The sequence below is a fragment of the Eutrema salsugineum genome, unplaced genomic scaffold, assembly GCF_000478725.1.
Source record: "Eutrema salsugineum unplaced genomic scaffold, Eutsalg1_0 scaffold_9, whole genome shotgun sequence".
Lineage (NCBI taxonomy): Eukaryota > Viridiplantae > Streptophyta > Magnoliopsida > Brassicales > Brassicaceae > Eutrema > Eutrema salsugineum.
Window position 1 is genome coordinate 8,148,329 of NW_006256342.1, and position 72,089 is coordinate 8,220,417.

Consider the following 72,089-nt stretch of genomic DNA (forward strand, 5'->3'; position numbering starts at 1 on the left):
CCAGCTGTTCTTCGTCTCACTTAGCTAAAATACACAACTGATCTCCTCTCTCGCACTAATATGACAGGAGCTAAGCCTGTGGTCACACCGATGTTCTCCACGCAATCTCTTGTCAAAGCCGGTGTCAACCTTGGTGATGTTGACGCCAAAGAGTATCAGACAATTGTGAGAAGTCTTCAGTATCTCTCCTTCACACGTCCTGATATTGTGTTTGCTGTGAATCGCTTATCCCAGTTTATGCATTGTCCAACGACTGATCACTAGGATGCTGTGAAACGGGGGTTTTGTTACTTAGCTGGAATAATTACTCATGGCATCACTCTTCGTTCAAACTCTCCGATCACACTTCATGCCTATGCCGATGCAGATTGGACAGGAGATCGCGATGATTACTCTTCTACGAATGGGTATATTGTCTATCTTGGGCTTCACGAAATCAAAAAGGTGTGGCTCGTTCGACTACAGAAACAGAGTATCGGGAGTTTCAGAGGCTGCGTCAGAAGTTAAATGGATCGGCTCTCTTCTGTCTGAGCTTGGCATCAACCTGCCAGTTGTTCCTACTATTCACTGCGACAACATTGGTGCCACATACATCTGCGCTAATCCAGTCTTCCATTCCTGTATGAAGCACATCGCTCTAGACTACCACTTCGTTTGAGAACTTGTTCAAACTGGTCTTCTTCGTTCTCTCACATCACTTCCACTAATCAGCTGGCTGACACTTTTACAAAGCTACTGCCGCGAGCACGGTTTCTGGATCTAGCTGTGAAGATTGGAGTTACCTCCGGAGCTCTATCTTAGGGGGCGTGTTAGGATAATACCAAAGGATATTCCCTATGATAAGATATTCTCTTGGGATTAGATTTGGTTCAATCCGTTTGTATCTAGATAGAGTCAAATCTCTCTTACATGTTGTATATAAACATGTGTAACTCTTCATAATCTATATACAGAAAATGACACGCTCTTCAATAATAACCACGAGAATAAAGTAAAGGAACAAGGAAGAGAATTGAAAACAGAGGAAAATGCAAGATCGATGATTTTGGGTCCTCTTGGACACCTACATGGATATGGGTTTTTGCTTTCGGCCCATTTGAATACTTAGAGAGAGGGTCTATCCATGGGCTGCACCTCCCCTAGAGGAATAGTCAGAGCCCTTCCATATGTCTGGGATGTACTCTGAGTTATAAAAATAAAATGATTTTGGGACCGAATGGACGAGAGTTTTTTTTATTTAAGATGGAACTGAATGGACGAGAGTTTTATGTATCGAAAGCTAAGTATTTGGCGAAAGTATTTTCAATGAAAAGAGTAGGATTTAGAGAGTGAAGAATTGTGTCCTCTTTCTAGGGAAGAGAGGGTTTTATTTATATAGTTTAGCTGATCCAGGTCAGCATATCGTGTTAATTTTCCTCAGTTGGGTTGGGTTTTTGATCTCCTTGTTGGGTTTGGTACTTTGATACTCGAGAGTTTCTCACCAACTTCCCTTGCTGCTTATACTCTTCCCCCAATATGATTATCCAGAGTCGCATAGATGTTGACCATTTGTACCCTGTGGGTTTGGTGTGCCGGTTGATAAGAACACCCATATTTGTATCTTCTGTATGAGAAGTGATCAGTCACTTAATTACTTAAAATGACATTCGTAGGGGGAAATCCAAGTATATAATATCGGCACCCGTGTGAAGAGTATAAGTTCGTTGTTGCTGTTTACCTTCGAGTATTGCTACCTAATTATTTATGCTTACCTTCCCATGCATTAATGCCCGGCTCTATGTTGGATGTTGAAGGATAGACATGTTCATGTTGAATTACTTGTCTCCTTACTACTAGAGGCGGCTCAAACATAATGAATCCTTATTCTCAATATTGGAAATTGACTGTTTCTCATTTTTGTAATAAAAAAGGGCTCTCATTTTGGAAGAAAACATCTAAAAAACAAAAAAATAACAAAAACAAAAACAAAAACAAAAAAAAAATTGGCCCTGAACATTTGCAAACCTTACTCTCGCTCAAATCTGCCCCCATGCCTACTACCGCATTATCTATGTCACATGGCACGAGTTGGCGGGCTAAGGAAAAATTGACTCTTATTCTAATCCAAACCACTTATCCCCTTACATCATTCAATAAATGTACTATAATTTACTTTTGATTCCCTTCTTCAGAGGGAGTCCATGAATGATAATGTGGTAGATAGCAACTATCTATTTTAAAAGAGTTTAAACTTAGTAAAACATTTGAACTTTGACCTTTTCATCCTCCCTCCTTCCCTCCCCTCGCTGAAATTATGAAGCCACTTAGCAAATATCCTTCTGAGTCTCATATAAATTAACAATTCTCAATCACCACTTTCTTGAAAAAGAACACAAGTCTAAAACAATGTATTCTTCATTTTCTCTACCCAACCGCTACGTTTCTATTCCCATCTTGGCCATAAATCTCTTTCTTATACACATTGTTTCATCCCTCAACCTTACCAATGAGTATCTCAACCACAAATGCCTCGTTAGTCAAGGGAAATATAAACCTGGAAGTAAGTACGAGTACAACCTGTACGGTCTCTTCCGTGACATCGCTAAGAAACCTTATCTTCAGGTCGGTTTCTCACACACAACTTCTAATACCGGTCCCGATGCTGTCACCATTATATTCCAGTGCCGTGGTGACTCCTACGGGTCTCATTGCCGTTCCTGTGCTGCCACCGCCGTTCACGGGGTAATGTCACTTCAGCATTATCAATTTACATATATACAAACTAGTAGTGGAATATTTTTAAACTAGTTGCTATTTTTGGGAATAAAACTTGTTGTTGTCCTTTTTGTGAGAATTAGCCTATAAACTATACTTGTATTGCACTGTGAAACCCTATATTAAAGCCAAAAGAGAAATCAGTACAGGAAACCAAAAGTCAGACTAGAGTAGAAAAATTATCATAGCTGTTGCGTAGAAACCTAAATATAATATTGATGCTTTCATATGCTAATATATTAAGAAGAGTTGCAAATCATTATAATCATTTACTATGGAAATAATTACGATAAAAAAATCTTTATACAATATGTACATGGATATGTATATTGCAGTATCTTCAGAGGTGCCCAGGAAACAAAGGGGGAACAATATGGTACGACCAATGTTTTCTCGATGTTAGTATGATCAATGACAAAGCCCCAAGGAAAATCAATTACGAGAATATATTCTCTATGCACAACCCAAACGACGTGATAGGGGATAGAGAATCGTTTAAGAAAGAGACGAGGGATCTCTTCTACGAGCTAATTCTGAAAGCTGATATACCAACCGCGGACGGCAACAACTTCCTATATTACGCGGCAGGGGAGAAAAAGATCGGGAGGAATAAACTGTATGCAATGGTGCAGTGTGCGCATGACATATTAGATTGCAAAGGTTGTTTGGAATGGAGTATTAAGGAGCTTTCTAAGAGCTCCGACGGTAAACAAGGAGCGAGAGTTTTAGGTACGATATGTAATATAAGGTATGAGCTATACCCTTTCCTTAGAAATTAAACATTGTTTGATGACAATTTCCAATTGTGTAATGGTTTTGTCTACTTTCCAGGTCTCTTTTTTTTTTTTTTAGCGTTAACCATTTTTTTGTCTCTTTTTCTGTTTCGGTTCCATCTTTTTAGGTCCTATGAATATTTAATAATAGGGTCCTAAAATTAGTAATGAGATAACAGGTTCTTCTAATCTTTCTTAATTACAGATGCTTTTAAAAATATAACAAACTTATGAGTGTTTGGTAAAATGATCATAAGAAAATAAAGTTTACCTACATCATCAATACTTCTGCATGAAACGTCATTGGATTAGATATGTGAGCTTCTGGAATGGATTTAACCAAGTTTAAGATATGTATAATTCTGAAAATGATTTCACCAAGTATAAGAGTTGTCTACTTCTGAAAGGATTTATATTTATTTGTTACATGGCTACATATCCCAACTAAATTATTGTATTTTCTTTCTACTATAAGAAATAAAATGCATAGTGAAATTGACATGCACAAACTAACATATATTATGTTGCCAACATTATGACCATCAATCTGCTCATTTTTCTAGTTACGCCATACTGAAATCCTTCAGATCTATTATATTAAAACAGAAGCACATTTAATACTTGCTTCTACACACTCCTAATTTTTTTTTAAGTGTTTAAAAATAATTTTAATAATTATTTATATTTAATTTCGAAAATTAGTTATTAATTTAAATATTTTTAGAGTTCCTTTATAGATAATTTAGATTTGATTTGATTTGATTAAAAATAATAAATCAGATATTAATTTAGATTTGATTTAAAGATTCTAATTTAAATAATATTTATACTATTAAACATTTTGATCAAAAATATCTAGAATTTTTGAAAAAAAAATTCACATATGAAAAATAATGGTCATATTTGAAATATAAAATATTTATAATGATGTAAATGATATGATATTTATGTTGTTTATATAATATATTTACGATTATAATTTATTTACAAATTAATAATAAAATAATAGGTAACATTCAAATGTATAATTTAAATATTAAAAATATATTTTTTAAAATTCATAGAACTAAAAATATATATAAAAAACCGGGTTAAAAATATTTTGGTAACTAATATCACTAATTTTGAATTATACATGTATATCGAAAATATATTTTTCATACAAAATCAAAACATAAAAAATTAAAAATTATTGCATACACTATAATGTGGTTTGAAAAACCAGTTGTACACTCCCTTCGTTGATTAAATTTTAGAAAACTATAATGCTAAATAATATTGTTAATACATCTCAAACTTTTAACAAATATTTATATTATACGGTAATATGAACGGAAAAATTAGAATTATGTTTTTATAATAGTTCATTTTGAATTAATATTAGCGGACAGGTTAAAATTATATTTTTTATGATCATAATTAATTTTAATACTATAAAAATATATCTAAACACAAAAATCAATATTTTCGCTTATTAAAAAATATATTTATAAAAATAATTATATCTGAACTCAAAAACACAAATTATATTACAAAATTTGTTAAAAAATAAAAAATATTCCCGTGCGGATGCACGGGGTTAGAATCTAATTTTGAATTAAAGCTCACCTGGACTCTTTAACTAACCGACATATAAATATCTATATACTTATTTGTGTAGTGATTTGCTTACGTGTCGCGCTCACAGCAATTTTCACAGCCTTTTGCTTACGTGTTAGCTCCAGAATAAATTTCAGCCGCAAAAAGACCGTTTAACCTTATTTTCCAATTATGTGTCATTTTTTATTGGTTTTTATCTGATGATATTAAAAAAAAAACTTAAAACAAACCGGTTTAAATTATTATGGTTTAATGTTTAATTTCATGGTCATCAAACCATTTTTAAAATTATATATAACCAAAATTTTAAAAAAAAAATTAACAAAAACATTTTTTAATAAAAAAAAATAGAATCTATATCTCTTAGTGTTTATCATTTCTTATATTTCGAAATTTAGAAAAATCTAATAAAAATGTTAAAAGAAACAAAAAATGGAAACTATTTAAATAGTAATGGAATGTCGTTTCAAAAAAAAACTAATATTTAAAAAAAAACTCTAACAAAAAATTTTTTAAAAAAAAAAAAATATATATATATATATATATATCATTAATAGAATGACAGTATTTGTGATATTTAAAACACATAAAACAATAATTAAATCGAATAATTTTATACAGTAATTCAAAAAATTACGTCTAAAATACATAGAACAGTGATCAAAATATCTCTAAACTATTTAAACTAAATTATTTGGATTCTAATATGTTTTTATTTACTCTTTTTTATTCTATATTGTTTTCACGATCATATCTTCCAACAGAAAAATACAAGAAAATCTAACAAACAAATATATTCAACAATAAAAACAAATGAATCCAAACTACTATTAGATTTTCAAACAATCAAATGAAAAAATATATTTTTGCGCAGGAAAGTTAACTAGTATTTATTTGTTTGTTTACAAAAAAAAGTTGATAAACAATTTAAAAAATCAATCACCGCAAAAATAATCCAGCTTTCTTTCTTTCTATTCCGTATTTAGTCTCGTGTAAATAGTGGATGAATAATTATTTTTTTGAATTTTCCAAAAGTTTTTTTTTTACTAAGGCAAAGAACTCGTTGAATATTCAAAAGTTATACGTCGAGAAAATGCGAAAGGCATGATCTTTGTCACCTTTTAAAAAATCATAAAGAGGTGGTGAGAACTTTAGGTTGGTCGTGGACATCGACTCTCTCCTCGCACTAGAATTAGATAAACACTTCTCTCCCTCTATTTTCATATTCATCATAAACTAGTAAATCTGTTCATCCCACAACTCTTAGAATCTCAAAAAAAAAAAAAAAAAAAAACTCTTATAATATTTCAAGAGATCGATTCATATATGGATGATCCTCAGGTTCCTCGAGTTACATCCAATTATTCAAGTATTCCTCTACTTGGTTGCATCATAGACACTCTTGTTCATCTTTTTACGGACTCCAACACAATCTTTTCTGACGAACAAGGCAAGGAAATCGTAGACGTGGCGGTCGAAGAAAATCGTGCAGCTCATAAACACTTTAGGCAACTCAGGTGTGCTAAAATCAATTAGACTTAAAAGTTAAGTATTACTTGATATTACAGGTTTTGTCGAAAAGGGTGGAGGCCAGAACAACCCATAGTTGGAGTCCCTATCACAGACGAAGAAGCAGGGCTGCGAAGAAGCCCTAAGGGTTTCAGCTTCAGTCAAAGAGTTTCACCAGTTTGTAAAAGTCTTACTATGTTTTTAATTTGTGATAATATCTTAATTGATAATGAATTTTGTTGTTCTCTCTAAATTGACATAGAAATATATTTATTTACAAAAAAAAACTGAGAAACAATTTTAAAATCAATCAGTGTGAAACTAATTCAGCTTATTTTTTTCCTCTTCCATATTTAGGCTTGAGCAATAATAAGCGGTTGAATTATTTCTTTGACTGTTGAAAATTTATACGTAGAAAAGAGTGAAGAATGAGGAAGACATTTGATAACTCACTTTTTTAAAAGTCATGAAGGGGTGGTGAGAACTTTAGGATTACCTTGTAGCATCTTTTAAGTCTTGTTAGCCGGCTCAATGTTCTTGCCGAGATTTTACTCCGGCCGGTTGAGAATTTCGCCGAGCTGGCTATTGGGAAGTCTTGAATAGTCGCCTTTAAATGTGTTAAAATGGGTTGAAGTTGATGAGTCAACCCCACCTAATCTAAGGGGGTGTTATTCAATCTGTATGTTGAAATCAACTCCACTAGATTAGAGTATATCAGATTTTAAATTTTTTTTAATTCATTTAGAATATAATGTATATGAGTTGTTTAAAATTTTAAATTACTTAGCAGTGTATTTAGAAAGTCACATGCTATTATTTAAAATCTAATAGAATAGAATTCTCAATAAATTTTAGATTTGAAAAGATTAAAGAAATAAAAAATCTAAATCACAAATCAGAACGATTACTAATCCAGAAATATATTACTTTTTTCTTTGATGATTTATAGAGATAGAGAGAGAAGGAAGAGAGATGTGTGCTAAGAAAAAGAGAGAATAGTGTGAAATTGAGTTTTCATAATAATAAATCGCTTGATGAGAGAAGGGAGAGAGAGAAGGGAGAGAGAAATGGAGGAAGAAAAAAAGACGTATGAAAAATGAAAAGACAAAATGGAGGGAAAAGAAAAAAAAAATTGGAGGGATGAGAGAATGATATATTTGATCGACTAATACCTGGAGGGAAGAAAAAAAAACTATTAATTATTTTGTTGAATTTTATAATTATCAAAATCTAAGGGTAAAATGTTAGATTTTGATTGCTACATTTAACACATAAAAATAGGTTCAAATTCAGATAAAATCAGTTGTAAAAATCTGTTAAACATGAATAACATAAGATTTTAATTGACTTATTCAATTCTTTAATTGAATAGCAATGGATTTCAAACTCTATTAATAAAGAGATTGTAAATACATGAACCAATAACATTTGATTTTGAAAGAAAAATCAAAATCAATTATTGAATAACAATGGATTGTGGATGGATTTAAACTCTATTAAAAACTCTGATTGAATACACCCCCTAAACCATAAATTCTAATGAGTTTTTGGAGTATTTTGTGTTAGGAGACCTTGGAGTTTATGAGATCGATTTAAAAAGAAGTTTAACATTCGTGTATATTTCTTTATTATATTAGGTAAAAAAAATTATTATCAAATATGTAAAGAACTTGTTAGTCAAGTTATACCATTGTGTAAATAAGCTTATTGGCTAAATCAATAAAACTGAGAGAAACTGTTTATACTTCTAAGGTTTCCTCCAAAATCTAAAATTAGTGACATGTTATACTTTTTATTTATAAGACTGAGAGAAACTATTTATACTACTAAATTGTTTTTAAAAACAATTTGTTTTGTTATGATACTTGATTTATGTAAGTTTTCTAGAATGTCTACTAAAACAAATGTGGATTTGGAATTTCCCTTCCTATTATATTCAATTGGTTGCGAGCCAAAGCCTATTCGAAGCCATTACCATATATATGGGGAAATATTTGCCTAAAGAGTTGTGGAGAAATCACATGATATTCTGACATTCGGTGCCTACTTTTGAGTGTTATCCTTCGATATAAAGAGCTAATTGAAGGAAAGGATGGGAAAATTGACGCTCTTATGCAATCTATATGCAAAGAAAGAGGTTTGGGCTGTTAATTGGGTGGAACAATGTTTGAAGAACGTCAATAAGAAAAATAATACAGCAGGAAAATTAGGTGTTGATGGAGGTGGAGAGACTGAAGAGGGACCGTCACATAGTTTGGGTAAACGTTCGTTAAAAATTCCGTCAAAAATGGACATGTTTTCTTGTAGTGAAAGCTCTTATAATATCTCAAGAGATCGATTCTTAATTTCTTATGGATGATCTTCACGTTCCTGGAGTTGCATCCAATTGTTTAAGTAATTTTCCTTTTCTTCCTTGCAAGTTGCAACATAGACACTCTTGTTCATCTTTTTACCTACTCCAAAACAATTTTTTTCTGACGAACAAGGCACATAGTTCGTAGATGTGGCAGTCGAAGAAAATCGTGCAGCTCATAAACACTTTAGGCAACTCAAGTGTGCTAAAAATCAATTAGCCTAATTAAAGCTTGTTATCTCAATGTTTCATATTTCTCCAGCTTGCTTGGAGCTCAAGATCAAGTCATTAATGGTGGAAACTAAGTTAAAACAAATGCAATGAAGATATTAGATATGTCAGGGCCAGAACTCACAACCTTTCAAATCAGTCTATGATATTTTTATCAATCACCTTTCATCTTAGGTGGTTACTTATTGAGATTGGTGTACTAGCTACAATGCATGTAAGACTTTAAAGTTGATTCTCGCTGAGGCCTAACCTCCCTTTTTTCTTTCTCCTAAAAGTGCGACTTTTAAGCGATAAGGTGCCGTCGTTCGCCTCCGTCGTCCGCCGCCGGCGTCTCTCCGGACGTCGGCCTCCTTTCCCTGGCCCCCTGGTGGTTCCTCCTTCCCTCATGGCCAAGAAGAAATTAAAGAAATCCCCGCCTGCAAAGGGTCTCGGCTCTTCTTCGCCTGAGTCGTCGGCCCCTGGATCTGTCCCTGGAGATGAGTCTCAGGCTGATCCGGTGGCTCCTCCGTCGGATCCTCTAGCTCTCCCCCCTTTGGTGGATGAGGCTGCCGCAGTCTCGATTGCTGTGCCGCCGCCAAACCCTAGTTTGGATTCTTTCAGATCTGAAGTCCCAGAGATCGATGTCGCCTCAGCTGATCCTGAGTTTCCATCCTCAGCTATCCCTAGTGTCGATGTCAGTGGCTCGAAGGCTACTGCTGACTCTGCCTGCGCTGATATAGATGCGTCTTCCCGCTCTCAGCCAAAGCAGTCCCCATCGCCAGCTGACACCTGGAATTCTTTCGTCAAAGGATCATCCAAGCAGTTTAAGAAGAAAGGTGAATCTTTCACTCTCCCAAACGGGGAAGTCTGTCTGAAGATTCCAAACAAGGTCATCGAGAGAAACAAAAAATCGTGGGACTTTTTTGTTTTAGGACAATTCTACTCTGAGCCTCCGTCGCAGGGAACGGTTCATAACATTGTGAATGGGATCTGGAGCAAGCAGTATAGAGACATCTCTGTGTCGAAGATGCCCGGAAATGCTTACCTGTTCAGGATTCCAACTCTTTCACTAAGAACAGGGTCATCAGTCAATGTCTGTGGCAGATTGAAGGACAAACCATGTTTGTCGCTAAGTGGGAGCCAGGTGTCGTTCCCGTGAAGCCTGAGCTGAATTCTGCCCCAATTTGGTTAGAGCTTCGTGAGGTCCCCTTCCAGTTCTTCAATGAAGAATGTCTCTATGAAATCGCCGGATTAGTTGGAGACTCAAAGCACCTTCACCCCACCACTGCAAACAAAACAAACTTAGAAGTCGCAAAGGTGTTTACGATCATTGATCCGCGAAAACCGCTCCCATAGGCAGTCAACGTTAAATTTGACTCAGGTGATATAAAAAGAATCTTGGTATCCAGTCCTTGGATGCCTCCGATTTGCTCTTTCTGCAAAGAGATAGGGCACAGCCTGAAGAGATGCTCAAGAGCTCCCATAACCTGTAAAGCCTGCAACTCATCTGGGCATAACATGGAAACCTGTCCCAAAGGTACATCTCAGCTATCCAAGGGGAAGAAAACTCGCCGTGGCAGGTCTAAGAGTAAACAGCGTGTGACACTGGAGTACAGAGCAATACCGAATCAACCTTCAATCCAGGTTTCTGATTCGCCTGTTTGTCTCCTGGGGTCGGGTAAAGACTTTGTTCAAGGTGAAACTAGTTCCTCAAAGCCTGCCATCCCCAATGAGCAGGGTAAGGACATTATCGCCAGCCGTAAAAGCAGCTGCACTTCGGATGCTGAACATGATTCCTCGGATGTTCAGTCGGCTGAGTCCGATCTTGAAGAGGGTGAACTAGTGGTTGAAAAGATGTGGAAAACGGTACAGTCAAAGAAGAAGCAGACTGGTACGAAGGAAGTCAGGGGCAAGGGCCCCAAATCAGCTTAAATTATGTGTACAGACCTTTTTTGTTGGAATGTCCGCGGGTTTAACATATTCAGTCATAGGAAGGGCTTTAAGAAGTGGTGTAGAATGAATAAACCCTTTTTTGGCGGCATTCTGGAGACCCATGTCAGCAGCCTAAGAATCACAAGTTTATTAGTGATTTGTTGCCTGGATGGTCCTCCTCGGATAATTATATATTTTCGGATTTGGGAAAAATTTGGGTCGTCTGGCATCCGTCTGTCAAGGCCACCGTTATCTCGAGCTCTCTTCAGATGGTGTCTTGTGTTGTGGAGCTTCCAAACTATCAAACCGCGGTTGTTGTTTCTGTCGTTTACGCCTCTAATCAGGTTGATGGGAGAATGGATTTGTGGAGTGAGTTAGTGGAGTTGTCTAAGAGTAATGCAGTTTCTGGCAAGCCTTGGATTGTTATGGGCGATTTTAACCAAGTTCTTCATCCAACCGAGCACTCCAAAGCAGTCAGCCTAAATGTGGACAAGAGAACTAGGGATTTCAGGCGATGCTTGTTGGAGTCTGATCTTTCTGACCTTACTTTCAGAGGCAGCACCTTTACTTGGTGGAACAAAAGGAAGCTCGCGCCTGTTGCGAAAAAACTGGACCGGATCCTTGTAAATGACTGTTGATCATCGACTTTCCCTAGTTCCTATGCTCATTTTGATAATCCTGACTTTTTTGACCATGCCTGTGCCAGAGTAATGCTTAAGCTTCCCTCGGTAAATCAGAAATCCCCCTTTAAGTTCTATAACTTTCTTCTGCAGAATCCTGAGTTCCAGAACCTCATCTGCAATCATTGGCATTCCATTAATGTTAAGGGCTCAGCTATGTTTCGGGTTTCAAGCAAGCTTAAGAAGCTGAAGAGAATCATCAAATCTTTCAGCAGGGACAATTATTCGGGCCTGGAAAAAAAGGTGATTCACGCCCATGAGAAAATGCTGCACTCGCAAAACAGGATGCTCCTTGATCCCTCGCCTACAAATGCTGTTGAGGAGCTTTGTCATCAGGAGCAATGGCATATCCTATCTCAGGCCGAGGAAGTTTTCTTTCTTCAGAGGTCAAGAATTTCCTGGCTTGGGCAAGGTGACAGTTGCACCCGTTTCTTCTTCCGTATGGCAGCCTCTAGAAAATCTGCTAACCACATCCATTTCATGGAAGATGAGAATGGCTCTCAGATAGCCTCCCAGAAAGGAATCCACGATCACTGCATTGCTTATTTCTCTAACCTTCTGGGAGGCCAGGTGGATCCCCCTATGTTTATTCAAGAGGATCTAGACCTGCTTTTGCCAATTAAATGTTCCTCGCATCAGCAAGATCAAATGGTCCAGGATTTCTCAGACGATGACATCAAAAAAGTTTTCTTCTCCCTTCCGAGAAACAAGACGAGCGGACCAGATGTTTATTCTGCCGAGTTCTTCATTGGCTGTTGGGACGTTGTGGGCACGGAGGTGACTGAGGCGGTTAAGGAATTTTTCAGGTCGGGTCGCATTCTTAAACAGTGGAACGCCACATCGTTGATCTTGATTCCCAAAGTTCCAAATGCTGCTCGCACTACTGACTTCAGGCCTATATCCTGCCTGAACACGATATACAAAGTGGTTTCCAAGCTCTTGGCTCAGCGCCTCAAATGCATCTTGCCTCAGGTGATATCCCCTTTCCAATCCGCGTTTATGCCTGGAAGACTTCTTGCTGAAAATGTCCTCTTAGCAACAGAATTGGTTCATGGTTATCACCGAAAAGGTATACAACCCCGTGCAATGCTGAAAGTTGACCTGCGTAAGGCTTTCGATTCTGTTCGTTGGGACTTCATCATTGCTATTCTCAAAGCTCTAAACATTCCGAGCAGGTTTGTTAACTGGATTGCTGAGTGCATAACCTCGCCATCCTTTTCAATCACAGTTAACGGTTCATCGGCGGGTTTCTTCTCAAGCACTAAGGGAATCCGGCAACGAGACCCGTTGTCTCCATACCTCTTCGTGCTCGCCATGGAAGTCATGTCCAAGCTTCTCATATCGAGATTTGACTCTGGTTATATCGCTTATCATCCGAAAACATCAGATTTGAAAGTCTCTCACTTGATGTTCGCGGATGATGTTATGGTCTTCTTTGATGGGACCTGTGCCTCCCTCCATGGTATTAAGGAGTGTCTTGATGATTTCGCTAGCTGGTCCGGCCTCTATTTAAACGCTGAGAAGACTCATCTTTATCTTGCGGGTCTAGATCCTATTGAAGCCTCAGCCATTGAGAGATTCAATTTTCCTTTGGGAACCCTGCCTATCAGGTACCTTGGTCTGCCACTTATGTCTCGCAAGCTGCGTATCTCGGAATATGAGCTTCTCCTGGATAAACTCACAAAACGGTTCTGTGGCTGGGCAGTGAAGACTCTATCATTTGCTGGAAGGGTTCAGCTCATTGCCTCGGTTATCTCGGGAACTGTCAATTTCTGGATCTCGACTTTTATGTTACCGCTGGGCTGCATTCGTAAGATTGAGTCTCTTTGCTCTCGCTTTCTTTAGTCGGGTAATACTGAAATCCATAAAAAAACTAAAGTCTCCTGGTCGGTGGTGTGTCTTCCTAAAGATGAAGGAGGACTCGGTCTTAGGCGCTTCTCCGTCTGGAACAGAGCTCTGTGTATGCGCTTCATTTGGCTGTTATTCTCAGATAATAATTCTCTTTGGGCTTCATGGCAGAAAAGATACAATCTAGCGGGGAAGAGCTTCTGGGCTCTTGATGAAAGTCCGAATGATTCCTGGATATGGAGAATGCTTTTTAAATTGAGAAGTGAAGCTTTTCAGTTCATCAGAGCTTTGCTAGGAAATGGTCGACGGCTGCATTTCTGGTTTGACTACTGGACGCCGCTTGGTTCCCTTCTGCAGCTCATAGGCCCCTCTGGTCCTCGAAGCCTCAGGATTAGTATCGATGCCACGGTTTCCCAAGCAATTCGGAACGACAGATGGTCTTTAGCTCTCCCTAGATCAGACGAAGCTCTTCTTCTTCATGCACACTTAACATATGTGCAAGTGCCTAAGGCCTCGGATATGGATGACTATTTCGAGTGGGTTGCTGATGGCAAGGATGGTTCGATTTTCTCGTCTAAAAACACCTGGAATGCCATTAGACCAAGAGATGCAAAGAAGGATTGGGCTCCTCTCATTTGGTTCAAGGGATTCATCCCTAAGCCTGCTTTTACGATGTGGGTAGCCAATCAAAATCGCCTGCCTACTAGAGATCGACTGATTTCTTGGGGCATGAATATTCCTTCGCATTGCTGCCTTTGCTCGACTGAAGTAGAAACCAGAGATCACCTTTTCCTAACTTGCGATTACAGTGCTGAAGTGTGGTGGCTGGTTGTCTTTAGATTCAATCCGCCTCCTATTTTTTGCACCAACTGGGATGAGCTCCTGTCCTGGATCAGAGTCTCCTCTCGCCTCGCACCTTCTCTTCTCCGAAGATTAGTGGTCAAAGCAACGATCTTTCACCTTTGGAAACAGCGTAACAACGTCCTTCACAACCAAATCTCTCTCACTCCGGAAGCAATCTACCATCTTATTGACAGAGAGATCAGAAATTCTATCAACGCGAGAAGACATAGAAGACACTTTGTTGACTTGATGTCTTTTTGGCTTCGGTGACTTTGGGGCTCTCCAATTTTTTCCCAAATCCTTTTGTACCTCCTTGTTTTTTTATTTCTTTTTTGCCAAGGTTGTACATGCTTAGGTTCTGCTTTTTGTAAAATCTCTTTTCATTTTAATGATATTAACATGCTTAGCAAAAAAAAAAAAAAAAAGTTGATTCTCGCAAACCTTATGAGTCAAACAATTACTACCAAAAAAAAAAAAAAACAATTACTACCAAAAGAAACTAAGCTTTGTTTTGCTTCAAGTATTCGGGTAGTTTGGATTTTAAATTTTCTGCCTGATTAAACCGAAGTTTCCAGTTTTCACATATTCGGTTAAGTTTGGTGATTTTGGTTTGTTAGTTCGGTTTGCTCAATTTTTTGGTTTGGGATTTCAAATAAAATTCTGGTATTATTCGAGATAATTTGGCATATGGTTAAGAAATAGAAAAAGGAAAAAAATAGAAAACTGGTCGGTTCGACATTACCAAACCGAACCAAGCTAGACCGAAAATTGAATAGATTATATAATGTTGCTAAACCTGAAAACTGAAAACTGAAAACTTCGGTTCAATTCAGTTCGGTTGGTTTAAAAAAACTCGTTTCGGATTATGGTCTATTGATTTTTCTTTATGGAGATGCTAAATCAATGCAAGGCATTACAAATCTCTCTTTTTTTTTTTTGGTTAAAGGGCTTTCTTGAATAGATATTAAAAAGGATTACAAACATAAAAAAAAAACAGGCCCAAAAGTCCAACGGAATTGGTCAAGTAAACAACTAAACCAAGAAGCTATAAACCGGACTAAACCGGAGACACTTAAACCCTAAACGAAAACGACCCTGCAGCAGCCGCCGCCACATCCGCCGTCGGGAAACGAGTCGCCGGAAAGACCTGGAACTGGATCTGGAGAGAGCCACCAACCTTGCAAAGAAAGCCGGAGAGAAGAGCAGACACCTAGAATATGAATAAGCACCGATCCGAAGAAAACCAAAAGACAGCTACCCTTGGAGATCTCCTTTCACGAACCCGTCTGCGTCCTCAAACAAACAGTCTTACTCGTGAGATCTTAGAGGGACAAGCTTTGAAACACTATCCGCTGCATCAAACGCCACCTCGTGCTACAACAGCCAACGAAAAAGCTGCTGGGAGCACCCTGAAAAGACCAGAAGGAGAGCAAAGTCGAGAAAGGAAGGAGCGGAGCCAGAGGAAGCATCACCCGATCTTGTCCTCATCAGATCTGGGATCCTCACTGGCACCACCACCGTCGATCTACAACAGAGCTGCCGTAGCCTCTCCCAGAAACTCAGATCCGCCACCAACTTGGGAGAGAAGAGCACAAAACCGCCGAAAAAGCACAAGCCATAAAAGAAAAAGAAAAAACAAGAGAAAGAGGGGTCCTTCTCCGGGGAAAGAAGATCGCCCGGAGAGGGAGAAGAATCGCCGGGAAAGAGCTCGAGAGAGAGAGGGAAGGAAAGAAAGATGCCGCTCAAAGATGCCATTACAAATCTCTCTCAGATTTTTTACGCAATCTGTGGACTTCAAACGGACTAAGAAAAAGATTGAGAGTAAATTTAATAGTGTGAAACAAAATGAAAGTTAATAGTGTTTTTATTAATTCATGCAAAATACAGAACTGATCATTTTATTCCAATATAAGTTTATCAATATGATTTCTTGTAAAATATACTGGAAATAAGTATATAACTTGGATTTAACATATAATAGTAATGTATTATATTTAATGTTTTATGTAATAATAAGAGAAAAATCGCTTAAAGTTGTCAAAGCATTGATTAATGGCATTAAAGGCTAGGTATCACTACGCAAGTAAGATTTTTTTACTCTGACTCATGAAGAGTGTCAATTTTAGATTTATTATTGTTTCTAGTGTCATTAACATTTCAATAAGTATTCAGTTTTAAGCTAATTTTTTAATATATTAATTATAAATAGAAATTTTATTATTTAGTGTATGAATAAAGAAGAAAATAGAACTTCGACATTTTTAATATTTGTAAAACTTTATAAAATGACATTTGTGAAATCTTATCTTATCTTATACTAATAAAAGTTGAAGCTAAATGTTTCTAAGGGTGTCCACATATGATTTAAGAAATCAATTTAATTGGTCCACATCAACATTTAAAAATAAGAAAAATTTACAAATTGTAATATTATTGCTGAAAAAAAGAAATTAAGAATGTGTCCACATAGGATTTAAAAAATTAATTTTATTGGTCCACATCAACATTCAAAATTAAGGAAAATTTACAAATTGTAATATTATTGCTGAAAAAGGAAATTAAGAAAGTTTATTGGTCTTATAAAAAAAAATTATTGGTCCAATTCAACATTAAAAATTGAAAAATTTCCAAATTCTATTATTGTTTTTAAACTTATTAAAAGTAAAAAAAATTATATATAAAATTAATATTAATAATAAAAAACTAAAATAAACAATATTAAAATAGGAAACTTTAAATTTAAATTAGATATATACACACATATTTAGAGACTCTTATATGAAGATCCAATTTTTTGTCACATAATTATAATAATTTTTAAGTTTTTTTTCTGTGTGTGCAACCATGTAAAATAAACTAAAACAAAAGATAAAGTAAGGTTTCACTAAAAAATGAGTTATTACAACGTAAAAGAACTAACTTGACTAAACTATATGTTTAACTATTATCTAAATTACAAACAATATAATGAAAGAAGATATAAACAAAGCCACAACAAGAACAAAACTTGACTAAATTATATGTTTAATTATTATCTAAATTATAAAGAATATAATGAAAAAAGATATAAACAAATGCATTATAAATCGCTTTAATATTGAAAAAGATATCGTAAAATCTCCAAAGCTTGGCCACCAAATTTGAGAACAATGATAAATTTCAAGCAATCCGAGAAACATGTCAAGTGATTGATACTCGATACTTTTGAAAAACCAAACACTGAAAATAGAGAAAAAAACATCGCGGAGGAGACTGAGGTATCTGAGGAAAATTTTTGAAATAATATAGCATTTGAATGGGTTTTCACAACCCAACATGAACCACAAAAGTAACAATTAGCTGACCAAGCAGCATCTGAATACATTCAATAAGCCTCAAAATAAAGAGGAGGTGCTAAAATCACTTGCCGCAACGAGCCTCGTGTGAGATTTTCCGGTTTTGATTTCTAAATCTATTATTAATAAAAGTTATATCTATATGCCTTTAAGAATGTCCAAATGTGATTTAAAAGTTCGATTATCTTGGTCTACATCAATATTTAAAATTAAGAATATTTCTAAATTTTAAAATTATATTGTTAACAAACAAAAATATTTAAAGAAAATAAAAGTTAAAGTTATATGCCTCTAAGGACATCCACATAAAATTTAAAAGGTCAATTTTATTATTTCACATCAATAAGTAAAATTAATTTTTTTTCTAAATTATAAAATTACATTGTTAATACAAAATAATATAGGAAAATTTGTTAATTAAAATTATTCTATTATTAATGATAGTTAAAGCTATATTATTTTCAAAGCATCCACATCAGCATTTAAAATTTTATTTTTATTCGTATATATCAAAATAATAAATTAAAAAAAAGTTTCATAATTCTAATATTATGATTAAAAAATAAAGAAATCTCTATTAACCCAGAAAAAATCAACATGATATTAAAATCTCCATTATCACTGTTTAAATCACAAATTTAATTTATTATCTATAAAAAATATAGCTACTTATACAAGTTTAAGTTACTTGATTTTAAAATTTTTCATGTAGAATTTTAAATAACTAATATTTATGATTTATATTCATCTATTTTTTTTAACATATGCAAAACATATCATCGAAATATGTAATATATTATGCGAAAGTATGTAATATTTTTTTTCTCATGTAATATATTATGCAAAAATGATCAAAAAGTTACATTTTATATATTCAATTTGGAATTCAATAGATTAATGTAGAAGTTCTTAGTTTTGAGTTACTCAATTTGTTATTTTATTTTTATAAATTTGTATGTATTATATTGTACTGATTTTATCTACTTAATTACAATTAGAAGTGAGAATGAATATGATGAAACTGAATATAATCATACAAAAATTATTAAAATAAATAAATATGATAGATTCATTGAAAAAACAGATATAACAAGAATAAAAATGAAGAAGATGAAAAGAAAATTTTATTCTTATTAGAAGAGATGACATATAATCATTAAAAATTATTTAAATACACTACTAATTGACAAAAATATATTTATTCACAAATTTTGTGTGATTTTATTCATTTCATATTCAATTATTGTTTTAGTTTCAAATTTAAAGTTGTTATTAATCTCAAAGCAAATATTTTAATTATTAGTTTATTTTTTAAATTAATATATCAAAATAAAAATTTGTATTTGTTAACCAAGAGTAGATAAAAGATTAACTTATAAGTGAAAATGATGGAAAAAAATTATCTTCTTGATTTAAATAAGTGAATGTCTAATATTTTATTATCATATTAATACTATGTTTAAAATTTAACATTTGATTAAGTTGTAAAAATTTTAGTTGGTTTTGGTATATTAACTTATAAGTGTTTGACTAAATAATATATTTTTGAAATATGATATATTGTATATAGATTCAAAACTAAACCGCTAAAATATCACAATGTACATAAAATTTATTAGATCAACACTATAATATTTTAATATATTATTAAAACACTAATATAAAAAATTTATATCTTAATAAATATAATTAATTGCATATAATTTTTATCAACAAAATATCTACGCGTAGCGTGGATGCAAAATCTAGTACTAATAAAAGCTGAAGCTATAGGCTTCTCAGGCATCCACATAGAATTTTAAAGACTAATTTTATTGGTTCACATCAGCATTCAAAAGTAAGGAAGATTTCCAAATTCTAATATTATTATTGAAAAAGGAAATTAAGAAAGTTTACAAATTCTAATTTTATTGCTGAATAAAAAAAATCTATATAATTTTTTATTGGTCCACCTCAACATTGGAAATTAAAAAATTTCCAAATTCTATTATTTTTTATAAAACGAATAAAGATGAATAAATTATTTTTTTGTCAACAGATGAATAAATTATATATAAATTTTATATAAATAATAAAAAACTAAAATAAATAATTTTAAAATAGGAAAATTTTAAATTTAAATTAGATGTTTCAATTATATAAATAACTAAGAAAAAATAAATATTAAAATTTATTTACATATGTATACAATTTAGAGACTCTTATATTAGCATTCAAATTTTTGTTACATAAATATAATAAATTGTAAGTTATTTTTTTTATGTGTGTACAACCATTTCAATTAAAAAAACCAAAAACTAAAGTTAGATTTCACTAAAGAATAAATCATTACAACGTAAAATTAAGAACCAACTTGACTAAACTATATGTTTAACTATTAGCTAAATTAAAAAAATATGATGAAAGAAGATATAAACAAAGCCACTAGAAAGCCGCTTTAATATTAAAAAAAAAAGACCGTAAAATCTCCACCGGATTTGAGAAGAATAATAAATTTCAAGTAATCCGAGAAACATGTCAAGTGATTGATATCCGAAATTTTTGAAAAACGAAGTACTAAAAATAGAGAAAGAGGTTCCGGCATTAAGGCAAAAGAGACTGAGGTATTCGAGGAAAATATTTGGAATAACATGGCATCTGACAAGGTTTTAGCAACCCAACCTGAACCACAAATGTAATAATTAATTGAACCAAACAGCATCAGGTACATTCAGTAAGCCTCAAAACAAGGAGGAGAGACCAAAATCACTTGCCGCAATGGGTTTCGTATGGGATCTTCCAGCGTTAATATCTAAATATATTACAAATAAATTCTGAAGCTATATGCCTCTAAGAGTGTCCACATAGGATTTAAATTTTTTTAATTCTATTGGTTCACATCAATATTTAAAATTAAGAAAAATTTCAAATTTTAAAACTGTATTGTTAACAAAAAAAAATATTTATAAAAGAATAAAAGTTGAAGTTATATGCCTCTAAGGTTATCCACATAATATTTAAAAGGTCAATGTTTTTAGTCCACATCAATAACTAAAATTAAAAAAAAATTCTAAATTTTAAAATTACATTGATAATACAAAACAATATAGGAAAATTTGTTAATTTAAACTATTCTATTATCAATAACATTTTAGCCATATTATTTTCAAGGCATCCTCATCAACATTTAAAAACTAAAAAAAAGTTTCCAAATTTAAATATTATGGTAAAAAATAAATAAATAAAAATCTCCATTAACAACAAAAATAAATCAACATGATATTAAAATCTCCATTATCACTGTTTTAGTTACAAATTTAATTTTTTATATTAAAAATATACGCTACTTATACAAATTTAAGTTACTTGATTTAAAGATTTTTCAAGTAGAATTTTAAATAAATAATATTTATGATTTATATATATCTAAATTTCTGTCACCTATCAAAATATATTTCCACAATCTTATATAATATACTATGCAAAAATGATTGAAAAAAATACATTCGTATATTTGACTTGGAATTGCAATAAATTAATGAAGAAGTTTTTAGTTTTGAGTTATCCAGTTTGTTATTCATTTTTCTAAATTTGTATATATTAAATTGTATCGATTTTGCCTACTTAATTATAATTAGAAGAAGTGACAATGAATATGATGAAACTGAATATAATCCTAAAACAAATCATTAAAATAAATAAAAATGATATATTTATTAAAAAAAACAGATATAACAAGAATAAAAATGAACATGATGAAAATTCTTTTTTTGTTTTTATTAGAAGAGATGAGGTATAATTATTGAAAAGTTAATACAAACAATCGACAAAAATATATTTAATTCACAAATTTTGTGTGATTTTAATCATTTCATATTCAACTATTTTTTGGTTTTAAATTTAAAGTTGTTATTAATCTCAATGCAAAATTTTTATTTATTAGTTTGTTTTTTAATTAATAGATCAAAAAATTGTAATTGTTAAACAAGAGAAAAAAATATTAAATTTAAAATTTAATTATTTTTTATTTTTTTTTAAATCACATATATAATTGGAATGAAAGTAAAAATGATGAAAAAAAATATCTTCTTGATTTGAAGGAGTGAATGTATAATATTTTATCATCATGTCAATACTATGTTTAAAAAGTAGAATTTGATTATTTTGTAAAAAATTTAGTCGGTTTGAGTATATTAACTTATAAGTGTTTCACCAAATAAAACGTTTTTGAAAAGAGACATACTATATATATATATATATATATATTAAAAACAAACTGTTGAAACCTCACAATTTACATAAAAATTATTAGATTAACACCATAAAATTTTTAATATATTATTAAAATCCTAATATATAAAATTTATATCTTAATAAATATAAGTAATTGTATATCATTTTTATCAATAAAATACCCACGCGTAGCGTAGACGCAAAATCTAGTATTTTTAAAAATTGAACTTCAAAAGGTTAGAAGTAGCCAAGAACTGTAAATAAAAAAAAAAAGAATTTGAGAGATCGCAAAAAGAAAAAGAAATAGATCGATAATTTCGGATGAATATGTTAGAAAAGGTATTCAAAAAGCAAATAAGAAAATATGAAAGCATTAATCTGAGAAAGATATAGCATTTGAGCTTATCGTCATGAGTATTAATTAAGGGAAGAAAACTTAAGAAATCCTCAATTATTTAATATACGTCAGTTTCCTACCCGACCTTTTTGCATTGCCAGAAACCTACATAAACTAATTTTTTGGATCAAAAAATTACCTGAAATATTTTACAGTTCTAGTTTTCACACCACGATTTCACGGCCGTTAACGGTCAAATGGAATTAGTAAACTCCATTATTTTCTAAAACAAGAAAATATTAAAAAAAACTTTCAACTATTTAATCTTTGCCAAAAATACCTGAACTTTTAATGTTGCCAAAAACCCAACAAGCTAATTTTTCAGTGTCAAAAATATCTGAAGTATTATACGGTTTCGGCTTTTACCCCACAACTTCACATTTATTAATGGTTCTCCCCAGATTCATTCGCTGATGGTTATTTATTTGGTATTGGTTTGTTTCTCATCGTAGACCACATCTATTCCGAAAGGCGATTTGAATATAAGCTCCTAACTAATCGACTCTTTGGAACATTGATTTCAGTGGCTCATAATAGAGTAATAAATATAAATTAGTAGGTGATCAACTGAGATAAAGTGTAATAAATATTTTTAATCATCTACGAAGATCATCTTAATGAAGATTAAATCAGCCCAAAAACAATATGAATCACTCATCTACATAATCTTTAGTCATAAATATATCGTAATTTCAAAAAAAAATATATCGTAATTTATTTCGAATTCTATTAGTGATAAAAAAAATTTTAGTTGTTGTAAACTCTTTGATATTTTGGTTTTTTTTAGTGTCTTTTAACTTGAAAAAGACAAAAACAAAAATTAGCTAATGTGGATTTCTGATCACGTAAAAAGTTCAGGTATTTTTTTGGAAAATATTAATTAGTTGAGGGTTTTTTCAATTTTTTGTTTTAGAAAATAACGGAGTTTACTAATCCGTTTGACCGTTAACGGCCGTGAATCGTAGGGTGAAAATTGAAACTATAATATATTTCAGGTAGTTTTTTGATCCAAAAAATTAGTTCATATAGATTTCTGGCAACACAAAAAATTCGGATAGGAAACTGGCAAATATTAAATAGTTGAGGGTTTTTTAAGCTTTTTTCCTTATTAATTATTAGACTTAAGAATATTATAAGGTGATGGTTAATGATAACATAGCCTGGTCCCATTATCACAACTCACAAGACAAGTGGAGTAGAATTGTAGAAGCATGGGCCGCCTAGCTCCTTCTTTCTGTTTCCCCCTTTGAATATGATTTATACTTTTTCTTATCATATAATTGCATTTTATTGTAGAGTCATTAAAATAAATAAAAATGTGGGATCCAAAGTATGTTGGTGTTATACATTGTCCAATTTTATTTGTAAAAAAAAAAATTATCATCTCATATCGACAATTCTCCTTAGTCCTTATACACATTCGGTGGAAGAAGATTTTTTCATGTTTTATCCATAGATCTTATTACTTCAAGTTTCTATTCAAAAAGACCTTGAAGTTGTGAGAATCAAAGATTAATCAATTAGTTAGATTGCGTTTTTCAAAGGTTTAATGCACGTAGTGTCATAATTATAATATGTGATGTTAGATAACAAAATCATAAAATAGTTTATAATACGCTGAAATAACAGAAATTTGTTAGAAACATGGATTTTTTTTCATATTTTAAGACATATGATAAATAAATTCATGTATTTGCGTTTTTGCCCACTATTGTTTTTGTCAAATAAAAGGGTATATATAATTTGACTCTCTAGTTCATATATTTTAAAATAAGAATAGTATTGTTAACTATTTTGAAAATTTTATATGTTGTGAGATATAATGTGACATTAGAATTGTTGATGAGATCATATCCTTTGGAAAACAAAATTAAGACGTTCATGAACCTGGACATGGTCCTACGAATTAAATCAACATAGTTATCAATACAGTTTTCAGTTTTTATTTGACAAAGAAGTACTATTTAGTTGTCACAAGATCAATACAAATATAAATACATCATTTTTGCAATACAAACGCTCACGTCAACGCGTCTTTATCGATTTCAGTGAACTCCTTTGCTCAGTCCTCAATTTAAGTGGAAATCCTTTTTGGTAACCAACCAAGTTAAAAATAAGACATAACATATAGAAAAAAAAAAAAAAAAACCAGCAATCATAAGGGACCTGACTTTAGAAAACATTGTTCTGAATCTAAAATGGAAGCAATATAAAAAAAAGAAAATCATTGTCTAAAAATGAAGAGAAACCGCGTTTCAATTTTCATATTTGCTTTCGCCTCAATATCTTTTGTCGTGTTTCCCATTTACACCGTGTCAAATGTGTCCTTGTGTTACAATTTTAGAAATCAGCTTCTCTTAAAATTATGAAATACTTTATAATTATGACGAAAACCAAATAAATATATAACTTACTATACTAGATAAATTCTTGAAGAAGTGTTTACCTAACATTATCCAACTATTTAAAGTAGTACTCTATCCGTTTTTTTAATAAATTATGCTTAAAGTTTTTCTCACAGATTGGATATTTATTTAATTTTATTTATCTGATACACTAAACATTTTTACTATATATTTGTTATTTGCGTGATACAAATAGCCAAATAATAATTTTTTAAAAAAAAAACTAAAAATTGTATTATAAAAATATCACTTAATGAAGAGTAAAAAAATCCTAAAACATCATTTATTAAATAACAGAGAAATTATAAATCTAGAAAGTTTTGAATCATAAACCAAATTGATTCAATTCAAACTGAAAGCGAAAAAAACCATATCTAGAAATTAAATCAGTTTTCAATTCATATAGAATCATAATATAATTTAATCTTCAAAAGACCGAAACTCAATTCATCAAACCAAACATAACAAAAAAAAAGCGAACAGAAACTCTATTTTACTTATCAACAATAATATAATGAAATTTTTTGTAATATGACATTTTATGATGCTACTTCTTAATAATCTACTAAAACAGTTTCAATTTTCAAAATTATCATTTTTACAAACTGTCTTATGAACGTTTATAAACTTTTTCTATTTTATAAATTAGTTTATGAATGTTTATAAGCTTTCTCTTTTTTTTATAATGAATGTATCAATATTGTTAAGAGATAAATTCGATTTTTCCTATGTGGACGAATCGCATGCTTGCACGTGGTGTTCATGTTTTTTTTATAGGTATGGTCTTTTGGACCAAATTAAAATTTGTATTTGCGTTACAGTCCAATACTATCTAAACATATAGTACTGGGCCTTGAATCTATTCGGATTCGGGAGATCCGGCACAATAGACCACTTGTTTCTGGGTTTCTCATATCTGACAACGCAGACCACACTGTCAAGGACAAAGAGGTCAAAAACTGAGTGATCATGAAGAGAAGAAGTCACATTCTCTCCTAGAGCTAAACTCGGTAATCCAAAAGGGTCGAGATATAAGGAAGTATGGCCTGCACAAATACCCGGAGAGCAGATTCATCCATCTAAACAAATACCCGGTCCCAGTATCGAAGATTTCGAGCCAGGTATGAGTAAATCTATAAGCGGGAAACACTACTCAAATTTCCCTATATTCGACAATAGAAATATGCCTTAGTCTAAATCGATTGTCCATACCCTTACAAACCCACAAGATTGGCATTTAATGCATCTTTCTCACACTTATCAGGCGACAGTGACCTTTCGCAGGAACCAGAAGAAAATGCAGAGGTTCAGCAAGAGCCATATCACGTCTAAACCGCTGATCCAATTCGTACACTGAAGACGAAAGGGACGCACCGAGGAGCGGTCTCATAGCAAGCAGAATATACCAAAGAAAGTTGGTGAGTCCGTCAGAAGTATGATGCAAGCACAAGATTCGAATCCAGTCAAATCGGGTCGTGGACCGACCCACTCTATCCGCGGACTGACCCAGTATACTAACCCGGTAAAATCTTAAAAATATTTTGTCCCTTCCAACGAGGAAGGAGGACATACTTTTAGCTATCTTGAGGTTCATAATATCTCTCTAGATACTTGTGAGTCTTAGTTGCTAGCATTTTACACTTTTTTGGTCACTATTCCGACCATCTTTTCACTTCTTCTCCATGGTGGTTCCTAAACCGTGGATCTTTTCCACCAAAAAACTCTTATTTTCTTCTATTTCCACACAAAAAACCCATCACTGACTTAAAATTCCGAGTCGATTCCACATTTTTCAGGATCGCTTGACCCATTTTCCTTCCATAGTTTTCCAATCTCTTTCTGCTCTCTCATTAGCCACTTAGTGGTTTTTTTTGTTGTTTTCTGAGTTGAACGTCGGAGAGCCTTCAAAAAATACACCCCCATCGTGTTTGCTGAATCTTCATGTATTTTTCGGTTTTGCAGGAGGCTTGCCCTGAAAAGAGGACCAAAAATTCCTTAAACATTTTGGCACTAGAATGAGTGGACAACACTCTCCCAAAACAGAAAATAAAGAGTGAAGATGACCACCGAAGAAGAAGCCGTGGAAATCTAAAATGCGCCGGAGGAGGAAAACACCAACAGAGAATACCCAGAAGAGGCCCATTAGCTTGACTCAATACCCACTACACCCCAAATGTATTGTATCGACATTTGGGGTATTTACCCCGACGAGGCCAGCAGAATGAAGGATTAGACTGCTCCTTGATGTCGTATCCTCGGAATGACACCCCTTAACCAGACTATCTGCGAGCATGCCGCTCTACAGACAGTATAATTTTCTATTGTAAACCTCGTCGGAATTGCATCATGCAGCCTAGGATTGGCTCCCTTTGCGGATCAGTCTACCAGTTTCAGTGTGCTTCATGGTGGACAGCTCTTCCTTAGAGAACAAGATATCTCTAAAGGATCGGCCACAAAGTATTGTTGGACTGGTAGGATGGCACCCCTTCTGGAACCTGACTGATGGTTAGGCCCCGTGTCCTTCATGTTACGAGTCCACGGCTCCAAGTCACTTCGTCCACGGCAGGGTACTCAGGCATCGCATCTTCTGTGGTCCACGGTCTCAGGTCATTTCACTTATGGTGTCTGACTCAGGCAACGCATCTTCACTCGAGCTCCCGGTCCCAGATTATACTATCCACAGCGGATGAATCAGGCATTGTGTCTTTTATCAAAAAGATGTCACGCGCCTCAGGTCAAAGGATGACTCAAGCAATGCGTCCTTCATTGAAAAAGCGTTATGCGCTTCAGTCAGGATGCCTAGTCAGGTACGGCTAACGAGGGGGGAAAGTGTTTGTTCTCAGCAAAGATAATTTTCATATCACGGGCTAGTTTTGATAACTTGCAAAGTGAAGGGCAAATTATTGAGGTCAAATTTGATCCTTCATACGTAGACAAATCGCGTGCTTGCACGTGGCGTCCATGGCTTTTTCGCAGGTACGACCAAATTAAGATTCGTATTGGGCTTACGGTCCAATACGACCTAAGCATACAGTATCGGGCTTCGAATCCATACAGATTTGGGACATCCAGCACAATAGGCCACCTGTTCCTGGGTTCCTCGTATCTGACAGCGCAAGTCATGCTGTCAGGAATAAGGATGTTGGAAACTAAGCTTGGTAATCCAGAAAAATTGGGTTATAAAGAAGTGTAGCCCGCACAGGTACCCGAAGAGCAGAGTCATCCATCTAAACAATCACGGTATCCCGGTCCCAGTACCAAAGGATCCAGACCAGATATGAGTAAATCTATAAGCGGCAAACACTACTCAAATTTCCCTACATTCGACAATAGGAATATGCCTTAGTTTAATTTGATTGTCCATATCCTTACAAACCCACGAGATTGGCATTTAATGCATCTTTCTTATATGTGTCAGGCGACAGTGACTTTTCACGGAAACCGGAGGGAAAAGCAGAGGTTCAGCAAAAGCCATACCGTGTCTGTACCGCCGACCCAACCCATACACTGAGGACGAAAGAGACGGGCCAAGGAGCAGTCTCGTAGCAGGCAGAACGTGCCAAAGAAAATTGGTGAGACCGTAAAAAAAATAACGCAAACCCAAGATTCGAACCCAGTCAACTCAGATCATGGACCGACCCACCCAACTCGCTATTCACAGACCGACCCGATATAGTACCTCGGGTCAAATAAAATCCTGTAAATATTATTTCCCTTCTAACGAAGAAGGGGGACACCCTTTTAGCTATCTTAAGATTCATAATATCTCTCTAGATACTTGTGAGGCTTATACGCTAGCACTTTACATTTTTTTATCACTATTCCAATCATTTCTTCACTTCCTCTCTACGCCGGTTCTTAAACCGTGTAGCTTTTCCACCAATAAACTCTTATTTTCTTCTCTTTTCACAACAAAAACCCCATCACTGATTGAAAGGTCTGAATCGATTCCATATTTCTCAAGAACGATCGACCCATTTCTTTCCATAGTTTTCTGATCTTGATTAACCACTTAGTGGTTTTTTTATTGTTTTCTAGGCCTTTATGCATTTCTTGGTTTTGCAGGAGAATTGCCCTACAAAAAAATCAAAAAATTCCTTAAATAAATATGTTATAATTTTTACAAAATCGTTGACCAAATTTTATAAAAAACATTAAAAAATATTCATACTTTAATTTTTACGTTTATGAACGTTTATATATCTGTATTTTTATAAATGACCTTATAAATATATATATATATATATATAGTTTTAAAGAAAATTGATAACAAACCATATTTTTAGAAAACAGTAGTATCCTCAAAATAGCATTTTTGAATTTTTTTGACTGAAGTTTGCAGCCGATACATATACATGTAACGGTCCGAACCATATACATGCATCACCTGCATTACGACGCTACATGCAATTTATCAAAATAGTGGGAGGCGCTACTATAATGCTTTTGTACTAATCAAGCTGTCTTTCTCAACCAGTCAATAAAAGCCACAACGAAAATGTAAACACCACGACTATTCACATAAGTGGCTCGGAATAAGGACATTTAATTAAGAAACGTTAAATAAGATAAATAAAGTAAGAAATCAATTCATTTTCAATACGATCGAGTTTACTAAAACTTGTTTCGTAAAAAATTATAATCTTAAAGAACTCAACTAAAAGAGCTCAACGCAAGAGTTACACTTAAGCAAAAACGTCAACCAGCAAGGATAATTAAAGATTACTCCAAAACCTTTTGTTTTTCATTTAACGGTATTTGAGAGTTTTTAAAATAACTAATTTCCAACTTTAATTGGAAAAGATAATTTATGCTTTAGTTTATAAATTTATACCCTAGGATAATGACAACAACATAGGACATTTTTACAAAAAAAAAACATAGAACATTTTTACAAAAAAAAAACATAGAACATTTTTACAAAAAAAAAAACATAGAACAATTTAACAAAAAAGAAAAAACATAGAACATTTTTACACAAATTATTACTTAGGTATTATTTTGGTCGTATGTTTGTCAACTCCTAAAAATTTAACTTCCAAATGGTATAACGCCCAAAAAAAAAAAAAAAAATCTTATTTTATAGTAATATATCGTAATCGAACGTGTGTGTGTTCAAGTCATAACTCATAAACGTGTATATATATACACTCTCACCTTCCATAGCTTCTTCTCTCCATCATCATCTCTCACGGTGAAAACCCAAAAAAATCAAAAAATGTCTCCAAATCCAAAACCTCTCTTCTTCTTCTTCATCTTCCTCTTCAACTACGCTTCACTCTCATCCTCTCTCTCTTTCCACTTCCCACTCAAATCACTCCATATCTCTCCCACCACCACCCATTTCACAACCTCTCTCATCTCTCGCCGGAACCCATCTCCGTCGTCGTACAATTTCCGATCAAAATTCAAATACTCAATGGCTTTAATCATCTCTCTCCCGATCGGAACACCACCACAAGCCCAACAAATGGTTCTCGATACCGGATCCCAGCTCTCGTGGATCCAATGCCACCGTAAAAAAATCCCTCCGCCGAAAACCTCTTTCGATCCGTCGCTCTCTTCCTCCTTCTCCGATTTGCCTTGCTCTCATCCTCTTTGTAAACCGCGAATTCCCGATTTTACCCTTCCCACTTCCTGCGACTCGAACCGTCTCTGTCACTACTCGTACTTCTACGCAGACGGGACCTTCGCCGAGGGTAATCTCGTCAAAGAGAAAATTACTTTCTCTAATACCGAAAGTACCCCTCCTTTGATTTTAGGTTGCGCTACTGAATCCTCAGAAGATAGGGGTATTTTGGGAATGAATCGTGGTCGTCTCTCTTTCGTCTCGCAAGCTAAGATTTCGAAATTCTCTTACTGTATACCACCGAAATCGAACCGACCCGGTTTAATCCCAACCGGTTCGTTTTACCTCGGGGAAAACCCGAATTCTCACGGGTTTAGATACGTTTCTCTGTTGACTTTTCCCGAGAGTCAACGCATGCCGAATCTGGATCCTCTGGCTTACACTGTACCGATGGTTGGGATTCGAATTGGTCAAAAGAGGCTTAACATTTCCGGTTCGGTTTTTAGACCTGATGCAGGCGGGTCGGGTCAAACCATGGTTGATTCAGGATCCGAGTTTACTCACTTAGTAGACGCAGCTTACGAGAAAGTGAGAGAAGAGATCGTGAGACTTGTGGGACCTAAACTGAAAAAGGGTTACGTGTACGGTGGAACAGCAGACATGTGTTTCGCTGGAAACCCGATGGTGATCCAACGGTTAATAGGCGATATTGTGTTCGAGTTAAGAAGAGGAGTCGAAATACTCGTTCCAAAAGAGAGGGTTCTAGCTAATGTAGGAGGTGGGATCCACTGTATTGGAATCGGACGGTCGAGTATGCTTGGTGCAGCTAGTAATATAATCGGAAACGTTCATCAACAAAATTTATGGGTCGAGTTTGATGTAACCAATAGAAGAGTGGGATTCGCTAAGGCTGACTGTAGAAGAGTACCGTGAGGAAAGCGGAGTTTATTCAGCTACGGTCGAGTGCAGGGTCACATACAGTAGACCTGAGATCATCGTTCGATTATGAGTTTGATCGGACGGTACATATTGAAAATCAGTTTTGAATGAGGAGAAAAATTGTGGGTCTATCGATGAAGTGACCTTTTATTAGGGGCTCTGAACATTACATTGATGTACTATAATAATTAAAGTGTTCACGTAGATTTTTATGGTTTGCACCGTTTGTATTGTATATTATATGGTTCTTATAACTTGTTACAAAATATCTAATATATTGTCATTGTAGCTTTGACTCGTGTTGGCACGTGGCAGAAATGTGGACGAAGAAAAAAAATTAGACAAATGGTATTGTTTTCCAGATTATCTTCAATTAGGAACTATTATAAGTCACATCTACAAAATCGAATTTAACATGTAATATAATCTACTGTGTGATTCATTAGAAAAATACTTTTACGGTTCACATACAATAAATTAAACTCTTAATCGTGAAGATTGATTAATATAACTTACTACGAAATTAATGAGGTTTTTGCATAGATTAACACTAAAATTAGAAGGTTTTGTAAAACTAGTATTTTTCCAAAATACCTTGCAAAAATAGGATCTTTTCATAACTATTTTACCCTTATAATATACAACATGTACGATAATATATTGTATACGAAGTAGTAAGTAGAATGAGTGTGATAAAAAGGTCATTTCAACGCTAATAATATTATACTAGGTAGTTAGTCCGCGATTTGCGCGGACAGAACTGTTTTAAAAATATAATCATTATTTTCTATATAATTTTTTCATATGAAGTCAAAGTTTTATTATCTATGAATTATGTTTCTGAATTATTGTATTGGGTGTGTTTAATTTTAATAGGATGTTCCAATCATTTGTAAATTGGCTTATGAGAAAATAAAAAAATTAGAACAACTATTTTGAAATATATATGATAAAAATAAACATCATCCAACTTAAAAACTCAAAATACTTAGTAAATAAGTGTATGAAACTTACAAACCAATTGAACTTAAAAAAATACAAATTCTTTATATCCACAGAATTATTTTTATCTTCTCTTATTGTTTTCCACTTTTATCTCTCATTCTTCTCTCATGTTTTCTTCTTAGATTTCTTTCAATTTTTAATTTATTATTTATTCAAATTTTATTTTCTCTTTTCCTCTTCTTTTTCTATGTCTTCTCTTACTTCTTATTCTTCTTTTTATTCTTCTTCTTATTCTTTGTCACGTCTTCCTCTTTTTTCTTAGTTTTTTCCACATCTTTTCTGCATCATCTTCCTCTTTTACTTCTTCTTCTTCATAATTACAATAATTAAAAAAAAAAAATTTTGACAATTTTAATACTGCTTTAAGCTTTATCTCTAAAGTAGTTATTATTTTTACATGCAATTAACAAATTATTTTAATTCTTTATTCTTCCTAAACGGGAAGCCAAAAAAAAAATTATTCCTAAACGGTAATTTCTCTTTGTTTTACTGAAATTATTGCTTTTTCTCGTCGATTTATATTTTTCGCAAGCTTGGATACAAAACCATAGTAATATAGTAATAGAGCAACATAAACTATCTATATTCTAGCTTTGATATCAAGTTCAATTTCATCTTTATATTAGTCATTATGTATACATTAAATTTATGGGTATATTTAATTTTGTGTTTACCCTAGCCAAAATTTTCTCCCTGTTTAAAATGAAATGTGTTTCTTTCATGTTGGTTCTTATATTTCTCGTTAGTGGTAGCACGAAATAACAACATGAGAGCATTGGTAAATAATCATTTTAGTTGCTTTGATGCCAGATTAAGTTTCATATCTAAATTAGTCTAGAACTCTCTTTCTGTTTTACATGAATTATGGACTAAAACTATGTTATCATAATGTAGGTAAACAATCCATTTGGTAGCTTTGATATTATGTTAAGTTTCATCTTTAAATTAGTCATTATTTGTATACATTATGTTTATGGACTATTTTATTAATTCTTCATTCTCGCTAGTCAATATATAATCTCTTCCTGTTTTATAGAAATTATCTGTTATTCTTCGGTTCTTATCTTTCTCGGCACGAAACGATAATATTAGAGCATAAATAACAATTTGGTTGTTTGGTTTTTCTTCTTTAACGAAATAAATATCATATGGATGCACAAATATATAGTCTAAAGATATGACATAAACTTGTATAGTTATTGAAAAACGATCTCACAATATAAGAAAAGTTAGTACTAAAATCAGTTGATCAAAAGCATAAGATATCTGAATGTAACATAAACAAACAAAAAACCAAAAAATATGAAAACAATAATTATCATATCGAAGAGACCAAAAACATTAATAGAGTTGCTAGTAATATGAAAACCAAAAATTATGAAAACAATTATCATATCGAAGAGATTAATAGAGTTGCTAGTATCCAAAAAACCAAAATATATGAAAACAATTATCATATCGAAGAGACCAAAAACATTAATATAGTAATATGATTTTTTTTCACAGGTCTAAAAACATTGATGCCATTTTTTGAACCATAGTCGTTTCTACTAATATTTTCAATTATAGTCTAAAAAATATTAAGAATTGTTACATATATTTTTATAGGTGCAGGCAACAAACACATCATGATTCTCAAGATATCTCTTTGAAGCCTTCTTGATCCCAAAATAATTGTTGCGTTCCAGCTTATCCTTGAGAGGAATCTATCATCATATGAAGCTCGATACCATTTTCTCCCTGCGGAGCTGTGTTTAAGTAATTAAGCAAGACAGAGCAAGCTAAATAATATAGATCAAACAACAAACACAATACAACCTAAGAAAATATTATGTTTGTGTGTTGTTTATCTTCTTCGACCAAGTTATTACGTTTTTCTTCCATCTCCTCTTGAGGTCCTGATTTTTAAATAATACAAAACAAAGACGTTTACATTTAGTTACCGATGAAACATGCAACATGCATGTGGAGATATATGTCGCAGCAACATCAACATCAAATCTATGAAGAAAGTTTAGCAAATGAAAATCATAAAGGAAAGCATCTCTATTGTCTCCAACACAATTTATAAGGGCCACAACAACTCAAAAACTTCACAACCAGTCTATTTGAGATACCTTTTTTCATCTTCTCCAGCGAAATAACTCTCAAAGCACAAGAAAGTCTGAAAAGGTTAACGGAATTACTACAAAAAAGTTAGATAAGTCATGTCTACTAATATAAAGAAAAAGAACCACATACCAAAGATCTAAACGGTCCATAAAGAGGTCGAGGCTTCCTAAAAACGACAATCTTCTCAATTTCTATAAATGGTCATCCAACTTTGTCTTTGTCAGACACCATTTCCTTCAATATGCTGGCTTCCATAAACTCATATGCTCAAAGATGTCTTCTGTGATGCACCACCTTTATGCAATCGCCAAAGAAATCCATTTTCTTCTTTTTTTAGTTCTCTGAGTGCAGCCACCTAAACACAAAAAATCCCCCCAAGAAGCTGTGTTAATGACTTGATTTTATCATTTTAAGCGTTTTAAAATTTAGTTGAGGAATACTAACAAATTCAAATATGGAAAATAAGAGGTTCTTTATTCAGAGATAGCTAAAAATATAGCAAGCTTTAAAGCATTTTTCTCTGACTGAAAGATGAAAAGACCGAGATAGTGTGTTCATATGGTACCTCTGCAACTCTACATTTAAATTTGAGTGACAGCTTTTAGTTGTCAAGCACGGAGAGAATACGATTGCGCTTACAGAAGGGATAAGTGTTTGATACGAGTTATTAGGTGTGGATATGTAATGTCTGAGTGAGGATCTCTCAAAAACAGACACAATCATAATAACTACCAAAGCATAAAAAAGGCATTATAATGAAAGAGAAAGCAAAGACAATTATATCAACCATGAATATGAGAAACAAAAGAAACAACAGTACATCCGGCATGTGTAGTTGTGAAAGAACAAACAATACAGAGTCTTACCACAAGACTGAGCAAAAGAGAAAATTGAAAGCGAATGGTGACCAAAGAATCAATGCAAGCAGAAAAATCACGATAAGACTGAATCAAAAAGAGAAAATAAGATAGGGGAGTTGAATATGGTGAGTAAAAAAAAATTGGTACGTACCTAACGATGATGTTCATCATCTTGAAGAATATAGTTAGTCATCTTGTACTCTTCGTCTTCCTCCCGTGCCTTTGATGAAACCGGGTTAGTAAATATAGTCTGGATAGGGCGAGCTTGTGGTTGGAATGAAGAAATTTGGTTTTATGCGCTGAAAGAAGAGATTGAAAATCTGTGTTGTAGTTCAGCAGATTCAGAAAAACTAAATAAATCATATAAAGAAAGAAAAAAGAAAGAAAGAGTAAACCATAAACCACAATAGAAAAAGCAAATCAATAAAAGAGAACATATATGTGTGAATGTAATAATTAAGCAAGACTCTCACAACCGAATACAATATAGTCAAGCATATGCAAAGAAAACACTAATAAAAATAAACAAACAGATCAAAGGATAAGATATAATTTGTATCTCAGAAAGAGATACAGAATGCTAGCACAAGCCAGGGAAAACAAATAAACCTGCGAGCTTAATCTGAAGTACAATTTCTCTATACCAAGAAAATTGATGCTGCAAAAAGATGAAAGCAAATATTACCAAGACGAAACACAAAGAAAGGGAATAGCTAAAAGAAAAAAGAACAAAGTCGATTAAACGTGTTCAATACGTATCACCATAGAAAACTTCAAACATTATGTGATTTCACAAGACCTAACAAAGGGCAATTAACCTTGAATGGCAAAAAAAAATATATTACCGGCAGGTTCGCTTACAATAAAAAAAAAAGCGGCGAGATTTTAAACGGTAAGTCAATTTTCCTACAAAGTTTGACATAAATGGTAAGGCGTCATTCCCAAAACAACGAATTACAAAAAAAAAACAATACAGTGATGCTTATATGTTTATAGTAACTTACTCTTCTTGTTTAGATAAAAGTCGGGGTGAAACCCAAACCAACCAGTTTGAATCTTTTGCACGTTGGTCATGACCTCACTCTACTCGTGTCGCTGTGTTCCAAACTTCCAATGATTTAATAAAGCTATGTGGTGTTGAGACCGGTTTATTAGGATTCACGTAAGTATATGGCTTGTATGTTGCTGTGTACCTTCAAGGATATATAAAAAATTTTAAAAACAAATAACGAATGACTAAAACATAACGTAAAAGAAGATAGTTCTCATAGATTACTTGATCAGTTCTCTGTAACGTTACACAACAAAAATCTTAGGATCACCTAGAGCACGACTGATGGCTGCTACAAAGAAATTCACAAAAGTTTTAAGTAAATAAACTATTCAACAATCAATTACCAAACAATTAAACTAACATATTCAGATAAACTATTGAGAACTAACATATACAAGTCATGTAAATTAACCACATGGACTTCTGACCAAAATAAAATAAAAATAACCACATGATCTTATATTTACTTGAAGATCCCATTCCAACACGTCCGATCAAAGATTCGTAACCACCGTAATGTGAACTAATCAAAATACAATAAACTATCAATACAGAGATTATTAGAAACAAAAATATAAGAACTGGGAACACTAAAAATTGATTTAAAACAGTAATCAAGTAAACAGATCGAAAAAAAACTAAACCAAAGACCACAACATATCCAAATTACAATAAAAAAAGCCATAAAAGTCTGAAGAGCATTTAAGAAACCAATACCCCAAAACGAAAAAGAAACAATGTATACACCTCTGAAATATCTCCAGAGGTAGATCATATGTATAAATTATTTAATACCTAGACAAAGATGGCAGAGGAAAAAAAACGATCAGTTCAAAGACGATAAATTAGTGTTTAGGTTTTTTTTTTAACCTATTGCGCCAAGATTATCATGGTTTTTTTTCTCTTTTTAAACCTAAAACTGAAGAAGAAAAACAAAAATAACACTAAATATAATAATTAATTAATTAAAATAAATTTAAGGAGGGGTAAATAGTAATTAGCCACCCTAAGATTGAATAAAAAAGCTTAAAACTGAAATTTCACTTTGCTTATATATATTTACAAAGTTGGTTAAGAAAATGTTAGATTTGTAAAATTTTCTACTTTAAATGCTATTTGACGCAATTGTATTTAAATTTTAATTAATTTAACAAACTTGACAACATGTTATACTACAATCATATATATTATAGTTTCCAAATTTTAACAAATAGATTTAGACTCTTCATCACAAAGTTTGCAATTTGATATTTAATTTATTATAGTTTTATAAATTTAACGATGAAAATGGGTTATATTAAGGTCACATACATTATAATTTCTAAATCTAAAAGTATATTTAAACTTTAGTTGCAAAAGCTTTGATTTGATATTTAATTTGTCATAATTTCACAAACTTGACGTTAGTAATAAAATTATATTTCAGATTAAATATAATTTGTGGGTTTAATATTTCAGTAAAAACATATAATTTGAAAGTTTTAATTTCGGAAAACCCAAAAACTAAATATATAAAATTAGGTTTAAGGAAAGTGGAATGAATTTAGAGTCAATTATTTTATGGTACAAACATCTTTTTTAGCATAACAATCCAAAATATTATATCTACTTTAAACGCCGAATGCCTACATATGTGGCCACAAATAATCAAACCAAACTATATAATAAATGGATAAATTAACTCAAAACACGACTCGACTAACTATAAAAGGTATAATAAAAAATTAATGAATAGCATATTTTTGTTTTTGTCGTGTACTGAATAGCATAGATTATATATAAAGTACATTACATGGAGAAACACTTTTCATGTTCTATTTCCAAAAAAGACATTTTTTTTTTGTTTTGGGTACTTATTTTAATTTTTTTTTATTTTTTTAATTATTTCTTTTAAAAAAAAAAAACGTACGGAATTCCTTTAATTTCACTCATCAACTTCTAAACACTAAATCACACGAAACTCCCTTAACTCATTTATTTTCACACACTAAATCACACGAAACCCATTTATATATATATATAACTATATAAATATATATATATATATATATTTATATAATTACATATATTTATACTATATATATGTGAATATGCATATATATATATATAATTATGTTTCAACTATATGGATACACGTGTATCTATATAATTACATTCATCTATACTCTATGCACGTAGATATATATATATATATGTAATTGTATCAATATCCATAATATATATTTATGTCTACGTGTACACTATATACAGTAAAACCTCTATAAATTAATAATGTTGGGACCATAATATTTTATTAATTTATCGTGATATTAATTTATAGAGAAAAATTACTTTCCGCATATAATTTTCTAAAAATTTATTTAGAATATTTTATATCTTAAAATCTAACAAATATTATAATATAAATTATGATTAAAAATCATAACTATCACAATAATATAGGTTTTCACCATATTGGATTGTCAATATAAAAATATACATGTTCATAAGTTTAAAATTTATAAAAAAAACTATGACTACTATGAATATTATTGATGATAAAATTGAAGATAACACTACAATACATTTAAAAACATTTACATGTAAGAAAATCAATTATCACATCAAAAAATCATCATAAATATTGAATGTATATAGTAAAACAGCAGTAAGAACTACTGATATAATATTTAGAGAGATGAGAACCAATCGGATTTCAACTTTAACTAAAAACAAACACATTAGTCATATTTTAGAATATTAAATTTACATATATTTGCATAAATTTATATAATTATTAATTTATGTTTTTGTTGGCACTATATATTTACATAAGGGTTTCAAAAAAAATTATTATCTTATTATTTTATCGAATTTGATAGATTTTTACATTAGCTCGACTTGGGACCAGCAAAATTTATTAATTTATAGTAATTATTAATTTATTGAGTATTAATTTATAGAGATTCTACTGTATATGCATATATATATGCATATATATATACAGGAGCGGAGGCAGAGAAGAGAGTATGGGATCACATGCCCCCTACTCTTTTTTGTTTTTTTATTAAATAAATTTTTTTAAAATTAATTTAATATGGTAGTTAAATAAGTTTATAGAAAAGTGCCTCCAATTATAAAAAAATATGCATTTTATTGAAAATGCCCTCAATAAAAAAATGTTTTAGATTCACCACTGTATATATATATCTCTATATAATTGCATAGATATTCATATATTTGTGATCACGTGTACGCAACTATATGGATATGTATGTGTTTATCGATAAAGTAATTTAGGTTAAAAAATATAAAATAGGTATTAAAATATTAAGAAAAATATTATATAATTTATAGTATCAAAATAATTATTTTTTAAATAATAGATAAATAACAAAAAACAATTATGAGGGAATGTATAATATTAATATAATATTAAATAAAGAAAAAAATATAAATAAGTAATTGTGTGTTAATGAAATGGGTGTTTTAGTCATTTTCAGTGCTCAAATAGTAGAAAAACGTCTTTTTGGTAATACAAATACAAAAATGTCTGTTTTGAACATTATAAACTCAAAAGTGCCTCATATAGTAACACACTAGCATACATTCAACTTTTCAGCTAGACATTTAGTACTTTTTCCACACTTAAAAAAAGAAACCCAAAAAGATGTTTAAAAAAGACACCACAATCTTAAAAAAAGCTCTTAAATTTGTTTATATGATTCTAGTTCATCATACTTAAGTTACTTTGTTTTTTCTCTGAACATATAGGGAGTGTATTCAATCTACCATTCGAATTGATTTGCGATTTATTGAGTTTTTAGATGATTTTTAATAATTTGTTATTCAAATTATCTACAATTTTATCTAAATCATGAGATTTGAATTTTTGTGTTTTAACAGAAAACTCCACCAAAACACCTTAAAATCATTAAATATTCAATGTTCAAAAGATTTTCAAAAGCATTAGATTTGAGGATATATTTTTAAATTACTAATTCAATAACACTAGATAATAATATATTTTTAAAAATTCATATTTGAATAATATAGCATTTATTATTTAATAGAAATTATTTAAAATCCATGATTGAATACATCCTCCTGAGTTCACACACATTTTCTCAAATTTAAACACAAGTAAAAATCCACAAAGGATAAAAGACCCGTCAATTTTTTTAAAAAATATTAGAAAATGAAAATTGTATCTTTCGATGATAGGTGTCATTATATAATGAATTTAGAATCTGTTTTACTTTATTGTTAAAGAGAAAAAAAAAAAAAAATCATAGAACATTTATACGGTCTCAGGACTCTGATGGATGTTCTTTTGTCTAACAAGACTCCAACACATAATAACTTAGTCACCAACTAGTCAGGGCAAGTTGCTACAATTATTATCATTAACGTATATTTGATTGGAACGTGGAAGAACACGAATTCATTGGTGTATATTATATAACTTGCTTGCAACCTAATCCTTGATTTTTTGTCAAAAAAAAACCTAATCCTTCATTTTCAGAAATCGAAAGTTAAGTTAACAGAAGGAAGACAAACAAGGAGGGGTTTATATTTTATTGTCTCCGTGATATTTTACTAATTAGTAAGACAAACCGAAATCAGGATTACACCGCGACATAAAAATATTTATTATTAATATAAATGAAAACATATTTTTATATAAAAAATGGAGACAAGGAAAAAGATGCAATGGATGAACCACTAAAAAACATGCACCAAATAAAGATACACTCATATCCATAGCACTCGGACAAGGCAGGTGTATCGCAACCCCTCTCTATTGTTTTCGTTTGTTTAAATTAATTGTATTTCCAGTTTATTCTAAAAATGAATGTAATATATATTTTTGGATTGAAAATAAAAAAGTATAAGTTATGTCCTCCTTTCTTTCATGTTATAAATTTTTAGATTTTTTTTTTGTTTCATAATCTTTTTCTTTATAAATTTTTGTTTGTTTTTCCTAATTTTCTTAATTATTTTCTTTACCAGTCTTAATTAAAATAACTCTTGATCTAACAAACCTAACCAGATATACAATGGGTATACTTGGTATCACCATTTTCCAAATTATTTCAGTCAAAAGTATGCTCTAAAAAGCTACTGATCTTCAAAATTTCTATTTTTATTTCTCATATCAAATGCCCTCATGATATTAATCAAGTAATTGATGGAACAAAAAAATTCAAATACTTATATTAAAATATAATCGCAAATCACTATAAAATATAGAATTGAAGCTGTCGAGCGTCTTATAGCATAGCACTTAGCCGAATCTTTGAGATATCTGAGGTTTCCTCTATGTAAGGATTATGGCCTAGCAGGCCGGTTTAGATCTCCACTTTCCTCTTTGTAAGAATTATGGGCTAGGGAATTATTACTAATAAAAAATAGAATTGAAGGTATAAAAACAATTCCAATGATAATATATTTTTATCCTAAAATCTATTTTTTCATAGTAAAATCATTTTCAGTGATACCCTATATCTTGTTCTAAATTTAAAGTAATACTGTTTATTTCTCTAAATTTTTAGAATACTTTTAATTAACAAAAAGTATTGTATTTAATTAATACTAAATTATAGATAACTAGTTATCTAATCACTTAAATTTTCAAAATGTAACAACAAAATTTATTAAATATAAAAAATAATATTAAAATATTAAATCTCAAAAATATAATTAGTTCTAAATATTAAAGATAAAAACCTCAAATCATTGCCATTTTAAAAAAAAAATATATATATATATATAACTTATTAGACTAATATTCTAATAATTCGATAAGTCGTTTCGAGTTCCATGAAAATCATTAAAATATTGTATGAATGAAGTGGATGTAGAAGAATTTTTGTAACTCTTGTTAAAAATAAGGATTCTAGTAAGAAATGAATACTAAAATTAAAATTGAATATATTTGAATTATTTTGGTTTAAAATAAACATAGAGATAATCATTAGAGTAAATTCCTTCTTTATTTTTTTTTAATTTGAAATTTAGAATAAAATATAGAGGTGACATTAGAGATGATCTAAAGCAAGTATCAAACGAAAATTCAGTTAGGATTTCTGTGTACCCCAAGACAATTGAGCATTGCATCACATGAGCTAATGTTTGATCGGAAAAAAAATATAAAAACAAAATCTTTGAATTTGAAGGTTGGGGCCAAAGATGAGCTGGTCAGCCTTAACTTTTAAGATGGGATTTGGCCAAGTAACCGACAGCTTAGTTCCAACTCTTTCGCCCTAAACTCATCCTTCTCTTTCTTTTTATTATTTTCTTTATTCCCGAAATGACGTACCTTTCACCTTTTTTCTTCTTTCTCATTTTTGTTTCCATCATTATAGTTTCTTACCTTTTTTGTAATGCTCTAGTTTCAATTTCAAGTAATTGCAACAAGAGTAATGCATAACTGATCCGAAAGCAGTTTTATGAAGATAGAGATATATTTTAGACAAAAAATATTGGATAAAATTAAACACATTTATTAGAATTATATAATACGCGAACTTTGTCGACTCTACTCAGCCAGAATGGATATTAAACTAATTTTTTTATTTATATACTAACTTAATTCTAGTTAATTAATGTAAAAAAAACACTTATTTCTGATTATTCAAATTCTTTGAAAAAAAACTTGATCCAATACACATATTTATTTTCTAATGAATACACTTGCCTCGTTTGAAAAACCGAAACTAAACAAAAAATTATTTGCTCCGTATTTTTTGATAAATTTCCTAGAGCTAGAAACCTCTCTTTTTTTCTTTGTCATGAAATATATATATTAAGAATATATATATGGAGTAGAATTGCAGCATTTGTTTGGAAGATCGACAGGTGGTAAAATCATAGACATATTTGTTTCTTAATTGTGCATATTTTTAAAAAAAATTGTGCAATGATAATTTATAGGAGAAAACTCAGATTTAGTCACAATTTTGAAAAAGAAAAAAAAAACTAAAAGAGTTACGATTCTGGGTCCCTCCTAAGGAAATAATTAAGTTTATATGATGATTCTAAATTTCTAATAAAGAAAAGTGTGGTTTGACTCGATTGACTCAATGAACCATCATGTTGATTGCTTCACTGTCTTGTATAGTGCTAAAACAAATTGTCTTTTCCTTCTTTCAAATTCCTTTTCGACTAGTTTTGTAAGTTAATGAAATTATTTCGACTTTGGACCGGTCAAGATGGGTTCCATTTTCATTTTTAAATGTTTACGAGCATTACGAGCATTAGTAATTTATATGGTAGAAATGAAGTGTAGTAGTTGATAGCCGTCATAAGATGGAGCAGGGTTGAAAAAAAAAAAGAGGAGAGACATTATTGATATTGAAATCTTCATGCACTAGTGTGGCCACAACAAACCTAGAAAAAAATATTGAATAAAATGATATTTCTTTTAGTTTATATACATCTAAATATGTGGGTCTAAATGTAGAATTGATAGTTTTAAGAAACAAACCTACCAACGCACTGTATTCATAATAAATTTTAGAGTGACACATCGCTATAAACTTAACTGAGTTTTGTGAGTTGTACAGTATTGGATAATATTTTGACACTTGCAATTTAATAAAATTTGATTTTTTTTTTCTTTTCCTGATACTTTCTGACGAGATGCACGATCGTTGGTCTACACATTCATATATGAATGTATATATATATATTTGTATGTATAATTGATTCGGATTTTCCATTTGCGGATTATAGTGCTATGAAATTCAATTTACGGGTTTGGATATGCAGAAGCGAAACATTTAAAAGCATGGAAATATAGCAAATAAATATGTTTTGGAAGCATGTATATATATATATAACATACAAAACAAACATACAATAATTGAAATAACACAAATCGAATATAAAGACTAAAATATTGGATAAATCTTGCTTATATGTTATAATAAGTAGTCTTCTAAATCTCGTTTGAAATGGAGGAAGTAATATTATACATACTCAACGTCTTAAACGTGTATCATGTATATCTTTTTAGTGACCAAATATGAACTTTTAGATTAATAATTATTAGGGATAAATTCGCGTTGTATCATAGATATATTTTTTTGACCTTTTATTATGTTAAATAATTTTGCAAAAATAATTATTTTACAAAAATAGCTATTTTATGAATTTTATAAAATGGTTTGATCTGTATATAGAGTTGATGAGTGGAGATTTTGGTTCATTCTAATCTATTCATCAAAAGTGTAATAAGTTGTTAGAAGAAACATTGGTGAGCGATTTGTCCTCAGCCTGCGAGAGTTGATGCTAAGGCAAATCGTGAACAGATCAAACCAGATTGTTAATGCTTGTCTGCAATTTTCTAGGTTCAAACGACAGTTTAGAATTTAGGTTGTTAGATAAAGTTATCGATGCCACGACAGTGGGTCGATATGCATTTCTGTTTGAGTTTGAGACTTGTTTAACCGTGCCCTGAATAGTCATCTGATTGTTATCTCTGAAATTCCTGCGAATTACCTTGATCTAGTGTTTGTCTCAATTTGAATTTAAATCGTTGTTTGCCGTTTTGTTTACTTCTTTAGTTTTTGCATCAAATCATCTTTGTCTTAGCTTTAATTCAATCCTTGCAAAGTCATAGAGTAGCACTGGTCCTCTGGATTCCGAATCCTTTATATTACAACTACATCATTGTTCTATTGCAGTAGAAACTAGGAGTACATCCAGTTGAAATCAATTTTTGGCGCCGTTGTGATGGAGACCAATTCGTTACCTCTAATTCTTGGTTTGAAATTCAGACTAAGACCTTACTAATTTTTTCTCTTGTTCTCTTGTTTGCGTGTGTTTCAGGTGTATGACAAACATATCCACAAGGAGCAACTGCACCGAGGATCTTGTTTCTTTGTCAAACGCCGAGCTAGCAAGAGTCGAGTGAGAAAACAGACGTCAAAGGCCTATTCAAGCCAACATGGGCGATCAGGGCAACAACAACGTGTTAGCTGAGATGCAGCAGTTTCGACAATAATTGGAGCAGTTGCAAAAAGCTCAGCAAGACAGGGAGCAGCTACAGCCTGCGATCGGAGACAAGGACAATCCGCATGCTTCTACCAAAACAGAGCTGCGATCGCTCCTCCAACGATTAACAGGCAAGATTTTGAGATCAAACCTCAGTTGATCTCATTGGTGAAGCAGCACCTTTTCCATGGGCTTTCTGCCGAAATTCCGATGGACCACATCGAGAATTTTGAGGAGATTTGTAGTACGACTGGATCGATATGGATACCAAGTGATTTTCTGAAGTGTAAGCTTTTTCCATTCTCACTTGCGGATAAAGCTTCGTGCTGGTTAAAGTCATTGCCAGCTGGGTCATTGACTACTTGGACAGAGTGCAGATCAGCTTTTTTGGACCATTTCTACACTAAATCCAAAACTGCAGCTCTGAGGAATAAGATCTCTTCGTTCAGACAGCAACCTGGTGAAGCTTTATGCGAAGCTTGGGAAAGGTACAAGGAGTACCGAAGAGAGTGCCCTCACCATGGGTTCTCTGATGAGCAGATTCTTTCAACCTTTTATGATGGTGTCAACTGGGATTACAGAAATGCTTTGAATGCAGCTAGCAATGGTGATTTCATGACTAAGTCTAAAGCAGGTGCGTATGAGTTGATTGAGAACCTAGCTGCAAGCTCCAGCAACAAATTCCAAGAGTATGACAGGTCTAGCAAAGCAGTTCATAGTGTGGAGTTGAGCAAGATCGATGAGCTTACAGCAAAGGTGAATCTGCTGTTGAAAGAGAACCAGAAATCTGTGCATTTTGCTGATGAGATTGGTGATGCACCTCTTGCTCAAGAGTTTGTAGATGCAGAGGATGATGATCAGGTGGAGGTGAACTTTGTGAATGGGCAAGGGTATATGCAGAATTCCACCTTCAACAACTTCAGGAACCACCCCAATTTGTCCTACAGAAGCAACAATGTTGAGAACCCTCAGGATCAGGTCTATCCGCAGCAAGGAGTGCAGAATCAGTCAGGATTTCAGAAGAACTTCTCCAGCAACTTCCAAGGAAAGCAGTTCATCACCAATCAGAATCGGTTTCAAAGTGGAAATCAGCAGAAGTTGCCCTTCACAAGTCTGCAGCCTTCTTCGAGTTCCCCAAACAACTCGCAGGATGAGCTAAAAAACTTGATGCAACAGCTGCTGGTGAATCAGCAAAAGTTTTCCATGTAGATTAATGCCAAAGTGGACACCATGTACAATGATTTGAATGGCAAGTATGAAGCAGTGTGGACTCATGTGAAGAAGCTCGATGTCCAGGTAGCTCAGACTGCAGAAGCTGTGAAGAGATCATCTGGAACTCTCCCTGGAAAAGGTGAAACCCCCAAGAATGAGTTTGTGAATGTTATTGAGCTGAGAAGTGGGAGAACTCTGCATGTTGTACCAACAAGCGCTGTCTGAGAAAAGAGGAAGGAAAAACACGTGGAGCACCTGCTCCACGAAGGAGCACCGACTCATGACGTAAAAAAGACGATGGAGCACACTTCCTCAACCAGAGCACCTGCTCCGAATCCTGGAGCACCTGCTCCCGACGAAGAGGTGACGATGGAGCACCCTGAGCCGACGACAGAGCACCTGCTTCAGCAACCTGTTCCAGAAAAAATTCCTGCAAGAGTTTATACGCCTAAGGTACCTTACCCAGTTCCACCAAAGAAGTCCCGCAAGGACTTAGAGGAGGCAAAGTGAAGGGAGATGCTGAAGGATTTGACTGTGAAACTTCCTCTAGCTGATGTTGTTCAGATGATACCAGCCCTTAAGCGAGACATGAAGGGGTTAGTTTCTGGAAAAACTGTTGAGGAAGAGAGTGTCATGATGGTCTCGAAAGAGTGCAGTGCTGTGTTGCAGAACAAGGTGCTGAAGAAGAGAAGTGATCTAGGAAGGTTTGTTCTCTCAGTCAGGATTGGGAATGTGCTGTTTACAAGGTCTCTCTGCGATCTGGGTTCAAGTGTGAATCTGATGCCTTATTCTGTAGCAAAGCGATTGGGTTACACCAGATTCAAGCCGACAAAAATCTCGCTGGTGTTCGCTGATAGATCAACCAAATTTCCTGTTGGTATACTTGAGAATCTGCATGTTCAGATAGGCGATACACTCATTCCAGCAGATTTTGTGGTTCTGGAACTTGATGAAGAACTCAAGGATCTTTTGATATTGGGTCGATCCTTCTTATGCACAGCTGGTGCAATCATAGATGTGAAAGGAGGTGTTATAGATCTCCAGCTGGGAGATATGGTGGTGCGATTTGAGATGAATAAACTCCTCAAGAAGCCAATGCTGGACGGACAGACATTTGTCATTGATGATGGTTCAGACATTGCTGAAGAGGTTGCTGAAGAAGTTTTGGCAATTGATCCTTTGGAAGTGGCACTCACAAAAGCCGAGAGAGAGCATGGGTATTTGAGTGAGGAAGCTGATGGATTTGCAAGGATGCTGGATGCAAGCACGAGGATGCAAAGGCTGGTGGCGTACATGAGCTTGGAAGGCAAGGAGAGCTCAACTGCAGAAAAAGCTGACGGAGCATCTGCTCCGAATCCTGGAGCATCTGCTCCGAATCCTGGAGCACCTGCTCCCGATGGCTTGATTGATGGACCTTGGAGTGAATTGAGAGCTCCGAAGTTTGAGCTCAAACCCCTTCCTGTGGGGCTCAGGTACGCGTTTTTAGGACCCAATTCGATATACCCTGTGATAGTGAACTCTGAATTGAACAATGTAGAGATTGCCTTGCTTCTTTGTGAACTTAGAAAGTATAGGAAAGCTCTAGGATATTCATTAGATGACATTCCAGGGATTTCTTCTGATCTTTGCATGCATAGAATACATCTAGAAAATGAATCAATGACTTCTGTAGAACATCAGAGGAGGTTAAACCCGAATGTACAAGATGTTGTTAAGAAAGAGATAATGAAACTTCTTGAAGCTGGTGTGATCTATGCGATTTCAGACAGTAATTGGGTTAGTCCGGTTCATGTAGTTCCTAAGAAAGGTGGCATCACTATGATGAAAAACGATAGGAATGAATTGATACCAATTAGGACTGTTACTGGGCATCGAATGTGCATAGATTACAGGAAATTGAATGCTGCAACTCGCAAGGATCACTTTCCTTTGACTTTCCTTAGCCATTTATTGATCAGATGCTTGAACGCTTGGCTAACCATCCTTACTACTGCTTCTTAGATGGTTATTCAGGTTTCTTTCAGATTCCAATCCATCCTGACGACCAGGAGAAGACGACATTCACATGTCCTTATGGTACTTTTGCGTATCGCAGAATGTCATTTGGCTTTTGTAATGCTCCGGCAACATTTCAACCCTGCATGATGTCGATTTTTACTGACCTGATTGAAGACATAATGGAAGTTTTCATGGACGATTTTTCTGTCTATGGAAGCTTATTTTCTGTCTGTTTGTCTAATTTGTGCAGGGTCTTGCAGCGGTGTGAGGAGAAGCATCTGGTGCTTAACTGGGAGAAGCATCTGGTGCTTAACTGGGAGAAATGCCATTTCATGGTGAGAGATGGGATCGTGCTGGGACAAAAAAAACTCAGAGAAAGGGATCGAAGTGGACAGGGCAAAGATCGAGGTGATGATGAGTTTGCAGCCACCAACATCAGTCAAAGGGGTTCGCAGTTTTCTGGGTCATGCTGGTTTTTATAGACGCTTCATCAAAGACTTCTTGAAGATTGCTAGACCTTTGACGCAGTTGCTGTGCAAGGATGTGAAATTCGAGTTCGATGATGCATGTTTGGAGGCATTTCACACGATAAAAGGAGCTTTGGTCAGCGCTCCTATTGTCCAACCACCACATTGGGAACTGCCTTTTGAGGTCATGACCGATGCTAGTGATTATCCAGTAAGAGCAGTGCTGGGACAGAGGAAAGAAAAGAGGCTCCATGTCATCTATTATGCCAGCCGAACACTCGACAAAGCTAAGTGCAGATATGCCATAACTGAAAAGGAGCTTCTTGCAGTGGTCTATGCCTTTGAGAAGTTCAGGTCTTACCTTGTTGGGTCAAAAGTTGTTGTTCACACAGACCATGCAGCATTGAAATACCTGTTGACGAAGAAGGATGCCAAGCCAAGGCTTCTTAGATGGATCCTCTTGCTGCAGGAGTTTGATTTGGAGATTAAAGACAAAAAAGGGATTGATAATGGTGTTGCAGGCCACTTGTCAAGGCTGAAGATTGATGATGACATTCTACTAGATGACAGCCTTCCTGATGAACAAGTTTACGCCATAGATGTTTCTGGGTTTGACGAGCACCTGCTCCAACCTAGAGCACCTGCTCTGACGAGTTTTTGCAACTCAGTTGACGTAGATCGGCATTCTGGTTTCCCATGGTCTGGAGAGATTGCAAATTACCTTGATGCAGAGCAGGAACCTGCAGATTTCGTGGGGAACAAGAAGAAAAAATTTATGAAGGATGTGAGGCACTACTTTTGGGATGAGCCTTACTTATACAGGCACTGCTCTGATGGGATTTTCAGGAGATGTGTAGCTGATGAGGAGATACCTGGGGTCTTGTTTAACTGCCATGGTTCACCTTATGCTGGTCACTTTGTCACTTTTAAAACAGTGTCAAAGATTTTTCAGGCTGGGTATTGGTGGCCTGCAATGTTCCGAGATGCGCAGAGATTCATATCCAGGTGTAACACATGCCAGAGGCAAGGAAACATAAGCAGGAGAAACGAGATACCTCAGAACTTCATTCTGGAAGTAGAGATCTTTGATGTGTGGGGCATCGACTTCATGGGGTCATTTCCATCATCCTATGGGAATGAGTATATCTTGGTGGCAGTTGATTATGTGTCAAAGTGGGTGGAAGCTCTAGCTAGCCCCACAAATGACGCAAAGGTGGTCCAGAAGATGTTCAAAGCTATCATTTTCCCTAGGTTTGGTATGCCGCGTGTTGTGATCAGCGATGGAGGTTCTCACTTCATCAACAAATTTTTTGAGAACTTGTTGAAGAAGAATGGTGTTAAGCACAAGGTGGCGACCCCATACCATCCTCAGACAAGTGGGCAGGTCGAAATTTCCAACAGGGAGATCAAAAACATTCTGCATAAGACTGTAAGCGCCACAAGGAAGGATTGGTCAGTGAAGCTCGATGATGCTCTTTGGACGTATAGGACAGCTTACAAGACACCTTTGGGGACTACACCGTTTCACTTGGTGTATGGAAAAACATGTCATCTTCCAGTGGAACTTGAGTACAAAGTTGCTTGGGCAGTGAAACTGCTGAATTTCGATGTAAGGAGTGCTCAGGAGAAGAGAGTGATGCAGTTGCATGAGCTGGAGGAAATTAGGCACCTGGCCTATGAAAACGCGAAGATTTACAAAGAGAGGACAAAAGCTTTCCATGAAAAGAGGATCCTCAACAGAATCAGGTATTGCTCTTTAACTCTAGATTGAAATTGTTTCCAGGGAAGCTGCGATCAAGATGGTCTAGACCATTCACCATCAAGGAGGTTCGACCATATGGAGCTGTAGTGTTGCTGGACACTAGAGGAGGGGAATTTGTAGTCAATGGACAGAGGCTAAAGCCATACCTCGCTGGTCCACACATCGCAGAAGGTGAATCACTCACCTTAAGCGATCCTCCTCACGCCTGAAGCTCCTCAAAGTCAAGCTAATGACTTAAAACAAGCGCTTGGTGGGAGGCAACCCACTGGTAAGAGTCTATAACTTTGTGTCTTTCAATTCTTAGCTACTAACTTCGTTTTCAGGTTCTTTCTTTTCATCAAAAAAAAAACAGGTAGAAGGTTTTCAGCATGAGAAAGGATGTGAGGAAGAAGAAGGAGCAACCAACCGGAACGCCTGCTCCATCTGCTGGGTTGGATGCTTGCAGCGTAAAAAATGACCAAGGAGCACCCCCACCTCTGTCAGAGCACCTGCTCCACGGGGTGCTCCAGACGAAAAATTGACGAAGGAGAAACCCAAGGGAAAACGGAGCACCTGCTCCGACACCTGCTCCAGACGAACAATTGACGAGGGAGCACCCAGCTCTGTTCCAGAGCACCTGCTCCACCAGGGTGCTCTACATGTGCGAACCAGGTAAGTTTTCTGAGTACTTCTCTAGCTTATTTTCACACCGGGGACGGTGTGAAGTAAGTTCGGGGGAGGATCGTGTCTCTTGTACTTCTTTCTTTTGCTTTCTTTCTTTCAGTACTTTCTTTGAGTCAGTTTTTAGTTTGTTTCTTTGAGTCATTTTGTTTCTTTGAGTCAGTTTGTTAGATGAGTCAAGTCAAAACTTGTGGGAACTAGGACCAAATCTGTGATGAGTGTAGACCATTTGTGAATTTTGACCATGTTATTTTTAGTGACCATTTCTGCAGAATCAGTCTAGATCCGACTAATGGAAAATCCAAGGACTGACCAGCAGACTAGAGGCATCCATGTTTCTGACAAAATCTATTGACCTGAGCTAATTTCTGAGCTCTTCCTTTTACCTCATCGATGTGACTGGTGTTCACAGGGCTTGACTCCTCATTCATACCTGACAAACAAGGACCTGTGTGATGAAAAGATTGGTACTCCTCTCCCTTATTCTAAGCGTTAACTAAAGCTGAAAAGATGAGATGATTTTCTGTCAAAGTAAAGGGGTAGGAAAATTTCCTGTGACCTCACTGTTTTATTTTAGAGAGAAATGATCACACAAAGATTGGAAGTGAGGGGTAGGAAAGTTTTCCGTGACCCCATTATTCACCTACAACCTTGACAAAAAAAAAAACGCCTGCAAATGAATAAGTCTGTGGGAGAGGAAGAATACCTTTGTGTGTTTGGTCAGTTTGTCATGGTATAGTATGAGAATGAGTTTAGAAGGCCCTTGGCACTGGTTTCATCAGTGAGACCCAGCGATGATGGGATATGGATAATGTCATGAAACTATGGATTTAATCTGGGAAGCTGCAATGTTTGCGGAGAAGTACATGGAGGTTCGATTTGGATTGATGTTGCAGCAGGTCTTTCGCACGCTGTGGTAAAATTTACGGTCTTCTGAGTTTTTGCGAGTTTCCACCTTTATCCAGTCACTTTTTAGGAATTGAATTTGAGTTTTTTTTAGGACAAACAAAGATCTAAGTCCGGGGGAGTTGATGAGTGGAGATTTTGGCTCATTCTAACCCATTTTTACTAATCGTTTTAGGAGTTTTTGGAGTCTTTTCAGGAAGTTTCAGGTGACTTAGAGGCCTTATCAGAGGATTGGAGTGTTTAGAAGGCATTGGAGCAAAAAAGAGATGAATCTGAGCAAAAAGGAGCTATTTCATATGCTTTTGGAGAAATCATCCACGGAGCACCTGCTCCCGGTTTGGACCTTTCGTGGAGCACCTGCTCCAACCTCTGAAGAAAAATAAGGAAACGATCTTACCCAATCCTAAGTCGCGTGAAATGGAATAAAAAGCCCAGAGCCGCCTGTGTTTTTACTATCACGTTTTCTACAGACTTTTTACGCTTTAGTTTTTGGAGAGATTTCTACTTGTAAGCTTAGGGAGAAGAATTCCTGCTACATTCTGAAAAGAATTCTGAACCCTGATATCTTTTCTGATTTATTTCATGAATTCCTTTTCATCTGTTGTTGTGTTTCATTCCTCCATGTTTGAGTAGTTCTCTTAACTAGATTAAGGTTTATTTCAAAGGGTTTCATGAGATTAGATGGAAATGGGCTTCATATCTGTTGTCTTCACCTCTGTTAGACTTAATGCTTAGGTTAAACTGATCACTCAATCTATGATCTTAGGTTAATCTATTCATCAAAAGTGTAATAGGTTGCTAGAAGAAACATTGGTGAGCGATTTGTCCTCAGCCTGCGAGAGTTGATGCTAAGGCAAATCGTGAACAGATCAAACCAGATTGTTAATGCTTGTCTGCAATTTTCTAGGTTCAAACGACAGTTTAGAATTTAGGTTGTTAGATAAAGTTATCGATGCCACGACAGTGGGTCGATATGCATTTCTGTTTGAGTTTGAGACTTGTTTAACCGTGCCCTGAATAGTCATCTGATTGTTATCTCTGAAATTCCTGCGAATTACCTTGATCTAGTGTTTGTCTCAATTTGAATTTAAATCGTTGTTTGCCGTTTTGTTTACTTCTTTAGTTTTCGCATCAAATCATCTTTGTCTTAGCTTTAATTCAATCCTTGCAAAGTCATATAGTAGCACTGGTCCTCTGGATTCCGAATCCTTTATATTACAACTTCATCACTGTTCTATTGCAGTAGAAACTAAGAGTACATCCAGTTAGAATCAAGAGTCATTTTTTTGAATTGTAAAAACTGAGTTAATCTGTATATGAACTTATTTTATAAGCGGGTAAAGTAAAATAAGCTATTTATTTAACCCATTGACATTAGACTAATATATCATTGTGACTGATACACAAAATATTATGATATTATAATCATCAAATCTAATTTCCCTTGCTTAATAGCTGAGTTTTATAATCTGACTACAAACTATAAAAATGCAGCTTTATCTTCTTTAACTATATATGTAAATAAATATAATATTCTTTAAACTTAGGTTTGATATAAAATTAATTAATATACAACAAACTATATTTAATTTTAAAATACAAATTATTATATATATAGTAGATTAAATTTACCACCTTTTTAGAAAACTAATATTTTGAATTGCGAGATTTTTTTGGTGGATATTAAAAAATTAGAGTAATAATTCATTCATATCAAACTAACCTGTTTACTTAACATGTTTGTACCATGGATTAAAATATAAAACTAATTATAATATGCACTGTTTAATAACTCTCACTTCACCACAAACTTTTTAAATTAAAAATCAATTTTCTCATGTCAAATTTTGATGAAAATAACTAAAAAAAATTATATTGTATATAATCAAGTAAATATAACAAATTATGGTAAAAAATATGTAATTGTGAATTTTTTTTATTTCTATGTTTTTTTAATTAAATATACTTTATGATATCAATTGAAACAAAATATATAAAAAACTACCATATTTTTTAATACAGAAATTAAATAATAAATATACTCTATTAAATGAGAAACAAAGACTTTCTATATTTTTTCAACAGATTTGAAAGATAACTATTTCCTTTCTTATTTTAATTATTCTTTGTTATTTGTAATGACATATTATGTAATATTTTACAAAATTAAGGTTATTTTTTTAAATATCTACTTAAATAATAATATAGAGATGAGTTTTTCTATAGAACATATAGCATGATCAAACTTATAGCTCCTTGTTCGTTTTGTTTGCTTCCACTGAGGGTAAACACTTAGAAAGAAAGAAAGACAAAGTGTATAATAAGAGATTATATGATCAAACAAAACGAAACTTCATTATGAGAAATACCAGACAAGATTAATTTCTTTCACCTGATCTCTTCTTGGTTTGGAAAGACACTCTTGTCTTCTGAAAAATTGAACCAAGGAACCTGATTGAATTCGAGAAAAACAATAATTTTTTTTTCGTATGTGTCAATATGTAGGTTTTCAGCTATAGTTTTTTTTTTTTTTCGTCAAGGGGTTTTCAGCTATAGTTTATGAAGACTCATTTATCTGGTTTTCATATGTAATATTTACGGAAACTAAGTTCAATATTCAAATGTGAACTAATTTTCTCCTCCTAGTGTTACATCCTCTCTCTCTTTGAGCTTTTTTCATCTCCTTTGATATCTTTGTTTCCTGTTCATTTACCGTTCCTGCATTCACCGATTCTCTTCTCATTCGAATCAACTTATTTCTGGTTTTCCTCTAGTGTTCTGTTCAAGCGTCGCTGCTTCCTCAATGTCTTTATTCAAAAATTATAACACTAAGAGGAAAATTAAGCCCATGAATGGGAGGAACTGGACTGGATGAGAATTATGCCCACACCTAACCAAAAATATATAATATCAAGTCGGTGCACAACCAATACATATTTGGATGGTTTAAAGTTAAAACACAATACTTTTTGGGCCTTAAGTTAGGGCTGACCCTTGATATATCTGTAAACCTAAAAATTTCCTTTTGTGAATTTTTTTTCTTGGAACTTTTACTTGTCACGATATATAATATACATGTATAAATAATTAAATACAAGACCATTAGGTCAATGGATCAAAGCCCAAGTTTCTAGTCTCTCTCTCTCCGTTCTATTATCAGCAAATACAACGATCATGAATAGAGAAGAAGGTTCAGAATCTTTCCCGGTAGATCTCATTCCCGAGATACTTTCAAGGTTGCCTGCAAAGTCTATCGGGAGGTTTCTTTGCGTGTCAAAACTATGGGGGTCCATACTTCACCGTCCAGACTTCAACGAGTTGTTTCTGACCAGGTCTCTTGCTCGTCCACGTCTCTTATTCGCCATCCAAGGAGTTGTAACCGGTGATTGGTTCTTTTTCTCGTCACCTCAACCTATAATCCATATGATCAGAAGGAGGAGTCTCTTGTATTTGCGGCTGATTCTCATTTAAAGCGTCATGAAAACTCGTGGTTGCACTTTGTGGTTATGCCTCTGGTTTGATCTGTTTCTGCCGTCTTACGTGGATCTTCGGAAGGAATTTTTATGAAACAGTTCATGTGATCTGTAACCCTAGCACAAGACAGTGTGTGAGCTTACCTAAACTGAGAACGAAGGACTTCTCAAGAAGCTTTTTAGGATTTGATCCAATTGACAAGCAATTCAAGGTATTGTGCATGGCTAATCCAAATTTAAATTATGGTCTAAGAATTTTGACATTAGGAAGTGGAAAACTGGGCTGGAGGAAGATCAAACCTCCCTTAACCCATCATCCTGCTGATGACTCGTCTCAACAGATATGCATCAATGGTGTTTTGTATTACTTTGCTTTGATGTGGGAAACGTTGGAAACGCATCATGTGATAGTTTGCTTTGATGTTAAGTCTGAAAAATTCAAGTCCATTGACGCAGCATCTAGTTATGATTGGGGTGTGAAGAAATTGATAAACTATAAGGGTAAATTAGGTGTGATTAGTTGGCATTATACTCACTCTGATGAAAGTGATACCTTTGAGTTTCTTATGTGGGTTCTAGAGGATGTTGAAAAACAAGAATGGTCGAAATATGTCTATACTTTGCCGTGTAAGTGCAATCGATTCGGTGTTGCTGGAATGACAGCTTCAGGGGAAATTGTTTTGTGGGAGAAATATACATTTAAACCGTCGTTTGATGTTCTTTACTTCAATCCCAGAAGCAACAGTACTATCTGCAGTGTTGAAATCCAAGGTAACAATGAAGTATTTGACATGAATAGACATAGCGTTTGCACATTTGTAGACCATGTGGAGACTCTTAAGTTTAATATTATGAACACAAGCCCACCCACCAGAACAGAAGCGTGAGTCCAAGAGTAGGAACGTTTGAGAGCATTAACAAATTTGATAAATTCGCAGGTCTCAGGAATCTGATTGCGATCCCTTGCTCCCCAAGTCGGTTAAAAGTCATATTTAATACTAGTTGTATGCTCTCTAGATATCAAAGACATTCTTAAGATTTAATTTTTTTTTCTTATGTCGGGTATTTGTTGATGTAAGTGTGACTTCTTATTTACATTTTGTGTAAGCGCTATCATTCCTTTGGCTTAGCATTTTGTTATTTCTTCTTTCTCGTTATCATAAAATTTATTTTTCTCCCGTAATGTGCTATGAGATATGAGACACTTTTTTTCTTTCTTCATGCATCCATTTTTCATTTAATATGGACTGCTAAAGATAATAAAAGGAAAAAAAGTATGATTAGCGACGGTGTACTAACAGAAGAGACTTCGTTTAATTGACAAAAAATGGCTTTGGTAAGAGGTTTCTTGGCTGGAAAGGAAATTCTTGGTTTGCTCTGTATAGCAGTAACGAGGAAAGAACTTTCAGCACCAAGGTTTCTTGCAATGTACTCCAGTTATTTTGTTTCTTTAGGTTCATGTATATCGATTTTATGACACAGCTCTGATGATGAGCAGTTCCACGAGAACGTAAATCCAACAGATTTTGGTTCCCGAATAGATATAAAACCAAGTTCTGGACTCTGTTTAATCAAACCCAATTCTGTCTTTGAGAGTGGTGAGCTGGAGATGAAAAAGATGGGTTTTGTTGCGGACTCTGCTTCTTTACTTTCTATTGATCTGTGGTTTTACACTTATTGTTGGTTGTAGATCACTATTGGAGACGAAGAAGCAAAGGAGAGAAGGAGCCAGAAGAGCATTTCTCGTCTCCCCCGACTTTTTATTTCTTGCTAGAGATCAGAGATAGAGACATTATTGGATTGCACATCAGGTACTGATTTTTTTTCACCAAATCTGTTCTTGCTTATGCAGTCACTATCTTCTTGGCATTTTTAATATTTTCTTTAATTGGTTACTGTTGTGCAGACTGAAAAGAGTGTTTGTTGCTTCGGGGAATGAATCCCATGGTTGAGGTACACAATATCTGAATATAACTTATGGTTTTGGATTTCTAGGTAAGGAGAAGAGATGAGGAGTTCAAAGTAGTAATAGAAAGATGGTAGTCATACAACGGACAAGGCCCCTGATTTTTCCTTTTAATGGTTGTCGTGTCAAAAGCTTTTGGGGCATTTACACTGCCACGAACTCTTGTCTTTGTTATCAACAAAGGTTAAGGTGTTATCAATTAATTGAAAAAAAAAAAACCATTTGTATAAATGACTAATGCAATTTGGAGATTATGTCTTGGACAACAAAACGGATAAGAAGATTATAAGGCATGTTTGGCTTGGTTATTTAATCGTCAGAAGTGAATCAATTCGATTCTGGGAGAAGAAAAACGCATTTTTGGGTTTCTAATTTCTAGAACATCTTCAATCAAAAACATCAGATAAAGCAAGATTCATATATATACTCATTGGATTGATCCAAAACAGAATGATGGAGAGATTAACAGGGACGAGAAGTCGAGAATCCACTAACAGATTCCTGAGCTTCGTGACTCGTGAAGAGGTAAACGCAAGTTCACGTGCGTTCCATTATTGTATAGGTTAGGTCTTAAAAATATTAGAGAAACAAAAAAAAAAACCCTTAAGCACTTCGGTTTAAAATTAAAAACTAAAAAAAGGAAAAACCCTATATTTATTTATATTAGAGTCTTCGGGATAATTTTGTATTCACATATTTCTCTCTCTGTCCGATTAGCACAACTTAAACAATCATGAGCAGAGGAAAGTATTCTAACTCCATCCCGGTTGATCTCATTATGGAGATATCCTCCAGATTGCCTGCAAAGTCAATCACGAGGTTTTGTTGCGTATCGAAGCTATGGAGTTCCATATTTCACAGTCCATATTTCAAGGACTTGTTCCTGACCAGATCCTCAAAATGTCCACGTCTCTTATTCGTCATCAAAGAAACTCATAACGGTGAGTGGCTCTTCTTCTCGTCACCTCAACCTCATAATCCATGTGAGAAGACGTCTCTTGTAGTTTCCGCTGGTTTTCGTTTGAAATCTTCTAAAGAATGGTCGCGGCTGGACTTTTGTGGCTATGCCTCTGGTTTGATCTGTTTCACACATCATATGTGGTCTGACAATGAAAAGAATATAGTTAATGTGATATGTAGCCCTAGCACAGCACAGCGTGTAAGTTTACCTAGACTGACAAGTGACGAGAATTCGAGAAGTTTTCTAGGTTTGATCCTATTGGCAAGCAATTCAAGGTACTGTCCAATCATAAAATTCTGACATTAAAAGCTGATAATATAGAGTATTGGAGGAAGATCCGATATTGTTCTTTAACCCATGATCCTAACTCTGAACCGATATGCATCAACGGGGTTTTGTATTATTTAGCTCAAGACTCTTCGACGATAGTTTGCTTTGATGTTAGGTCTGAAACATACAAATGCATTAAGTCAAAAGGCAATGAGCCTAAATTGATAAACTATAAGGGTAAATTAGGTGGAGTTCATTGGAACTATTATGCTTACGGTGGTATAAGTACTACCATTGAGCTACATCTATGGATTCTGGAGGATGAAGAGAGACAGGAATGGTCCGACTATTTTTACACTTGGCATGATAATAGATTCGTTGATCGCAATGATGTTTACGTTGCTGGAGTGACAGCTACAGGTGAAGTTGTGGTGTCGACGAAACGTATACGTGTACCGTTTTGTGTTTTGTTCATCAATCCCGTAAAGAACACTTTTCAAAGTGTTGAACTCGAAGGCTTTGGAGATATGATTGACATTAAAAACAATAAAGTGTATGCCTTTGTAGACCATGTAGAGGATCTCAACTTTGATATTGGGAAGACGATATATGATGCAACGTCTACAAGCCCTCCTGAAGAGAAGCGTAAACACAAGAGATCATCGACATCATTTGAAGCTCAAAGATTGTCAAGATGATGATTCATTTATCTACAGTTATGAAATTCTCAAGTTTTTTTTTTTATTCTTACATAATATTTAGTACCGAGTCTAGCTAATTTTGATGTGAGTGTGACTTCAAGTTCATGTCTGAGTTTTGTCATGCCGTTGGAATAACAATTTTGTTCTTTCTGTTTTTTTTTTTATAAAGCTCAAGAAAAATATATGCTCAGTATTCAGTTATACTCATCAAATATGACGGAATCATATGCGAAGGTTTTTTCTGTATTTAATTCCTCGAAATCCAAAGTTTACTATTCGGTTTAATCAGTTATAATCGTCAAAATATGACGGCACCATATGAGAGATATTAGTTAATTCTTCTTCTCCTATATAGTTTATTTTTTTTATGTAATTGTGTGTTGGATCCTAACCAGACTTTGCAGACCACGATTGCCACAGAGAAAAGCCAAAGTATTGAAACATAGCCAACCGTTTATTGATTAATTGGTTATTGTCTTTTTGATGCCGTTTTATGATTAATTGGTTATTGATGCGGTTTTAATTGGAGTCAAAACGTATGGACAAGATGTTAAAGATAGTCAGATTTTGGCTAAATTGTTGATTGCATTGATTTTTTTCCGGCTGTTGATTGCATTGCTTATCATGGAATATTATATGCAGAGAAGGTTATTGTCTGTTTGATTCAAAGGCGAAAAGATTTTTTTTGTGAATATAATTAGAGTCTCGTATAATTAAGCGGTTTTTTTGACACAAAATCTTGAATAAACAAGAAACAGAAAAAAAAAAAAAAAAAGAGTCTGGATCATCAGTTCTCCAAGGTGAAAAACACATCAATGTAATTTCAGTCGCAAATTACCCATTTGTTTTATGAGATTCATCATCTGCCCAGATCCACAACAGAAAGAGAAGAGACACGGATTTGTATTTCATAACTAAAATAAAATATTAATCGAAAAATCATAGGGAGAGATTTTGGATCGATCAGAACCTGTCGAGATATCACAATAACATCACCCAATGTTGTCAGTGGATTGACAGACTGTGAAATTTTTATCGTCACCTCGACCCAAAAAAAATCCCAAATTCCAGATTTCAAAAAATCTAATTGTGTACGAGGAACAAAAAAATGGTGTAGAAGCTCAGAACTTCTTAGAGGGATGTGTTTACCGTCAGCGCTGAAATTAAAATTCATCTCTAGACACGGTTTTTTTCACAGCAACTACAACACAGATTCCGAAGAAAACGAATTGAACAAACGAAAACCCAAAATAAAACTTATTAGACAAGAGTGGCGAGGAAACACTTATCTGTTTCAGGTTTCGGTGTATATATGCACACGAAAAAAAAAAAAAAAAAACGAGCTGAAGAAACCCTAATTTATGCGACCTCCTAGATTTTTTATATATTATTCATTGGCTATTTAAAATATTTATCTCTTTTTACATGTTAGAGTCGGTTGCACCCCAATCGGTTTAAACCACCTCAGATATATCGGAGAACCGATTTTGCAAGGAGGACCAGCGATCCATTAAGTATGGGCCGAGTCGCGCATGAGAAGAATAGGCCAAGCTATAAATGGGCTGAGCCGTGAGAAGGAAGTAAGTGAACCGAGCCGCGCATGAGAAGAATAGGCCAAACTGTAAACGGGCCGAGCCGTGAGGAGGAAGTAAGTGAACCGAGCCGCGTGAAGAATATTCAAATGGGCCGAGCCGTGCGTAAAAGAAGATGGGCCGAGCTGCGCACAAGAGAAAGTGGGCCGAGCCGGAAGATCAAGCCTACTGAAATCCTAGGCAAAAACGTTATGACGGTGGTCGTACGACAAGATAAAGGAATATTCCAAAAATCTCTCTCAGAATTTTCAGGAGAGACGGTTTAAAGAGTTAGTATAAATAAGCGACTTACACAATTCATTAAATTTTGGCAATCCTAAGCAATAAAGACTAAACACTTTCACGGCAAAGAAAACCTTCTTTCAATCTTACTGTTCTTGCGATTAACCTAGAAATTTCGGATCCCTTAATTTTTTCTTACAAATCTTTAGTTGTGCGAGTTTTGGCTCACACAATTTGGCGCCGCCTGTGGGGACTCAAAAATTTCTTACTCTAAATTGACAAGACTTTAAGCTCCGAAGAACATGGCGAGCAACACCCTCGACGATAACAACAACAACAACAACAACGATAACGGCGCGGAGAAGGATGCTCCAGCATCAGGCACAACGACGGCAACGACCGAAACCCAAGAGGAGATGCAAAACATGATGGCTGCATTGATGAAGAAGATCGACGAGCAAGACAAAAGAAACGAGGCGATTACAGAGAGGCTCGACACGATGACGGCCGAGCGACGACACCCAACTTGGAGAGCCAGAATCTCCGACCCGATGGATGAAATCCAGAGACGCTTTGATTTCTCAACGCCTGCAGAGGCCTCAGGGAGCGGCGCGAGAAACCCCTTGGCTCCACCTTTCTTTCGTCCCCTCGGCGAACAGACTCCCGCGGCAACCCGAGTTAACATAATCGAGCCGCCTCCACTCCGTCGGAACTCAAGGCGACGAGCTGGCGAAGAGGAGAATGACGCAATCGACGTGGACGCCCAACAGAACGATGGAACCACAAACTCGCAACAAAACAGCTCGGCTCGGCGAATAAGCCAAGAATAGCTCGCCTCGGCACTAAACGGCGTCCGGACTAACAAAATCATCGATCCGGCTCGCGGCGACAACCCGACTGAAGAAGAAGAAAACCTCCAATGGATCGAGCAGGCGGAACGCGAAGACGAGCTGAGGAGAGAAGAGCGGGAGCGACTCCCCCAATCAAAAGGAATGACTCACGCGCAAACCCTTGAAATCAAAGAGCTGCGAGCCTCAATGGCTCGGACAGTAGCCAAGATACGCGCCATGAAGTCTCAAGTGCACAACAGCACCCGAGATCGATCGGATGCTTGAAGAAACCCAGAGAACACCATTCACGGCGAGAATCACGGAGGCTAAGATTCCCGAGCCCGGGAAGGTGAGAATTCCGTTCTACGAAGGAACGACCGATCCGAAAGCACACATCACAGCGTTTTCGGATAGCAATGGGACGAGCTTTCACAAAGAATGCTGCCAAACTGACCGAGCGAGAAGTAGATGCCGGATAGAAGAACTTCTGATGCCGACCTGTGGACGCTATCCCAAGGACCGAACGAACCGCTTCGGGATTACATGGCAAGGTTCAAGGCGGTCGTATCCAAAATTGAAGGAATAAGCGACAAGACTGCACTCGAGGCTCTGAAACGGTCTTTGTGGTTCAAATCCGAATTCCGACGGGAAATGGCACTCAACACGCCACAAACGATTCAAGATGCCTTGCATCAGTCATCAGACTTCGTCGTAAACGAGGAAGAGATGAAAAATCTGGACGAGCAGTACGAAGCAACGAAAGCAGCGATCCACAGCTCAATTTTGATGCGCCCCCCGAAGAAAGGGAACCCATCAAACAACGCAACAACGCAGAGCTCGGACGAACCTGGAAGCGGTGGTGCCCATAACTACCAAGTAGGCACTGGACGCGGAAGAGGAGAGCTGCGCAACAACACTTGGGTAAGAAGGCCTACCAGCTATGACGAAAAGGCATTCTGCGAGTATCACCAGACCTACGGGTATTCAACGGCACAATGCCGAACTCTAGGAGAAAAACTCGCAGCTAAGATGGCGGCAAGAGAGCTTCAGAACACGGTTAACCTCAAAGACCTCGTCCCTAATAAACCAAAAGAAGGAGCCGAGCCGAGCGGCGCGGCAGAACCCGCAAATCCTCCCCGACGGGGCGATAACACCAAGCGCGACAGGAGAGGCGAACCCGAAGAGCGACCCGCGCCGAGGCAAAGGATCAACATGATCATGGGTGGATCTCAATATTACCAAGACACGGTGTCCTCTAAGCTTATTAGCGCCGAGCCGAAGCGAAGGAAAATTGGACAGAACCGACCGATATCCCGAATATGGTGATCTCCTTCGCGTGGAGGAAACGGCAGGAATCGATAGACCACACAACGATCCACTAGTGATCGAATTGACGATCAGGGATCACGATGTAGCGAGGGTGCTCATCGATACTGGGAGCTCAGTAGACGTCATTTTCAGGGAGACACTCAGAAGGATGGGAATCGATCTCGCCGAGGTGACGGCGATCCCCAAACCTCTAACCGAATTTTCAGGAGAAACAACGATGACTATGGGAACGATTAGGCTCCCTGTGGTAGCTGGCGGGAACGATTAGGCTCCCAGTGGTAGCTGGCGGAGTCACTAGGATCGTCAAATTTTGCGTCACCGATTACCCAGCAATCTACAATGTGATTATGGGAACTCCATGGATCAACGCGATGAGGGCGGTCCCTTCCACCTATCACCTCTGCCTCAAATTCCCGACTCCAGCAGGCATCAAAACGATCTGGGGAAATCAGAAGGAGTCGCGAATGTGCTGCTTAGCGGAGCACAAGCTGAGGAACCCCGTCACCGACGCACGAGCAGACATAGATCATAAAAAGATGAAGACAGACCGAGAGCCTGCGAACGAGCTCTCGAAACTCTTATAGCAGTTACAAATTGCGGAAAGCCGCGAAACGCGCGCCGAGCCGTTATGTGATGCAGTGGACTCGGTGTGCATAGACGAAGCGCGTCCAGAACAATGCGTCGAAATCGGAGCAAAACTAGAAGAGCCTCTGAGAAGCAAACTTCTTTCCCTCCTCAAAGAGAACATCAACACTTTTTCCTGGACAGCGGAAGATATGCCGGGCATAAACATCGACGTGACCTGTCACGAGCTGAACGTGGACCCAACCTTCAAACCAATCAAGCAAAAAAGAAAGAAACTCGGACCCGAACGAGCTAAAACAGTTAACGACGAAGTGGAGAGATTGCTCAAAGTAGGATCAATCGCCGAGGCCAAATATCCAGACTGGCTTGCGAATCCAGTGGTTGTGAAGAAGAAGAACGGCAAGTGGCGGGTCTGTGTAGATTTCAATGACCTCAACAAGGCGTGCCCAAAAGACAGTTTCCCTCTACCGCACATCGACCGTCTCGTCGAAGCCACTGCAGGAAATAGGCTGTTAACATTTATGGACGCGTTCTCCGGCTACAACCAAATCCTGATGCATCCTGATGATCGGGAAAAAATGGCATTCATAACTGATCGCGGGATATACTGCTACAAAGTCATGCCGTTCGGGCTCAAGAACGCAGAAGCAACATATCAACGACTCGTCAATAAAATGTTCGCGGATCAGCTCGGAAAAACCATGGAGATATACATTGACGATATGTTAGTCAAATCACTCGAAGAGAAAGACCATATCGCGCATCTACGAGAATGCTTCGAGCAGTTGAACAAACACAACATGAAACTAAACCCGGCGAAGTGTAGATTTGTGGTCACCTCGGGAGAGTTTCTCGGCTATCTGGTAACTCACCGAGGCATTGAAGCGAATCCCAAACAGATCAAGGCATTAATCGAGATGCCCTCTCCAAAGACGAAGCGAGAAGTGCAAAGGCTCACAGGAAGGGTTGCTGCGCTAAATAGGTTCATCTCCCGTTCCACCGACAAGTGCCTGCCTTTCTACGACACCCTTCGGGGAAATAAGAAATTCGAGTGGGACGAGCGATGCGAAGCAGCTTTCCATGAATTGAAGAGTTATCTGGCAAGCCCGCCTATCTTGTCGAAACCAGTTGAAGGAGAACCTCTCTTCCTCTACATCGTCGTATCTGCTACAGCTGTGAGTGGAGTGCTTATAAGAGAAGAGCGATCCGAGCAAAAACTAATTTTCTACGTCAGCCAGACACTGACCAACGCCGAGACCCGTTACCCCCAGATCGAGAAAGTCACCCTAGCCGTCGTAGTCTCGACTCGCAAGCTGCGTCCGTATTTTCAATCACATTTGATTGTTGTGCTCGCTACACTCCCGCTGCGCTCGATCCTGGACAGCCCGAGCCAATCCGGACGGCTCGCCAAATGGGCCATAGAGTTGAGTGAGTACGACATCGAGAATCAGAACAGGTCGTCTGTAAAATCACAGGTGCTCGCAGATTTTCTGATCGAACTTCCGGCCGAGGCGACGAACGAGCCAACCCCAGACAAAGTATGGACGCTGCACGTCGACGGCTCGTCGTCTAAACACAGCTTGGGGATAGGAATCCGTCTCACCTCTCCCACCGGAGAAATATTGGAGCAGTCTTTTCGCTTGAACTTCCAAGCCTCGAACAACGAAGCAGAATACGAAGCGCTGATCACCGGCATACGACTAGCGCAGGGAATCGGAGTTTGAAAGATAAGAATCTTTTGCGATTCACAACTTGTAGCATGTCAATTCAACGGAGAATACGAGGCGAAAGACGGACGAATGGGAGCTTACCTCAAGGTGGTCCGAGAGTTGGTGCAAAAGTTCGACGAGTTCGAGCTCACACAAATACCCCAACGTGAAAACACCTCGGCTGATGCCTTGGCAGCACTCGCTTCGACTTCAGACCCGGATCTCTGACGGACAATCCCAGTCGAATTCATCGAACGTCCTAGCATCGAAGAGGTAGAAGGAGTTCGGCTGATAAATTCCCTCGAGCAAGAACCAGACAGCGACGAAGCGATCGCGATGGATGAAGACACCTCACCAGCCGACCTGGAGTACGGCTGCGACAAAGAATGGCTCGCAGCCATCCGAGTATATATCGCCGATGGAGAAGTACCAACCGACAAGTGGGAAGCCCGCAAATTAAAGGCCCAGGCCGCGCGATATGTCCTCGTCGACGGCAAGGTATTTAAATGGAGATTTTCAAGACCGGTCATGACATGCGTCGAAGGACCGGAGGCAAGAAAGATCATGCACGAAGTGCACGGCGGCGCGTGCGGAAACCATTCTAGCGGAAGGTCGCTCGCGATCAAGATAAAACAACACAGTTACTTCTGGCCTACGATGGTCAAGGACTGCGAGAAGTTTACGGCAAAGTGCGAGAAGTGTCAACGGCACGCACCAACAATTCACCAACCTACCGAGCTGCTGTCATCGATCTCATTACCTTATCCTTTCATGAGATGGTCGATGGATATAGTCGGACCTCTACATCGATCGAAGCAGAAGCGCTTTCTGCTCGTCCTCACGGATTATTTTTCTAAGTGGGTTGAGGCCGATTCCTACGCGAGCATAAAGGATGCTCAAGTCGAACACTTCGTCTGGAAAAATATCATCTACAGACACGGGGTCCCCTACGAGATCCCAGTTCATCTCAACGCGTTTTGAAGCTTTCTGCGAGAAATGGAAAATCCGTTTGAGCAAATCTACGCCAAGATATCCTCAAGGGAACGGACAAGCCGAAGCAGCCAACAAGACGATCCTAGACGGTCTGAAAAAGAGGCTCGACGCCAAGATAGGACGATGGGCAGACGAGCTCGAAGGAGTCCTTTGGTTGATCGGACAACTCCGCGCCGAGCCACCGGAGAAACCCCATTCGCTCTAGTCTATGGAGCGGAATGCGTAATCCCCCCCGAGGTGGATTTCCTAGGTATTCGACGAAGACTTCTGCCAGGACAAGAGGGCTTGAATCACTTAATGATGCTGGACGAACTCGATTTGGTCAACGAAAGGCGCGACTAGGCTCTAAACTGAATTCAGAACTACCAACAAGCAACTGCGAGATACTACAACAAAAATGTCTGCAGTCGAAGATTTAAAGAAGGAGAGCTCGTCCTTCGAAAAGTTTTCCAAAACACTGCCGAGAAGAATGCAGGAAAGCTCGGAGCAAATTGGGAAGGTCCTTACAAGATTACAAAAATAATTCGCCCAGGAGTTTACGAACTTGCGACGGTAGCTAACGAAGCAATTCCAAGGCTACAACACGGTCAACATTAACTACGGGACGGCTTGATCCCTGCAAAGGGTACGTAGGCAGCCCGTCCTCGGACGGGTTCAGCTGTCCTCCCTCCTAAAAAGGGGGGGAGTGGGTACGTATACACATACCTTTATTTAACTCTACAATTTTAGCTCGTCTAGCGCCTCTCGGAACATTGCCACTTCGGCCAGTTTTCTGTTTGTTTTAAATCAGCTACTTATTTCATGTTCACCTTGGAATTCTAATTCGTTCATTGTCGCTTCGGCTAGTTTCTCATTCGTTTTAAATCGGCTACTTATTTCATGTTCGCCTCGGATTTTTAATTCGTTCATTCATCACTTCAGCAAGTTATTATCACTTCAACAAGTTGTCATGACTTGATCGCCTCGGACTTTTACTTATCCTTGTATTCACTTCAGCAAACTAAGTCTCCAAACACCTCGGCTCATTGCGGGCCACAGCGAGGCAACAGTCACAAAGTTCTCTAAATGGATTTTTAACCACCTTTCCTAGGACGAGGGTGCAAGTTACATCCTCTATGGATTAAAATCAAGCGCGCTATACAAATTCAAGACCAAAAACATATCGGTCACCACGGTTCGTCATCGCACACGAGATTATAAGTCGAGACTACATCGCTTTCTCTAAAACCGGAACGAACTCTTAAAACCCGGCTAAACACATTCACCCCCTCAGGAACGCTGGTCTATAATCAAACTTTGATATCGCCTCAGGACGTAGACCTTGGCAACAGGAGATTATGAGAAGAAAAGAAGGAGCTCACCTATTTATAGAACGACCGCAGCGCGTGGAGTCCGCGTAAACCTCGGGATGGCACAGAGGTAATAAATGAAGACGCGTGAAGTCTGCGGCGAATGCATAACTTCCTGGCGCATCCTTCATACGTGCCAACACCCAAACGTCTTGGAGAGAACTAACGACTGCTTAACGTTTCCCGTATGAAGTTGCCCAGGTAAACCGAGCCCACAACGGAGCTTTGGTTATCTGAGAATATCTCATCGAGCTGTGTGAACCAAACCTTGCTTTGTCGATACGGCTCGACAGTTTCATAAGAACGCCTCGTCGTTATCGTTAACATGAAACGGCTCGGCAACTTCCTCAAAACGCCTTGTCGTTATCGTTAGCGCAAAACGGCTCGACAACTTCCTCAAAACGCCTCGTCGTTACCTTGAAACACGGCTCGACAACTTCCTCAAAACGCCTCGTTGTTATCGTTAGCGCAAAACGGCTCGGCAACTTCCTCAAAACGCCTCGTCGTTATCGTTAGCGCAAAACGGCTTGGCAACTTCCTCAAAACGCCTCGTCGTTACCTTGAAACACGGCTCGGCAACTTTCCAAAAAAGGCGCCTCGTCCTTAACAAAACGCCTCGTCGTTATCGTTAACACGAAACGGATCGGCAACTTTATTAACATAAACGCCTCGTCGTTAACACGGAACGGCTCGGCAACTTTCTCGAAAAAATGGCTCGTCGTTACCTCCGCCAAAACAGCTCGGCATTGCCCCTCATGACAGTCACCTCGCCTCCATAACGGCTCGGCAATCTCGTTCTCGATACGTCTCGCCTGTGATCACCCTGCGACATGTTCAGCTCGATGGTTTAATCCCACGACTAGGAATAATAAATCTCGTCACTCTCACCTCCGAAATTGACGAGCTGGAGGGCTAACTGTTGGGGTCGGTTTCACCCCAATCGGTTTAAACCACCTTAGGAATATCGGAGAGCCGATTTTGCAAGGAGGACCAGCGATCTATTAAGTATGGGCCAGACCTTCCTCCACTTTGGCGAGACGCTCCTGAAACTTAGCCGTCAACTCGCGCCTCACCTCCTTCTTGGCCCGCTTCACTTTAGCCTCTTCAACAAAGCCACCTCGGCGCCTTTGGCTCTCCTGGATTCTTCAAGACAAGTCACCACAGATGACACCTTGTCAACGTTGGCTCGGAGAATTATTTCTCCTCTTCTAGCTTCTTAATCTTGGGAGCAATCTCATCAGCAGCTCGGGCGACTTCGTCCCCCTCATGCCTCGGTGGGTCATCCCGAGGTACCGCCTCGGTCTCCGCAAGAGCTGCTTGTTCGGCTCTCCTGGCAATCTCCTCAGCTTCGTGTTGCTTCTTATCCCTGAGCGTAATGATCACCATTTTCTCTCACGTATCTCCCGATGAATTTGATGAAGAGGAACTGATAGATACCCCGGCGAAGATAGCTCGGGCTCTCTCTACTCTCTCGAAAGAAAAATGCTTTCTCTAGTTAACCTTCCGAGTCGCAAGAGTATCTCGAACAGAGAAAAGGTCGTTGGGAACAGGAGGAAGAAAACTCCAAACTGCAAAACAACATCAAAACGACTAAGTTAGAAGATGGAAATCGCACCATAACAAGCTCTGAGCCAAAACAAGGCTTCGGAGCGACAACCAAGTGGTCCCCAAACGGTCTTCGTCTTATTTACAAAATCCTCGCCCACCGACGCCTCGTTCACCAAAACATAGAAGAAACGTTCAGTCCAAAACTGATATTTGCTCGGGAAACCGCCTATGATCCGGCGATTGGATTTATTGGAAATATAAAATCTGCCTCCTCCCGGGGCTCCCCGAATTTTCAACAGATTGAGCAGATGACCGAGCTCGATTTCGCCACCGCATTCGAAGCTCCGAACCAGGATGTCGATCATATGTTGCAAACCCCTCGGCATAATCTGCCCGATCGAAATCTCATGCTCCCACAAGTATTCAAGGATAACTCTGGGGATTGGGAACCATAGGAAGCAGAGCTCGAAAAACGCCTCGTATAAGGTGAAATGGTTATCAGGAGGCTTGTCGGCTCGGTCACTCTTCTCTGGAACGACAAATTCAACCGCTTCGGATATTCTAAAACGATGGTGCAACGCCTCGAGCGACTTGAGGGAAGAGAGTGAAGAACCGGGAGGATCGGGTTTTTGCCTTTTTACCCGTTTAGGTTTTCTCTTTCCAGATGAAAAGGCGCCTCAGGATGCCATAAGCCGCTCTAATTCGAGCCTCGACTCAACCGGGTCGAAAGGAAAAACTTCTTCCTCGGCCTTAACCACAGCGTAATCAACCTCCTCTTGGTTGACAGGACCTCGATGACGACTCATCAAAGCAGACGCCTCGTTATTAACGGAACAAGTGCCTGAAGGGCTCGGAGAATTCGACACATCGTGATCCTCGGCAGAATTTTTGGAAGGGCTCGGCGAAACAGATGCCTTGGAGGATCCAGTCATGCTCCGCACTGCGACATCCGAACGACTCGTTTCATAAAAGAATAGGGGTTCAAGCGGATCACCCGAACGGCTCGACATATTTTACAGCTCGTACCAAATTTACAGCGTTTTACAACAAGGTTCGCCGGAAAAAGATCTGAGACGGCGGAAACCTCGGAACCCTAGCCGGAAAATAAATAAACTAGAGAGAGAACGAAGAGAGAAGGGAGAGCTACCTTTTAGTAAAAATGAGAGATCTAAAGATTATGAGAAGAGAAGAAGGAGCTCACCTATTTATAGAACGACCGCAGCGCGTGGAGTCCGCGTAAACCTCGGGATGGCGCAGAGGTAATAAATGAAGGCGCGTGAAGTCTGCGGCGAATGCATAACTTCCTGGCGCGTCCTTCATACGCGCCAACACTCAAACGTCTTGGAGAGAACTAACGACTGCTAAACGTTTCCCGTATGAAGTTGCCCAGGTAAACCGAGCCCACAACGCAGCTTTGGTTATCTGAGAATATCTCATCGAGCTGTGTGAACCAAACCATGCTTTGTCGATACGGCTCGACAATTTCATAAGAACGCCTCGTCGTTATCGATAACACAAAACGGCTCGGCAACTTCCTCAAAACGCCTTGTCGTTATCGTTAGCGCAAAACGGCTCGACAACTTCCTCAAAACGCCTCGTCGTTACCTTGAAACACGGCTCGGCCACTTCCTCAAAACGCCTCGTCGTTATCGTTAGCGCAAAACGGCTCGGCAACTTCCTCAAAACGCCTCGTCGTTATCGTTAGCGCAAAACGGCTTGGCAACTTCCTCAAAACGCCTCGTCGTTACCTTGAAACACGGCTCGACAACTTTCCAAAAAAGACGCCTCGTCCTTAACAAAACGCCTCGTCGTTATCGTTAACACGAAACGGCTCGGAAACTTTATTAACATAAACACCTCGTCGTTAACACAAAACGGCTCGGCAACTTTCTCGAAAAAATGCCTCGTCGTTACCTCCGCCAAAACAGCTCAGCATTGCCCCTCATGACAGTCACCTCGCCTCCATAACGGCTCGGCAATCTTGTTCTCGATACGTCTCGCCTGTGATCACCCCGTGACATGTTCAGCTCGATGGTTTAATCCCACGACTAGGAATAATAAATCTCGTCACTCTCACCTCCGAAATTGACGAGCTGGAGGGCTAACTGTTGGGGTCGGTTTCACCCCAATCGGTTTAAACCACCTCAGGAATATCGGAGAGCCGATTTTGCAAGGAGGACCAGCGATC

The 72,089-nt window shown here is 36.2% G+C and overlaps 5 protein-coding genes and 4 non-coding genes across 9 annotated transcripts; 5 read left to right on the top strand and 4 right to left on the bottom strand.

Moving 5' to 3' along the window:
* The first annotated feature begins 2,385 nt into the window (after positions 1 to 2,385).
* LOC18008431 (cysteine-rich repeat secretory protein 34) lies at positions 2,386 to 3,533 on the top strand. The gene is made up of 2 exons (XM_006391290.1): positions 2,386 to 2,721; positions 3,090 to 3,533. Exons 1-2 carry the CDS (start codon positions 2,386 to 2,388, stop codon positions 3,531 to 3,533), a joined length of 780 nt encoding a protein of 259 aa, XP_006391352.1.
* Positions 3,534 to 10,614: 7,081 nt separating this feature from the next.
* LOC112085184 lies at positions 10,615 to 11,130 on the top strand. Its single transcript, XM_024154251.1, has one exon. It carries the CDS (start codon positions 10,615 to 10,617, stop codon positions 11,128 to 11,130), a length of 516 nt encoding a protein of 171 aa, XP_024010019.1.
* Positions 11,131 to 30,039: 18,909 nt separating this feature from the next.
* LOC18008347 (aspartic proteinase PCS1) lies at positions 30,040 to 31,653 on the top strand. Its single transcript, XM_006391291.2, has one exon. It carries the CDS (start codon positions 30,069 to 30,071, stop codon positions 31,350 to 31,352), a length of 1,284 nt encoding a protein of 427 aa, XP_006391353.1. The 5' UTR covers positions 30,040 to 30,068; the 3' UTR covers positions 31,353 to 31,653.
* Positions 31,654 to 45,788: 14,135 nt separating this feature from the next.
* On the bottom strand, positions 45,789 to 45,895 carry LOC112087283. The gene has a single exon (XR_002899999.1). It is a non-coding gene; the product is annotated as a small nucleolar RNA R71 (small nucleolar RNA).
* A 9,652-nt stretch (positions 45,896 to 55,547) lies between these two features.
* On the top strand, positions 55,548 to 56,733 carry LOC18008428 (putative F-box protein At1g33020). The gene is made up of 2 exons (XM_024154260.1): positions 55,548 to 55,755; positions 55,946 to 56,733. Exons 1-2 carry the CDS (start codon positions 55,548 to 55,550, stop codon positions 56,731 to 56,733), a joined length of 996 nt encoding a protein of 331 aa, XP_024010028.1.
* A 3,789-nt stretch (positions 56,734 to 60,522) lies between these two features.
* On the bottom strand, positions 60,523 to 60,616 carry LOC112087186. Its single transcript, XR_002899950.1, has one exon. It is a non-coding gene; the product is annotated as a small nucleolar RNA Z101 (small nucleolar RNA).
* Positions 60,617 to 60,703: 87 nt separating this feature from the next.
* LOC112087194 lies at positions 60,704 to 60,791 on the bottom strand. The gene has a single exon (XR_002899955.1). It is a non-coding gene; the product is annotated as a small nucleolar RNA snoR14 (small nucleolar RNA).
* Positions 60,792 to 60,861: 70 nt separating this feature from the next.
* LOC112087188 lies at positions 60,862 to 60,945 on the bottom strand. The gene has a single exon (XR_002899951.1). It is a non-coding gene; the product is annotated as a small nucleolar RNA U61 (small nucleolar RNA).
* Positions 60,946 to 62,856: 1,911 nt separating this feature from the next.
* LOC112085187 lies at positions 62,857 to 64,301 on the top strand. The gene is made up of 3 exons (XM_024154263.1): positions 62,857 to 63,710; positions 63,790 to 63,886; positions 63,969 to 64,301. Exons 1-3 carry the CDS (start codon positions 62,857 to 62,859, stop codon positions 64,299 to 64,301), a joined length of 1,284 nt encoding a protein of 427 aa, XP_024010031.1.
* Positions 64,302 to 72,089: the final 7,788 nt, after the last annotated feature.

Coding starts and splice junctions, on each gene's coding strand:
- LOC18008431 (XM_006391290.1), top strand. CDS start 2,386: ATGTATTCTTCATTTTCTCTACCCAACCGCTACGTTTCTATTCCCATC. Junction 2,722..3,089: donor CTGCCACCGCCGTTCACGGG/GTAATGTCACTT, acceptor TGTATATTGCAG/TATCTTCAGAGGTGCCCAGG.
- LOC112085184 (XM_024154251.1), top strand. CDS start 10,615: ATGCCTCCGATTTGCTCTTTCTGCAAAGAGATAGGGCACAGCCTGAAG.
- LOC18008347 (XM_006391291.2), top strand. CDS start 30,069: ATGTCTCCAAATCCAAAACCTCTCTTCTTCTTCTTCATCTTCCTCTTC.
- LOC18008428 (XM_024154260.1), top strand. CDS start 55,548: ATGAATAGAGAAGAAGGTTCAGAATCTTTCCCGGTAGATCTCATTCCC. Junction 55,756..55,945: donor CATCCAAGGAGTTGTAACCG/GTGATTGGTTCT, acceptor TTTATGAAACAG/TTCATGTGATCTGTAACCCT.
- LOC112085187 (XM_024154263.1), top strand. CDS start 62,857: ATGCCGGATAGAAGAACTTCTGATGCCGACCTGTGGACGCTATCCCAA. Junction 63,711..63,789: donor CGACCGATATCCCGAATATG/GTGATCTCCTTC, acceptor ATTGACGATCAG/GGATCACGATGTAGCGAGGG. Junction 63,887..63,968: donor TGGGAATCGATCTCGCCGAG/GTGACGGCGATC, acceptor TCCCTGTGGTAG/CTGGCGGGAACGATTAGGCT.